This window comes from Monodelphis domestica, chromosome 2 (assembly GCF_027887165.1).
Source record: "Monodelphis domestica isolate mMonDom1 chromosome 2, mMonDom1.pri, whole genome shotgun sequence".
NCBI lineage: Eukaryota > Metazoa > Chordata > Mammalia > Didelphimorphia > Didelphidae > Monodelphis > Monodelphis domestica.
The window spans coordinates 293171894-293238109 of NC_077228.1; the positions used below are offsets into that span (position 1 = coordinate 293171894).

General features: G+C 37.8%; 1 protein-coding gene across 5 annotated transcripts; it reads left to right on the top strand.

Annotated features, from left to right (window-relative positions):
* Positions 1–2355: 2355 nt before the first annotated feature.
* Positions 2356–54513, top strand: LOC100014936 (adhesion G-protein coupled receptor F2). 5 transcript variants are annotated; one of them, XM_016431121.2, is made up of 12 exons: positions 2397–2444; positions 10550–10709; positions 18484–18544; positions 22785–22885; positions 33944–33986; positions 35761–35909; positions 41022–41246; positions 44376–45740; positions 47031–47072; positions 50575–50634; positions 51190–51253; positions 54298–54513. In XM_016431121.2, exons 4-11 carry the CDS (start codon positions 22814–22816, stop codon positions 51235–51237), a joined length of 2004 nt encoding a protein of 667 aa, XP_016286607.2. In that variant the 5' UTR covers positions 2397–2444; positions 10550–10709; positions 18484–18544; positions 22785–22813; the 3' UTR covers positions 51238–51253; positions 54298–54513. The 5 variants fall into 5 exon arrangements, with proteins under 5 accessions (XP_007484110.2, XP_056674352.1, XP_016286607.2 ...); XM_007484048.3 differs by lacking the exon at positions 10550–10709 and having other exon boundaries at positions 2356–2444; XM_056818373.1 differs by lacking the exon at positions 2397–2444 and having other exon boundaries at positions 10481–10709.
* The last annotated feature ends 11703 nt before the right edge of the window (positions 54514–66216 follow it).

A 66216-nucleotide genomic window follows, 5' to 3' on the forward strand; every position in this document is an offset into this window, starting at 1 on the left:
GTCCTGGCCAACGCAGGCGTTGAAGTCTCCCAGTAGTATCAGCTTGTTATTTGTGGGCACTCAGGTCAGAGTAGAATTGCTCGATGGTCTCCTCTGTGCTGGTCAGTGTTGGGGCATATGCGCTGATGATTGTGGCATACTGGTCTTTGCTGAGAGGCAAACAGATCTTCATGAGCCTCTCACTGATGCCCAGAGGCAAGTCTGGCAGCTGTTTGAGCAAACTGGTCTTGATAGCCAGGCCAACACCGTGGATTCTGTCTTCACTTTTCTACCTTTCCAGAAGAAGGTGTATACAGTGGTGGGTTCGCTGAGTGATCCCTCTTCTGGTAAGCGTGTTTTACTTAGGGCTGCGAGGTCGATGTTATATCATGCCAGTTCTTTACCAATTAGAGCTGTTCTTCTCTCAGGTCTTGGGGTATTCTCTCTGTCAAGTGATGTCCTGATGTTTCATGCTCCTAGTAGGAGTTTCTTTGTATTTTTCCTTTGATTTTGACTGCTTAAAGGGATGACCCACCAGCCTCGGTATGCTGACCGGGTGTTTGTAGGGCAGGCAATGTTTGGGACACCTTTTCTAGTCCCCTCCCTTGATTAGGGTGAGCAGTGCTGTCCTAGAGAAGGCTTCTCAGTTGCCCAGGATGCTGCCAAACATCCCTGCTGCCCACAGGGCCGAGCGACCACTGGTCCGTGGGCCTCCTACGTGCAGGATCGTGACTACAACTGCCAGTGGTCACCTCCACCTGTTGTGTTGTCACTCCCCCATCACTGCAGGTCTTGAAGAGGGTGGACAGGGTTAGGATAGATGAGTATGCACAAAGATACTTGTGCGTGAAGGAGATTTAAGTGGAAAAGCCGATGCACAGAGACAGTCCCACTCTCTCGGCGTTGGAAGCCTGGGTCCAGTGGCACGAAAAATTGTTATGCCTGGAGACTTCCTCAGCTGCATTGGATGGCCGTGTTGTCCTTTGTGCTCCAACACGCCCTGAGCACTCCACAGTGCCTTGCTGCGTCGCCATCTCAGCCTTTGAATCTTCTTATTGGTTTCTTCCGTCTGTTCCGCCGAAACAGTCTTCACATGCTGGGTGAGCAAAGCCCTGGTTCACCAGGGGTCTATGACCCGATGGCTACCCTCACAAGGTTTAGCCGGCCTGTCGAAGCCGTTGCCCAGGGTGTGGCCGCTGCCGCATGCTAGCAGCTACTGGGAGCCACAAGTGAGAGCTGGGTGTCAGGTGGGGGTCAGAGGCTGGAGAGCTGCCCTAGGAGGGCATGACAAGCCCTCCATACCAGAGATATTACCCCTCCCTGAGCACCCCATACACCCCCATAGACAATATATATATATACAAGATAAATACATAGACAATATATATACAAGATATATACATAGACAATATGTATACAAGATAAATTCAAGGCAATTCTGGAAGTAGGACTTACTAGCATCTGGGAGCTCAAGAAAGACCTGTGTGGAAGGAAGCTCTTGAGTGAAGCTCAGAAGAAAACTAGGAAATCCAAGAAGTTGAGATGATGAGGAAGAATGTGGACAATATGTACAAAAGTGCAGAAATGGAAGATGGAATATTATGTGCAAAGAATAGTTTGGCTAGGTTGAAAGGTGGGTAAAGGAGAATTTTGTTGTTCAGTTGTCCTAGTCCTCTCTGATTCTTTGTGACCCCATTTGGGGTTTTCTTGGCAAAGATCCTGGAGAGGTCCACCATTTACTTCTCCAGCTCATTTTACAGATGAAGAAATGGAGGCAAACAAGATAAAACGACTTACCCACATAGCTAGTAAATGTCTGAGGCTGGATTTGATCTTAGGTCTTCCTGGCTCCAGGCCTGGCACTCCATCCTTTGTGCCATCTAGCTGGAATTAGATTATTAATTAGAAAGTTAAGCAGAAGTCAGATTGTGAAGGGATTTTCTTTGCCAGAGTAGTTATATTCTGTCCTACAGAAAAGAAAGAGGCACTGGAGTTTATTGAGTAGGGGAGTGACACCATCACTTTAGAAATATCACTATGGCAATTATGTGAAGGATGGATTAGCAAGGGGAAGAGATGAGGCTAGGAGACCAATTAGAAGGTGAATACAATAATAATCCAGGCAAGAGGTGAAAGGGGACCTCACTGGGGTAGGGGCTATATTTATTGAAGAGAAGGTAAGGGATGCAAGAGATGCTTTGGAGTTAAATTTTGTGGATTTCTAATAGGCAATTGGTAACATAGGACTGCAGATCAGGAGAAAGTCTAAAGTTAGGATAGAAATGGGATGTGGGAACCACCTGAAGAGAGATGATCATTGAACCCACAGGAGTTGATGAGGTCACAAAGAGAGAGTATAATGAGAAAAGGAAAGAGGGCCCTTAGAACCTTTCAGTTTACCCACAGCTGGGGTAGGATATGGATGATGTTCCTGAAAAGGAGATTGAGAAGGAGCAGATAGAGAGGTAAGAGGTATAACAAGAGAAATCAGCACCATGATGACTCAGAAAAGAGAGAGTATCCAGTAGATATGGTGGTCAAGATTGTTAAATGCTTCAGAGAGGTCAAGAATGATCAGGATTTAGAAATGGCCATTTGATTGGGCAATTAAAAGATCATTGGTAAAGTTTCAGTTGAAGGATGAAGTTGAAAGCCAGATGGTCTAAAGAGGAAAAGGAATCAGGCATCCTAATGGAGGCAACTAGTGTGGACTAATAGCATGAGAATAATGATAAAGATTACAAAAAAATGTGCTAAACTGCTAAATAATTTTGAAATATACTTGTTTGTGTTATTTCAATACTTTGGCATCATCATTATTTATTCAACAAACATTTATAAGTGCCTTAAGACTCTACTAGGTTCTGGGAATACAGACAAAAAGTTGTTGCTTACAAGGAACTTAGGTTTTATTGATGATTATTAATAGCAAGTGACTAATTGAAAAAAAGAAGCCTTTTTACAAAATGTATTGTTAAATGTCTATATAGTGGTAGTCTCATATTGTGAACAATCATCTTATGTAAGTGACTAACTGAAATAGAAATGTCTCTTCCTAAAATTTTTATTAAATGCCCATTGAGAGGTAGTATCCTGTTGAGAATACATGGCTGATCTTGGCAAGGTCCAGAAGATCCTCAAGATATATATTTTCTGCTTAGTTGAAATCTGTCCCTTGAAATATACTAGCTATGTGACTATGAGCAATTCATTACTTTCAGTGGTCCAGGAGACTCTCTTTGAATAAATTAAAGGATATGGTACAGATTTGCTCAGGATGTATCAGAAGGGAGACTTTGAAACCAGGTCTTCCTGAGTCTGAATTCCGCTTTCTATGCATTACGTCAAGCTGTTTTTCCCTAAACATCTTTCAAAAGGATCCTAGATCTAGAATTTGATCAGTCATCAAAGACTCCGCTGTGTCCTGGGCCATCACCAGTCTTCCTGATTTTTCTTTTGTCCCACTGCTGGACTTCAGTGATTGGAAGAGAGAATGAGGCTGACGACTTTGTGCAACTCTACCTACTTAAATTCAATTCAAGCACAAGTTAAGACCTCACCTGTGAAACTAAAGGTCCTCTTCAAAACAAAGCACAAACAACAGCAACGGGTGTAGAGTTGGAAAGAGACCCCTGAAGCCATCTAGTTCAACCTTCTCATCTTACAGATGAGGAAACTGAGGGCCAAGGAGGATAAATGCCAGGATCTTCTCTTTCCCTAACCAAAACGATAAATTAGGCAAACTAATCTTTGACTCAGCCTAGTTCTCTTTTCAGGAACTTTCCTAAATCTATCTTAGTTTTTCCTTCTCTCTTTACCAAAGCCCCTGATTGTTCACTCCCATGATAAATAAAATAGCTAACTAATAACAGAACAACCAACAATTATTTAGGGCATTATCACAGAGTAAGTATCTTTCAAATTATAACTTGCAAATTGGGGCATAGAATTTAGAGCTGGAAGGGACCTCAGAGGTCTGCTCCCTCATTTTGCAGATGAGGAAACTGAGGTCCGAGGAAGTAAAAGTATTTGACCAAATTCCCAGAGGTAGTCACCAAGTGACAGCTCAAGGGGATTGGACTGTTTTACCTTCTTGCCATCACTTTTGGTTACTGTGCTCAGGTGCAGGTTAAGAGCTGACATTTCTATAACATTTTAAAGTTTACCAAGTCATTTGCTTAAATTATCCCATTATACAAATTTTGCATAATTATCTAATTTGCTGCTCTTCACAGCAACCTGTGAAGTAGCTCCATTTCACGAATGAAGAAACCAGACTCTATAAAGTTGACTTGTCTCAGGACATAAAGTATCAGAGGCAAGATCTGAGCCAGGTTCCTCTTGGCTTTCCACCATGTCATTTTTCATTCTTCCTTTAAAATTTATTGGTTTGATGTTTGGTGTATTAGCATTGAAACTTTCATTAATAGAATTATTATTAATGGCATAATTATAAGCATGCTTATGACTTATAAGTATTCCTATATCAATGGACTGTTAGTAATAATTATTAATTGGATGTAAGAAGGATTCTACTCTGTCTCTGCCATTCACACTAAGCATTTCTCCCCAGCCATTGTTTATGTGTTTTTTTAGTTCTAATTATAGTTTTTATGGTGTTGTCAAATCTCTTAGGAAAATACTAATCTCTCTTCTTGCTTTCTATATAAAATAAAAGCATTTACAAAAGATTTCTCCATAGGAAAGAGACAAGAGGAAGAGGAAAATGGGATTCTTTGAATCTATAGCATCATCACTAGATGGCAGTGCAGCTAATGGTTTTTCTCCAACATAAAATTTACAGTCCTTAGAATAGATTAGATAAAGAACTAGAAGAAAAGAACCTCAGAGGCCAATCCAACCTCCTCCTTTTACATATGAGGAAACTGAGGCCCATAATGGTTAATCGACTTATCCAAAATCACATAAGTAGTAAGCTTCTGAGGTGGAATTTGTATTTGGGTCTCATAATTCTTCTTTCCAGTATATCATGTGGCCCTGGGGAACTCAGAAAAAGGGATGATTGTTATAGAAAGAGAATTAATTTTGTTTGGAGAATGTTGAGTTCCAGATGTTTATTGGTCATTTAGGTAAAGACTTCCAGCATGGTGTTGGCAATGTGAAACTAAATTTTGGGAAAGAGATGATGGCTGTAAATGGTAAACCTGGGACTCCTCTCCATAGAGTTGACAATTGAATTTATGGGAACTGATGAAGTCACAAAGAGGGAGAGTATAGAGAGAAAGAAAAGAAGACATTCCAGGATGCAACCTTGGCTTGAACTTAAGGGCAGGACATGGTGATTGTCCTATAAAAGAGATTTGAGAAGGAGCAACCAGAGAGGTAGGAGAAAGAAGGGAAGAGAGTCAGGAAAACTCAGGAGAGTCCATTTGGGAGTAAAGGATAGCAAATGCTTGCAAAACAATTGATCCAGATGAATGGGGATATAGAAAGGACCATTTACTATGTTTTGCAGTTATAAACATGTGAGCAGTCTTTAGGAGATAGATATTAGACTTATTATTTCATTGGCACAGGGAATTTCTGCTTGTGAAACTAACTCTTCCAATTCAGATCAGTCTCCTCTCTGGAATTTGTAGTCTTAGAACAGGGTCTTTGCACTCTTAATTTATTGACAGATTTCAGGGCACCTATGACCTTGAGTGGCAAAAAAAATTATATCTATATATATATACACACACATATATATATTTCAATTTTTACTAATCTCTAGAGGAGTCAATTTAACAACTACCCCTCTGAAATGGCACGATATACTTTTAAAATTTAAATTGAATCTGCATTAGTAACATTTTCTCCATTACTTTCTAAAATTTAGAAAATCAACAAAACAATAAATCAAACCCTGATTTGTACCATTTGTGAATTTCCAGGTATAAATGCTCACACTGAAAATTTAACAATCAGTTCTTAGGAGCCCAGATAAACCAGCTCTAGCATCCTCTTGCATATTTTAATAGAAATTTTGCATTGCCTTCAACTATGAATTAAAAAAAAATCTTTTGAGAGGGGGTCCCTACGGCTCGTCCCCTCCAGGACATGAAAAGGTAAGATAGCCTTCTCTCTGAGAGTTGCCTAGAACACTAACAGATTAAGTGTTAGCCCAGGTTTATATTGCCATTATTCATTCATCAAAGGGAGGATCTGAACCTGGTTTTTTTACCCATGATGTGTCACAATACTTCTTGAACAGATATTGCTACAAGTAGCAATTACTACTATGATTGCTTCTATAACCACTACTACATTACTATTACTATGATTATTTATTATTGTTTTATTTTGGGGGGTTGGCTAACTGAAGCTGTGGGGGGCCCTGATAACTGGGGAATAGCTGAAGTCTCCCCCTTTCTTTGAGGCTACTCAATGAAGTGTCAGTGCTTCCAGTAACATGTCTCCTTAGTAAATAAAAACTAGCTTCAGTCTTCCCTTTGAGAGAAAATGCATCTCTTGTGGGCATATGAGAAGATAGTCTGTTCTGTATTGTGCCAAGTTCATGCAGTGATCTTATGGCAGTACTGGGATTAGAACTGACACCTGCCCCTGTCTGATTGTGGACTGCAGCAGTGTTGTATAGTACAAAGAGCGCTCAGTCTGGAACCTGAAGACCTGATTAGCTTGGCTCTTTACTACCTGGTTCTCATTGGCCTCATTTGTTAGATTGGGGAAGGGGAGAGTTTGTAGAGAGGAATTTGGTGAAATAAATTCTTTTGGAGAGAAATATGAAGTTATACTGAAAAAGTTATAAAACTGGGGGTAACTATAACTAGATGGCTCAGTGGATTGAGAGTCAGGCTCTCTGGAGGTCCTGGGTTCAACTGTGATCTCAGATGCTTCATAGATGTGTGACTCTAGGCAAGTCACTTACTCCCATTGCCTAGCTATTACTTCCCTTCTTCTTTGGAACCAAAACACAGCATTGATTCTAAGATAGGAGGTAACAGATTAAAAAAGAAAGAATTATAAAACTGTGTGTACCCTTTGACCCAGCAATATAGGTTGTCAGGGGAAAAGGAAAATAATTTATGTATTCTAAAATATTGATAGCAGCTCTCTTTGTGGTAACAAAGAACTAGAAATTGAGGGGGATGCCCATCAGTTGGGGAATGGCTGAGCAAATTAAGGCATGTGACTGTGAAGGGAATACCACTGCATGGTAAGAAAGGACAAAACAGGCTAAATAAAGAAAATGTGGAAAGACCTACATGAAATTATGAAGAGTGAAAAGAGCAGAACCAAGAAAGCATTGTATATAAAGCAACAGAAATATAGTTTGAAGAATAACTTTTATATATCTACTTCCAGAGAAAAAACTGATAAATAGAAAAAGTAAAACAGTTTATGTGTGTGTGTGTACATCTACAAATACACACACACACACACACACACACACACACACACACACACACACACACATATATATATATATATATATATATATATATATATATAATGCCTTCTCTAGTTCAGAGAGGGGAGGGAGTGAGGTGAGGGAGACACCTGGGAACTTTAATGTAACAAACACATTTTTAAAAGAAAATAAAGAAAAAAGAAAATTATGACTTCTAAAGTCCTTTCCAGGAATATGTTCTTATGTGTTTCCTTTTATCTTAGCAAATCAATTCAGAATCATCGGAATTTTGGGTCTGGGTAGAATCTGGATTATAGAAAGCTAGAGGCAGCTGGGCAGTCCAATCAATAGAATCCTGAACCTGGAGTCAGGAAGACTTGAACTCAAATCCAGCCTCACACTGTGTGACCCTGAGCAAGCGTCTCAGTTTTCTCATCTGAAAAATGGGAATAATTATAGCACCTGCCTCTCAGGGCTGTTGTGAAGATCAAATGAGACAATATTTTTAAAGGGCTTTGCAAACCCTAAAGTGCTATATAAATGCTAGATATCATTATTCTGGTGTCCTCCAGGTCTAGCTGGGAGCCTGCCTGTATGTTAATTACAAGGTATTAATTCCCTTGAAGGAAATTGAAAGTTCTTTTACCTTCCCCCAAACCAAGAAGATTAGATGAGATAATATTTGCAAGGAATTTTGTAAACCTTACAATGCTATAGAGAAGGCAACTATTATTGTTATCATTTAGCCCAGCCTTCTCATTTGATAGATGAAGAAACAAAGTCCCAGAGAGGAAAAGGGTCTTGGGTGAAGTAATACAGTAAATTATTGGTAGAACTATAAGGCTAGAATCCACACCACCTGACTTGTGGGTCTGTATTCTTTGGATTTTCCTTAGATACTGGAAAAAAGTCCTCATATAGGTTAAGGGACAGGAACAGATAGAGAAAAATATCAACATATTTTTAGAAGAAGAAAATGGGAATGTCAATGGTAAAATTATTAGAAGGCCAAGGGAATGGGTTAATCTCTTAAGAGAGAAAAGATTGGCTGAAATTGAGTTGGTAGATACAGTTGAAACAATTAAGAGAAAATATTCCATCCTCTTATTACCCAAGGAATTCACTATCAAACTTAAATACAAGAAATAGGCTTTTAAAGGATCCCTAGGGTCTAATTTTGTGGCAGATAATAACACTACCAGGAAGATAATAATACCCCTTAAAGATCATATCTTAGAGTCTAGAAGTCAACTTAGTCATTAAGATGGAAAATAACGGGAAATTTAGATTTAGCACAAAGCATCAAGGATTAAGAAAGTTGGCAAACATGAATCATGAATATATATATGTATATACACACACAAATATAATTTCAGTCAAATTACTAGAGACTAATCCTTTTAAGGAAAAAAGTAACTGGAGAGGAGTAAAACAAGAAGTGATGTTTTAATTGCATTTTATGATTCAACAAGCACTTTTCTAAAATAAAAAACCTTTGGGAGAAAGGTAGTAAAAATATTATCATCTTCATCTGAAGGATGAGGGGAAGTAACTTACTGAAAAATCATATAGCTACTAAGTTTCAGAGCTCCCTTTGGCAGTCTGGTGAAACTTATGGGACCCTTTTTCAGAATATTATTTTTAAATGCACAAATTAAAATATTTACAATTACAGAGGAAACCAGTTGTATTGAAATAGAGTTATTAAAATATGTTAAAAATAATTTCACAGGCCCCTCAGGTAAAGAAACTTACTTTAGTAATAATAATAATTATAACTAGTCATATATTATTGCTAACTGCCTTAAAAATATTTCATTTGATCCTCACAAAACAACTCTGGGAGAAAGATGCTATTATTATCTCCATGTTACATTTGAGGAAACTGAAGCAGACAGAGGTTATGACTTATTTATATTTATACAGTTAGAAAGTGTTTGGAGTCAGATTTAAACTGAGGTCTTTTAGACTCTAAGTCATCTGCAGGTTCTACTGTACCACTAAAAAAACTAAACTCAATCTTAAGTATGCATGGGCTACTGAAGCCCTCCATCGGAAACTATGGAGTACATTTGAGAAGGGCTCCTCAGGAATATAGCATAAACCCAAAGCATCTTCTGTGGTCCCCCGCCATGCTTGAGTGTTAAGCAGAGAGACCCCTTAATAGTCCACTGCTGTCTGGGAGAGGTTATTAGGCTTGAACCAGGGTAGTAGTCATGCAAATGTAGAGAAAGGATAGATGTAAAATACATGGTGGAGGTGAAAATGACAAGATTCTGCAACTGGCTGAATACGCGGGATGATGTTAGGAGTCAAGAATAACACAAAGATTGCTTTTCCAGCAGCAACTTTGAATGTAAAAGTGTCTATGAATACACACACACACACACACACACACACACATTTAGTGCATTTTGTGCTGGACACTGGGCATACAAATAGAAAAGGGTGATAGAGTCTCTACCCTAGGAGCTCATATTCTATTAGGAGAAAATAACAGGCAGAGGTGTGGTAGCCATGCAAAGGGAGTGTCTGGAAGTCAGAGGGATGGTGGGTTGATCTATAGGACAATCAGAAGACAAACCCTTTCCAGAACCAGTGGTAGAATTGATTTGATGACTATGCCCAGAACAAAAATTAGAGAAGAAGGGGAGAATATGGGGTGGGATGAGGCAGCAGACATAGATTGGGTGGATAAATGGAAGGGATAAGAATCTGAAAAGCTGGTCAAGGGGTATGGCACCAGTTAGATATAGTATGGTGGGTAAGTTTGCATTCACCTTGTTCCCTCAGGACAGCTTCTTAAGGTCAAGGACTATAGCTAGTACCTAACACAGAGGCTGGGGAAGGAAAGGTGCTTAAAACATGTTGAATGAATAAACACTAGACAGAGCCACAATAGAGAAATTTGGGACTTCTATCTTGGCTGATGACAGTTTCTGCCTGGGTCCGTGATAGCTTGCCAAATATTCTAGGTGCTCTGTCACTACCACTTCTGGGCCCCTTGCCAAAGAAGGAAACCTGTAATTTCGGTGAGAGTCTGTGTTCATCACCTAGCTTGTGAGTCACCCACTACTTGACACCCCAATGCCCCGCCTTCCCCACTCCCCTGCTACTAGAATCATTCCCAAGGAATACCAGTCCATCAAGATACAGCTGTGCATGCCCACATGTGTGTTCCTGCTTCACTTGGGGAAGCACTTTTGTCTGGACAGCTCAAAGCAGGAACTTGACTTCAGAGCTGGAGGGATGGCTCCAAGAAACAAAATTTCTGGCTGTTCTTTCCAAACAAGAGATGATAAGAGGTGAAGGGGAAGCAAGCAACCAACTGCTGGACTTGTCTGTCTTTTCCTGGACTGTGAGTAGCATCCTTTGCTCTTCTTGGCTCAATGACTCTTTTGGATAGAAATGGTTAAGACGAGCAGCTAATTATGTAATACTACATCCATACAACTTGGAGAAATTGATATTTAATTATATGCATAAAACCACATCTGTCCACAAACATTATTGGAAAATTGGATAACTGAAGCAGATTCTAAGGACTGATCAAGAGCATCCTTCAAGATCCCCTGTCCCTCCCCTTCCCTCATTAGAGTGCAAGATTTCTGTTGCTTCAGTTTCTTTTCTTTCATCTACTATCACCCCACCTCTCAATTTCGCAGTGAAGAGAATTGAGGCCAAGGAAGGATGTGAGATATTTTTGATGACCACCAAGTGATAAAGTGAAAATAGGGAAGATAATAATCAGCCTGGTTTGTTACTTTGCTCTAAATAGGTCACAAATGATGCAATTTCCCCCCCCCCCCAACCCCCAATCTTAACTCATTATCAGAGCATCATAAGGCTAAAAGACACATTGAGAAGTGATGGAATATTGACAGCCTAACTTTTGGAACAAAATCACACATACCACCTCAAATAGATGAAAATCTCTCTTGTTTTTTAAAGAGCAGCAGGATAGAGATTCCACATTGCTCCTCAGGTCCTACCAACTCTTATTTTTGTGAAATATTTCCTCTCTAGATTTCCCCCCAAATGAATTTGGAACTTTGTGGGTAGGATCATAAATCTAGAACAGGAAAGTATAACAGGGGCTATCTAGTCCTAACCCCCTCATTTTGCAGATGAATAAAATGTGGCTCAGAGAGGTAGTGATTCACCCAAAGTCACACAAATAGTAAACACTAGAGAGATCCCTTTCTCTTGGTTTATAACTTAACTTCACAATGTGTTTATTTTAGGAAAACCTGACTTAGAGGCAGTATGGGATAATGAGCCAGAGGCCCAAACTCTACCCATTTAAGAGATTTGGGTCCTAGTTTTGGCTTTAGTCTAGTTCTAGTCTGTCATGAATTAATCATGTGATGTTTAATAATTCACTTAAGTAAACTTAAAGTTTTGAATGTATAAAGTGAAAGGTTTGAACAGAATCAATTCCTTCCAGCACTACCATTTTATGCATTCATGTCTCAGGTGAATTTCATTTAGTAAATTCCTTAAATTTTTGTTTCTACTTTAATTTAGATATCAGGTAAATTTCACTTAATAAATTCCTTAAACTCTCATTTACACCCTAATAAATGGAAAACCAAGTACAGTCTGGCCTTTGTTCAAGGTATCATGCTATCAACTTTTCTAGTTCAGAAGGTTAATCTTTTTTGTCAAGGCCTAGCGTCTGCCCTTTGGTTGAATGAAATACCTCTTCCTTTTACAGTAAACCTAATTGGTTAAGAAAATGATAAAACTTCATTAGATCATAGATTTGGAGCTTGATGTGACCTTTGAGGCCACTGAGTTCAATTCCTCATTTTACAAATGAAGAAAATGAGGCACAGAAATTAAGGGACTTGCTCAGAATCTCTTGATTGAATCTCATCTTATAAACTTTTTTGTTTTCTCCTGGTGTGTAGAAGGCCAATGTGGCTTTTTCTCAGGGGAATCTATCCAAACCTATTAATCTCAAGGAACAATTTTTAAGTTAGAAGATTGCCAAATTTTCCATTTTAGACCAATTTAAGCCAAAAATACTTTTCTGTCATTGGCTTGTCATATCCAGATTCATTATCTCTTGAAATAATATTATTATGCCTTGACTTTGGTGCAATTCATGATTGTACCTTGGTGCACTTGTCACATTCTTCCTTGTATCATCTCATCCATTAGATTATAAGTGTCTTGAAGTCAGAATCTTTGTTATAGTTCACCTTAGTATTCCCAGCAGTCAAGGCATTTAGTGTTGGTTGAATTCAATTGATAACCTCCACTAAGCAACCAAGATTTATAGAATTTGGACTTCTAAAATTCATTCTCTCTTCTCTCTTTCCTTTTCTTTCTCTCTCAATTTTAAGGATTTCTCAATACCCCTTCTACCCACTGAATCCTCTTCTGTAACAGAAAAAGTTAAGCAGAACACAACCAACAAAATGACAACATATGCATCAATTGCCACTTAAAGCTCTGTAACTTTTTTTTTTTAACCCTTACCTTCCATCTTAGATTCAATACTAAGTACTGGTTCCAAGGAGAATGGTAAGGGTTAGGAAAGAAGCTAAGAAATGTCTGAGGACAGGACCTCTGTCTCTAGATCTGGCTCTCAATCCATTGAGCCATCTAGCTGCCCTCCTACTTTTTTTACTGAAAAGAGCCAACTGTCCATTCATTATCTGTTCTCTGAGATCAAGATTGGTCAACACAATTAATATGACTCTAATGGCCTCTTAGTGCTATTTTAATTTATGTTATTGCTCTCCTTCTGTATGTAGTTGTCCTGATTTTGTTTTTGTTTTTTTTTTCAGTCTGCCATCAGTACCTATAAGTCTATCTGTGTTTCTGTTTTCCTATATCATTTATCATGGGGTAATAATACTCCGTTACATTAATTTAGTACAATTTATTTATCCATTCATCAATAAATGAAACCCTATCTTGTTTACACATTTTATACAAATGGATGTTAGAAACAGAATTCTAACATTGCTTTTTAATGAGGCATAGAGAATTGGATATTCAGTGCCTTCCCTGGTCACAAATATAGAATATGTTCCAAAAAACTAAATTAGTGGCATTCAAGTAGGGTGATACTAAAGGCTATCATTGTTAATGGTGTCCATTTCCCAAATGATGACTGCTTTAAAAAAATAGAACAATGAGAGCATTGTTTTTGATTAAACCAGAAGAATGTCTGTTACTTAAAGCAAATACAGTGTCATAATAAACCCATCTTATAGTAGTTTGGGTTTCCATACTTGATTGATTTATCAGTCTCTAATTGATATCAAACTATAATTTGTCATCTATTTGTGTAGAAGGCCAAAAAGAGACCCTAGTCAGTCCATTGCAATTCAAAAAGAAACCAAAAACCAAAAACAGTATTTAAGAATGTCAGTGTATAGTATAACTTATTCTCCCCAACCTCTGTGTCCCCAAAGGTCCCATAATCATAGATATCCCTCAGTTACTGCGATCATAGAATCATAGAATATAGACCCAGAGGGGACCTTGGATATTACCAGACCCCTGATTTTACAGATGAGAAATCTGAGCCCATTTTCACTTGAATAAAAAATGGCAGAGACAAGATGTTGTGTTTTTGTGTGTGTATTTAAGGGAGTGTACTGGCTTATACAGGATGGCTTATACACAATGGGTTACCATTAAGGTTTGCCCTACTCATACCTTTTAAGGGTGGAACAATGGATAGAGTGATGGGTCTGGAATCAAGAATATCTGAGTTCAAATCTTTTCTCAGACTCTGGGCAAGTCACCTAATTCTGAGTGCTTTCATTTCCTTAGCTGTAAAATGAGGATAATAAAATTGGAACAAACCCATCCCCCTTCCCCAGCCCCCAGCTCTCAGGGTTGTTGTGAGGATCAAATGAGATAATAATTATAAAGTGCTTAGCATAGTGCCTGGCACACAGTGAGCGCTGCTATATACATTTTAGCCATTATTATTATTATTGAAGTGTTTTACCAGCTTAAAAACACCATGTAAATGCAAACTCTCAGTTTTATTATTTTTATTTGGGTGGCTCATAAGCCTAGTAGATAGCTGCCCATGATCCTGTATTAATCGACTTGAAGGACATTAAAAGACCCTCTTCCTTCCCTTCAGCAAAGTTATCTTCTCCTCTGGCCTGTGGTGGTACCTGAAATTCCCAGAACCGTTTTTTGAGGGCTTTTTAAAAAATGGAGTGTAAGAAGGTCAAGACGCTGAACATGTAATTATTGAGATAACACTTAATTAAACACTTAATCTAGTTCTGATCCCTCTTTACAGAGTCTCTTTGTCTCCTAGTGAACTATAAAATCACAAGTTACCATTGATTGGTAGGGTTGATGAGCCCCTCTTTGGGAGAACGGGGGAGGGAGAAACAGTCATCAGCTCCAGGTATTTGCATATGAGGTTCTCATTGCTTTCGGGGCTCAGTATTGGGTAAGGCCTTAAAGAGGGTTCAGCTGAGCCAGCTGCTCTATCTTAAGCTAAAGACTCCCCAACACTACCAAGCTCTGAATCTCTTTCAAAGTCTTGAATGACAAGTTGCCCAAATTTTAGGGGATGCTTCTATGGGCTAGTGGGATGATGCAGTTGGGGTTCTGGGTCTAGAGTTCTAAAGGAGATCAATCTTTTCTCTTTAATTGACTTTTTCCAAAATGTATTGCAGCCCCATTTGTCCTTGTATGCAGAATGCCATCAGCCTTTGAAACCATCAGCTTGAACTTGGCTTGGGGTGATGTCAATGCAAAACAGCTAGCTTAGAATTTCAGACTCACAAGGTAGGGCAAGTGTACCAGGAAAAAACCACAACTTTGAATACAGTGGGGTTGTCCTTGCTTGCCTGGTCATTTGGTCTCTCCCCTTTCGACACAGGTACTTCCCCTCTTTGCACTATGTTCCTTGTCTGCCTACTCAGAGAAAAACAGGGATTTGCTTCTTTAATTCACAGAATGTCAGCTTTGGGAGGGATCCCAGAAAGTATCTATTTTGTTCTATTCTACTAAAAATTATTTTCTATCTTAGCATCAATACTATAAAATAATACTATGTGGTAAAGGCTAGATAATTGGGTTAAGTGACTTGCCCAGGGTCACACAGCTAGAGAGTCTGAGGCTAGATTTGAACCTACTGTCTCAAAGACTGGTTCTCTATCCACTAAGCCACCTAGCTGCCTCCTTAACTATATTCTATAATTGATCAAGAATTGCCTCTATAATATCCTGAACAAGTTATCCAGCCCAGATTCCACTTGAAGATCTCTACTGTGGGATAGTTCCAATTATTCATTTTATTTTAATTAACTTTTATTTTTTCAGTCAGCAAAAGTTTGACTTCTCTCTTTCACCTTCCTATTTCAAACCTTTATTGAGAAAGTAAGAAAGCAAAATCCCTATATTGCAAACAAATATAGTTAAACAAAACAAATTCTTTAAAAAAAACACAATAAAATATTCTTTATTGAATCTGCATAACCGTTTGAGTGGAGGAGGGAATGATTTAATTGTGATTTCCTGTATACATGAGACTTTAAAAGCTATTTCCACGAACTGTTCTAAGAAATGGAAATAAAGGTACACAGCATTTATTAACTGTGCTTTAATGGGGGAATGGTTGAACAGATAATGGTGTATGAATATAATAGAATATTCTCTGAAACCATCCCTTCCATTATTTCCTATAGCACAACTTTTAGAAAACTTAACCACATTAATATACCATAACTTGTTCATTCTCCAATTTATGGAAACTTTCTCAGATTCTCTGCCAACTCAAAAAGAGCTGTATTTGTACATCCTTTAGGACCAATTTTTCTCCTCCTCTTTTACTTCTACTTCATTGTGAGTTAAATGTACTTCTGAACCTAATTTCATATGTTTGTACTCTTCCTTCGAGGTTCAATCAACTGTTCCCCCTTCATTTGTAAAAATATCTGCTTTTCCACTTTAATAAGATAATAATTTTCCCTAATCTTCCTTTCCCTTTGTTTCCACTTCCTCTTCTCTTTCCATTCTTCTCTTAAGATCATTAAGACATAACAGAACCACCTCTGATGATAATAGAGTTTAGAGGGGACATTTGTGTATCATCTCCCCATATTTGAATGTAGGCAGTTTATTCTTGTTTTGTCCCTTATCTTTCATTCACATTTGTCTTTTTCTCTTCCTATGTTTCAATGCAATCCTCACCTTTATTGGGAATCCTTGAAAATTCTCTATTGACATTCAAGTTTCATTTTTTCCTCTCTGAATATTATATTCAGTTTTGCTTAAGTTACAAAACAAATTCTTGCATTGTTCATGACCAAAAAAAGTTTCCATCTTTACTCGAAATCTCTGTATTTTATATCATGAGCCCTCTGAAATTTTGATTGGTCATTGTGTTGATCAGAGTGACTAGGATCCACCTACAGGTGTGTGCTAGAGGGGACATGAAGACATTTCTCAAGTGCCTTACCCCTCTGCCCAGCAGCTTGATGGAAGCCCTTCCTCCCTCCCCTGTCTGGGGAAGGAGGGCAGGTCACATGGACATGAGGGTTGCAGTTTGGGCACACGATTTCTATAAGGTTCTGCATCTCCATACTAGGTCTTATGAAGTTGTTTGTCTTTATTTATTGTATAAATTGTTTTCTTGATCCTACTCACTTCATTCTGCTTCAGTTCATACAAATCATTCTGGCTTTGACTAGAGCCATCCCTTTTTATCATTTCTCAGTATTTTTCTGTCACATTCATATGTCATAACTTGTTCAACCATTCCCCCAATTGATGGGCACACACTGAATTTCCAATTCTTTGCCAACATAAAAAAAATATTATAAATATTTTTTGTACATTTGAGTTCCACCCCTTCTTTGATCTTTTTCAGCTATGTACTTAGTACAAAATCACTGGGTCAAAGAGCATGCACATGTAAGAGCTTATTGGGTGGGTCCATTCCCAAATTACTCTCCAGAATGGTTGGAACAGTTTACATCTCCCAACAGTGCATTAATGTCTCTATTTTCCCACAGCTTCTCTAGCATAGATTAATTTCTTTCTTCATCAGCTTTGCTAATCTGACAGACATGAAGTGGAACCTCAGAATTGTTTTCTTTTTTTTTTGCATGAAAAAATTAAAAAGAATTAGGCCAGTATCTTGACCCAAGATTCAACTTTTCTTTTCTGGGCACTAAATACTCGAGTCTGAGGTCTATAGCCCCATCCAGTCTGTGGGAAAAGACACTATGATTTTCTGATAGCAAGGTTTATATAGGCTTTGAACAATTCTTAACAGAACTATTTAACAAGGAAAATATTCAGAACATGTTCCAACAGTGAGTTTGGGAATCTTTTAACTGAAATAGTTAATAAATTCCAGTAAAAGGATTATCACCAGACAACTCCACTACAACATTTCCCTTCTAGAGTCATTTGATTATGACACTGTCAGACTAGGGACACAGTTTCCTCTTATCATATCTTCCAGAGCTGTGTTGGTGAACCTATGGCATGCATGCTAGAGTATGCCAGAGGGGGCTATTCCCATCCCCATCTCCAAGTGCATCTGAGGACATTTCTCCTGTCATCAACCCCTCTGCCCAGTAGCCCAATGAGAGTGCTTCCTCTTAACCCTTTCTGAGTTAAGGCAGGGCGCTCACATGTAGTGTGAGGGTTGCAGTTTGAGCACATGATCTCTAAAAGGTTCACCAACACTGCTCTAGAGTATATGGCAAGGAGATAAAAGGGGAACGTGTACAAACACTTTAATCTTTGTGGAAGCTCTTAATATTATTCCTATTACTATTATGTCTTAAATCACACAGTTATAGTTTAGAAAACATTAAAAAGAAAATCCTTATAAATGATTAAAAGCGACTTAGTTAAATTTCTTCTTACATTCATTAATCTAATTCTTATGATTTAGAGCAGCAGTGTCAAATTAAAATTGAAAGGAAAATAACTAAACATTACATAAGGATCCCTGCAGGCTGAACATTGACTTAGAAAACCACAAATGAACACTGTCAATGTTTATTACATTTTTTTGCTAAACATTTCCTAATTATACTTTAATCTGGTTTCAACTGTGGAATGCCGAATGTTGCTTTTTTATGTTTGATATCTCTGATTTAGATCTTTTTTTTTTTTTCCAGATGGCTATTGCTAACTTGGATTCTTTCTTCTAAAAATAGCTGGTTGATATACTTTGACCAGGTAATTATTGGGGGAAAGAGTTTTAGTTGTTAAAATTTTTCTTCTTGGGACAGTGATGTCTGGGACAGTCAAATCTAGTCTCAGACATATCCTAACTGTGTGTTATTCTTCTGCCTTGGAGCCAATACTTCATATCAATTCTGACAGAAGGTAAGGACTTAAAATGATATTTTTTCTTTATATTAAGTTGAACTCTATTTCTCTACAATTTCCACTCATTATGCTTAGCTCTATTCTATGAAGATAAAATAATTGCAATCCTTCTTTGGGATGGCAGCTTTTCAGATATTTGAAGATGGCTATCATGTTTTCTGAAGTCATCTGCTATTCATCTAATTATCACAGAGAAAGTTTTCTAGTTCTTTCTTCTTGTCATCCTCCTTGAGTTGCTCTCCAGTTTGTTGCTATTCTTCCTATAATGCATTGTCCAGAACACACATATTACCTCATAAGGGTTCTGCCCAGGAAAGAATGTGTGATTTTGGGAAAGTCATTGAAACTCTTTGAGTCTTTGCCTTCTCCACTGTAAAAGAAGATTGGACTAGATTGATCTCTAAGGTCTTTCCCAGTTTTAAGTTCTGTGATCTTATAATTAGGGTACTCTGAACTATAGACACAAACAGATGTTTACTTCCTTTGAAATTTAGCTTAAATAGCACTCCCTGCCATGAAACCATTCCTGATATTTAGCAGGAAATAATGTTCTTCAAATTTCTCAAAATGCTTTGTATGGATTCTTCCTTTGAAAGGATGACATCTTGTCATCCTATTATAGTTATCTTTATAAATCTCTAACATTCCCTATTAGAATGTAACTTCCTTGAGGTCAAGGGACTAGGTTTTATTTCATCTTTATATTCTCAGTGACTGGCATAGTGTCTACGACACAACAATTGCAACAATCAATTAATTATCAGGTGTTTTTTTTTTTAACCCTTACTTTCCATCTTCAGTAAGGGCTAGGAAATGGGGGTTAAGTGACTTGCCCAAAGTCACACAGCTAGGAAGTATCTGAGGCTAAATTTGAACCCAGGACCTCTTGTCTTTGAGACTAGTTCTCAATCCATTGAACCACCTAGCTGCTCCCTATCAAGTGGTTTTTAACAAGGTCTTATTTCAATGCTTTATCATGACATGAAGATGAAGTTCCTGGAGTCTGTGCTTGGAGCAGGAAAGTTCTGGCAGGTTCTATCATGCTGGAAATATTTCTAGCATAGTCCTATTGCTAATAGATTGTGTCTAATTTTTAGGGGGTCAGTCTAACTGGGCATACATAGGAACATCATTCTTTGGCCACGAGCACACAAGAAAAGAAAGACACATTTTAAATGGTCCTTGGTCCCATGTAGTCCCTTTTAGTTTTTATAGTTTCATGCTTTTAAAAATTGTATATAAGAATAACTGTTGGTTCTCTAAGTACCAAATGTTCAATGATCAAAAAATTAATAAGGCTACTATAGGACTAAATTACATTCATATTGACATTCTCATCATAACGGAAACCAGAAGACATAAGGAGTTTGCAGGTATATGGAAAGATTACTCAGTAGTTCTTCGTGTAGCAGAGGTAGATAGTTCTGTTGGGTGATTAAAAGGCAGCAAGAAACACTAGTTCATTGTCCATTTGGTCATGTTATTTGTTGAGGCTAAGATGAGTATAATTAAAAAGATTATTGTAAACACAATTGGAGCATATGTCTTAATTGATATCTGTTTCAGAGAATAAAGAAGTAGAGACATTTCATGAAGAATGTGATAGGATCCTTCAAATAATATCACATATAACTATTTGTCAATATTCTATTATTCCAATGCCAAATTATGCATGGTAGTCAATGGTGAAAAATCAATTAGAAAATATGGTTTGGGACTAAAATGAAAGACACCAAATGCTTTTAGATTTCATGGATACTTCACAACTCTATGACATGAATACTTTCTTCAAAATGAGAGTCAAAAGGCAATGGACATGAGAAATACTGGAGAACATCACAAAAATGAAATTGACCACCAGTTACTAAGGTGGGAATCATTTTTGGATCAGTTGTCTATGTGTAGCCATACAATTGATTGCTTAGAACCAAATTTGAAGAAAGGATAAAGAAAAGAAGATTCTGTGTGCTATTAAAAGTTCAATGCAGTTAATTTAAATAAGTTACTGATTGAAGAATGGGAAATGGATAGAGGTAAAAATATTGATTTCCTGGGGGCAGCTGGGTGGCTCAGTGGATTGAGAACCAAGCCTAGAGACAGGAGGTCCTAGGTTCAAATCTGGCCTCAGCCACTTCCTAACTGTGTGACCCTGGGCAAGTCACTTGACCCCCATTGCCTAGCCCTTACCATTCTTCTGCCTTGGAGCCAATGCACAGTATTGACTTCAAGACGGAAGGTAAGAGTTTATTTTAAAAAATTGATTTCCTTAGAGAAGTTCAACTAATGTAACGTAGTCACCACAATAAGGACATCCAAAAAGTTTATAAACCAAATACTTGATCTCCTTGCAAAAGGAAAAGGCATAACAATCAAGAGCAACATTTCTTAAAAAGAGAAGCTTGTTTGCCAGTCATTATAGAAAAGGATGACAGCAAAAGATGAACAATATTATCTCCTAAAATGGTGAAAAGTAGTAGAGGTAAAAACAAAAATGTAGAAATTTGAGTGTGTAGTTCCATTAAATTAGATCATCTCAAAAGTATTTTTAATGGATAAAGTTGGGAGAACAAGTCAATGCAAAATGGAATGGGTACAGAACTGTCAGCCCCACTCTCAAAATCAGTGCCTTTAAAAAATAGATGCCAGGCAATGAAGTGCAATTTAGTCAGAGAGATTTCTTTAGCTTCTTTTTTAGTTTCTTAGCTTTAATTATGCAAGAATAAGAATTTTAGTGTTGGAAAGGGTTTAAATGAGGCTATCTAATCCAATCTATTCTCAGGAATGAATCCAATAAAATACCCAAAAAATGGTTTCTGAGTCTCTACTTGAAGATGTCCAGTAAGGGGGAAATTGACTATCTCTTGAGGCCACCTATTCTACTTTAAAAAATAGCTTTAATTGTAGGTCCTAAATATATCTCTTTACAACTGGTTTCGTCCTGGTTTTGTCCTCTGGGGCCAAGCAGAACAAGTAAAAAGAAAAAGTCTTTCACACGACACTTTAAAAGCTTGAATAAAACTTGAACATCACTATGAAGTTCTACTTCAGGAAAAACATCCCCAGTTCCTTGAATCAATTTTCATATAGCATGATATAGACACCCTTCATCATCTTAGCTGCCTTGCTCTAGATCTGTGTCTCTCCTAAACTATGGCACCCATACCTAAACATAATTCTCTAGATATGTTTTGAAAGGACAGAGGGTTAATAGAAGGTTAATAATTCTGGGAACTAGACCTTTCTGAGTAAAGTTTCAAGACTACTTTAGCTTTTTGGCTGCCAAACCTTTTTTTTTACTCAAATTGTGATCTTGTCTCCCTTTAGTCCTCTACTTTTTGTAGGAATTAGTGTGAATTAGGTGTAAAATGGGGAATAAATGAATTAAGTGACAGTTACCATCCCCTTTTTGTTAATCTTTACTATGACATAGACCCCCTTTGGTAATCAGGGAAAGCCTATATGCTCTTTCTCATTATCATGGCTTTTCCTTTATATTCATAAATGAAGGAAATATGAAAATTCAATGAGAAGTTAATGAAAATAAAGATGCATTTCCCCCCCACCCAAGTTCTTAGATTCCTGGACCTGAGGTGAAGAAGCTTTGATCTAGTCATGTAGCTAAACACCAGCACAGCTAGATATTCACATAGGCTCTACACCCCTAGCCTATCCTCATTCACATACATAACTGTCATTTCCACCCCCAAAATATGAGATATATATTTTTAACTGTTCAGGAACTGAAGTACAGATGACTTGACAGCTGCCTTTGGGGGAATTTCCAGTTTTAGGCATCATGCAGCAGTAAATATCGGAGGATGGGGGCTGTAAGTTTGAGAGATGTCTCATCCCCAGCAAGAGTCAGTCTTTCTGATTCAATACAACTTTGGCTAGCCTCTTCCTGAAGTCAGACTCTGAGAGGAACTAGAGAACTAAGTGTCATCCATCTTATTTACTCATTTTTTTGAGGCAGGAAATAGCAGGAGCTTTGAAGTTTTGAATCTGTTCTTGACAACCCCCCTTTCTAAAGATGCCTGAAGCTTGGAAACAGTGACCTGGACTTTTATTATTATTTTTTTTTAAACAGAAATAAGAAAGTACGACTGGCTGGAAACAATGTCCTTAGCAATTCTTCTTTTCTGCTTGGCGTTTCTCCAACCCACAGAATCCTGCAAAGCCCATTGCCAGGTCAGTGAAAGGCTGAGAGGAGAAGAGAGTACAAGAAATACTGTGACAAAATGGCAAGAGCCTGGGATATAGAGTCTTAAAAGACCCTGGGTATTATTGAGTGGTGAGATGGAGCTATTTGGACAGCTCCTGAGAGCCTCCGGTTAAATTTTCTGAACAATCTTTTACACCTTGGAAATAGGCAGATGCTACAAACAGAACCTTGATGTATTGTTTTGTTGATTGTCTAAACAAAGGAAAATGATAGAAAAAATAATATAATACAGATTAAATTAATTTATAAATTGTATAATAAATTAACATCACAGTAATCTTAATTATCAACCTATATCCACGAATATATGAATATGTTATATAAATATATTATACAATAATATTAATTAAAATAATAATGAAGATTAAATTAAAAAGTATACACTATTTTTTTTTTTGGTTGAGGGGAGGACCTGGTTATTAAACATTTACTAGTGCATTCCTGTTTCTATTTCTGTTTGAGTGGTGGACTTGGAATCAGGAAGACCCTGGTTGGAAATTGGCCTCTGACACTTACTAGCTGTACTTATTAGCTGTTTGACCCTGGACAATTCACGTAGCCTGTCAGCACCTCAGTTTCCTCATCTATACAATGGTGATAATAGCCAGGATTATTTTGAGCATCAGATGATATAATAGGTGTAAAGCACTTTGCAGTCCTTAAAATGCTTTATAAATGTTCACCATTTGTCTGTTCCTTAAATAGCTTTGAGATCGTAAGTCATTCTACTATCCTGATCCACTCTATGGCTTGTCAACCGAAATTTCAGGTGGTTGATATGAGGATAATAATTATACTCCTGCTGCCTAACTCCCAAGTTGTTGTGAGATTCAAATTGTGTAAAATACTTTATTACTATAAAGCCCTGAACTTAAATTAAATGATATAATATTTGTAAAGCACTTAGCTCAGTGTCTGGTATATAGTAGAAGCTTAATAAATGCTTATTTCCTTCCCTGGTCCCCCCATTCTCAGCCCCCCTCAAGAGTAGACTGTTATTAAATTAAATGGAAACTTTTACACCCATCACTAGTTCTCCTTTCTATCTATACACTAAGGAAATCAGCATGGAGAAATGAAACCCACATATTTAAACAAACAAATAAAATACCAGAAACTGAGGGATATATATATATATATATATGCACACACATATACATATACACACTCACATATATAGGCAGTAAGTAGTCAAGTGATTTTAAAGATATCCTAGAAGGAGAAACTGAAACTGGAGCACGGCTCTCTGGTTAATTAAAAGTTCACTGTGAATGTTTTCCCCCATGATAGTGGATTTTGAAATTCTGTTTTCATGAAATAATGAGAATCATGGGGACCAGAACATACATGGAGAAGCCAGGTTACCTAAGCTCTATTTTTAAATTCATTTTTAGTTCTTCTGTTTTTATATCACATATATTTTCCATATATCCCTCTCGGTCCTTTCCCTATCCACCACCTGGTTTCTATTTTCAGTTGGGAGATTATATATTTTCTCCCTTACTATCCATTTCATTTTAATCTTTCCCTGTCAGGACTCATTAGGCAAATTAGGAATCATCATACCTTCTTTAACTATTCATAAGGGCGTGAACCATATAGGAGAAAAAATCAACACATTTCCTGTAGCTGCTTGAAGAGTGAAGGGTAGGGAATTATTTAGTTAGTAGTATAATATTCTTTATCAATAAAAATAATTTTTTATTTAGTTAATTGAATCAAATGTTACTGTTCAGTCCTTTGAGACTAGAAACCCCTTTTGGCAAAGATACTGAAATGGTTTGCCATTTCTTTCTTCAACTCATTTGAAAGATGAGGAAACTGAGGCAAACAGGCTGAAATGACTTGCCCAGGGTCATATGACTAGTAAGTGTCTGAGATTGGATTTTAATTCAGGTCTTTCTGACTTCAGTTCAATTGCTCTATTCACTGCACCTCTTAGTTACCCGGAATCAAACCACATTAGAGATAACAGCTGTAGAATTCTAGACCTGGGAAAGATTTTTCTAGATCATCTAATCCAGCAGTCTCATTGAGGGGAGGTGTTTACCCAAAGTCACTTAGTGGCAAAATTAGTTTTTAGAAAGGCTTCTTGATTTCCTCCCTCTCCCTCCCCAGTTCTTTACTGGTTATGGTGCCTACTCTGACTAAGAGGACAGGTGGTAAGGTCCTGAGCTTGCTTCTTCACCAAAAGGGGTCATCCCCTGGTTGCCAGGGTCCTCTAAGAGCTTGAGAGCTGGTGGAGATGGAGAGAGAAGGAACAAACTCACTGCTAGGATAAGAAGCCCTTTCTACTGGCCATAAAGTCTTGGGGTTGGTCAGCATGCCTCTCTAATACTGAAGATAATCTCAACAGAGGATTGAAATCTGAGATTTCTTTTAGGAACTTTTCAAATTATATATCCTCAACTTCTAAGTCAATAGCCATCCTCTCTCCTATCAATTATTTTTGAGCTTATAGATTATTCTGGTTCCTTTTCTGAGGAATTTGTTGACTTAGACAAGAAAAAAGGACTCTGAAGAGTCTTACTTGCCTAACTTTCTCATTTTCCAGAAAAGGAAATTGAGATTCAGAGAGATTTAAGTAATTCGTCCAATTTCACACAGCTGGGAAGTGGTTGACTCTAGATTAGAACCCACAGCTTTGGACCCCATATCATCTTATTTTTTTCTGCTGCACTGTGGAGAGATTTCTGACTTCTGGCAGCTGTAGTGTAGTTCCAGCTTTCAACCACTGGACTTACTGTAGCCAATTCTGGTACAGAGGGTTGAGGATAGGCAAAGTAATCTCTATAAACACCTCCCATTAAGAGGTAGAAATGTGGGAAGCTGTAAAGAATTTTCAGATCTCATTCCCAGGTTGGTCTGGTCTGTTTGCTTCCCATTAGAAGGGAATCTGGATATTGAACAGTTTCTCTCCTCCTGAAAGCAGCTCATCCAGTTTAACAAGGTTTGAAAATCTGTTTTCCACAATAAGAATCAGGTGGGGTGGGGGGACTATGCCCAAAGCAGAGATTGTAGAAGAAGAGATTGGAATGACCTCCTTCTGGTCTACTGTGGCAAACTAGATTCAAGCCAGATAAAGCTATAGCACAGCCCCCTTCCTTAAATGAACTGCTCTTCCTACCAGTTGTGGTAAATAACAAAGTATTTCCTCCACCCACTGACAAATGAACCTGATTTTGCAATGTTATCTCACTGGGGCCTGTTTAAAAAAACCATCTCAAGATACTAATTCAATTCCAAGAATTACTCAAGATGTTAATTTTTGAGCCTGGTTCTTAGCATCAGAGAGAATAAGATGGTTTGTCTGGTTGTGGTGGCCCAGCCAGTGCTTGCTATGGAGGGAATTTGGTTAGTGGCACTTAGTTACAACCAAGGGGGAAAAAGAAACCAGAAATAAAAACAAGAAAGCCACAAAAAGTATAAAGAAGAAAGACAACCAAATTCCAGAAAATTTTGCTGATTCTTAACTATATAAGTATATAAGACAGTTTTCTACATCCCACAGGAAAAGACCTTCATTTAAATTTAACTGAGAGGAAGTAGGAAAAATATTGATCTGATTCATAGCTAGATTTGAGCTTTGGCTTAAATAGAGCTTCAGTTCTCTCATCTGCAAAATGGAGATGAATGATACCTCTCCTGTCTACCTTACAGGGCTAATGTGCAGGTTAAATGAGATAATGGTGCACAGGTGTCTTACAAACATAAGTGCTATATAAAGGTAAAACAAACTCATATTGATAATAAATAATATTTATAAATCTTTAAAAAAGAATAAGATGATTTGAAGTCTTTGGGTTCTAATCCAGGAACTACCACTTCCCACCCAGGGGCACTTGGACATGTTACTTAAATCTCTCTAGATTTCAATGTCCTCTTCTGGAAGATAAGAAAGTTGAACTAGATAACTTCAATTATGTGATGCAGTTCAGCTTGAGAAAATCCTTCCTGAAATATGCTAGCAAACACTGAACACAACATTTCAGGACTATAGGGATACCCCCAACTGAACTAGCAACTAGGGTTGCTGATTCTATAGTGATTCCATCTCCAACAGCTTCTAAGCTTCCTTCTTACTCTCCCACACATTCAGCTATGCCTGTTGCATCTAGAACAGAGACTCCTCTTAAAAGTTTAGCAAGCTGATACTGTAGAGACCTGAAGCTTTGATGTTTTCTTAACAAGTATCAGTATGGAGTCGAGAATTCCAGCTCTTTCCTGACTTTCTATGTCCACAATATTTTCACCTTAAAAATGTTAGTAAGATGGATAAATAAATGGGTCTCCTAAAATTAGCATCCTGAAGAAGGTGACTACAACTAAACTTATATACTTGTCTAATGCCCTCTTAGGTCAACCCATGTTACTTTGAAATTGTCTCTTTATGCCTCATTACACTAATTACATTCATAAACCATATTTTGTTCAGCCACCCCTAATTGATGGCATCACTTTGTTTCCAGTTCTTTATTATAACAAAAAGAGCTGCTATAAACATTTTTGCATATACAAGTGGTGTTCCTCTTTTTTCTGATCCATCCCTTGGTCTAAGGATATACATAATTCATTAAATTTTGGGAGTAATTCCAAACTGTTTCCTAGAATAGCTGAACCAGTTGTTGGCTCCACCAACAGTATGTTAATGTGCCTCTGTTTCCATAGCACCATTGAAAGGGGGAAATTTGGGGAAATGTGTATTTATTGGGTATTTATTAGTAGTTAAGTACATAATAAGGTAAGTATTTAAAGATTCACATAATGGAAACCCAGTGGGTTCCACATATGTGAAAGGAGAAGAATGAAAGGGTTAAATTTGGGTAAATGTGAAGGGCCAGAGACAGGAACATTCCAGAGGCAGAAGATGGAATGTAGGAGGGAGCTTGGAATTCTGAGGGAGGAGTTTGGAGAGCCTGGGGCTGGCAGTGGGGGAGAGTGAGAGGTTCCTAGAGGACACACATCTCCTGAGTTTAGCTCTCTCCAGATTGAGTGGGAAGTCTACTCAAATTACTTACTTCGGTTCCTGTTGTTCCTGACTGATCTCAGACTTCTCATTGACATCTATTGACTCCCAAGAAGACCCTACCAGTGAAATTGACTTGGACTTCTGAGTTATCTCAAGTGGGCTCAGCCTACAGATTGTGGTGGCTAAATCATTTCTGTCACCATCCTCCTGATTAACTAGCTTGGACCTTAATTCAGTGACTGTTTGGATGGGTTTAGTTTAATTTAGTTAGATAGGAAGGTGGGGACTAGGCAGAGAGGGGGACAAGAGTAGATCCAACAGTGTGGGATACAGAAGAGACCAGTGAACATCCAAGGGAACTGGGACAGATATCTTGGGGAAAAGATTAGGGATCTTCTTAGCCCATCATCCTTTCCTAATTCCTGAATATCAACTTGAATAAACCTTCTTTTGTTTACAACAAAGTCAGATTGCATTTGCTGGTGAACTCCAGGTTTGAGGGTATCCATCTTGCCCTCAGGCCAGGGAGGAGCAGCTAAACAGTAACAAGACTCAGTTAACCTTTTCACTGGTCAAATTTACCATTTAATACCACTAGCATTTGTCTTTTTCCTTTAGAAAAAAGATCAACTTTGCCAATTTGATGAAGAGCCCAAATGCTTAATAGATAGTTAAAAGGAATCTTAGATGTAATGCGGTCTGACCAGTACTTCTACAGGGTTCCCCTGTATAAAATCCTTGACATGTGATTGTTCAGCTTCTTACTGAAAATTTCCATTGAGTAAGAACCCTCTACCTCCAAAGGCACCCCATTTTTACTACTGGCAAGCTCCAATTATTAGGAAGCTTTTTCTCATAGTTAGCCTAAATCTACCTCTCTGTGTCTTACAACTTGTACCCATTGCATTCTGGAGCCAAGTAGAATAAGTCTTAACATTTTTATGTCATGACTATCATCTCCCATCTAGACCTCATCTCTAGATTAGGTATCCCACGTTCTGTCAGCCAGTTTTCATTTGGCATAGTCTCTGGTCTCATCATATTTATCAACTACCATATGATGCAGTCAAGCTTGACAATGACAGAGACTGAACACAACATTTAAGGGAGCCCTCATCAGGAAGAAGAAATATTTGGAATACCTGGTCTTACTTGTTAGAGCTATGGGAAGAGGGTAAAGTGCAAAGCAAGCATGTATCTAATGCCTCCCCCAGGCAATTAGAGGACCCTAGTCATATATACTGAAATTAGGATGAATTCATTCATTCATTCAAGAATAATATTGGATGTCTGTTTTGTGACTTTGATGTTTCTTGTGCCTTTGTGGGAGGCAGGAGACAAGATAAGGAAATTGGAGGAGATGTAAGGAAAAATATTATCCTCAAGAAGTTTAAAATATTGTTAGCATATAGGAGTTAGGGTCTAGTTTTAGAGGACACAGTATTCAGAGGTCTTTTTTTTTTTCCTGATGCCAGCTCATGCCAAACTACATTAGATATCCTATTGCTAGATGTTTAAATAACAATACAGATTTGTGTCTGATTAAACAGTGGTCTCCAAAGTAGGGATCATGCATCCCTAGGGGTGTTATAACCCTCTTTCCTTCCTCCCTCCCTCCCTTCCTTTCTTCCTCCCTCCCTCCCTTCCTTCCTCCCTCCCTCCCTCCCTTCCTTCCTTCCTTCCTTCCTTCCTTCCTTCCTTCCTTCCTTCCTTCCTTCCTTCCTTCCTTCCTTCCTTCCTTCCTTCCTTCCTTCCTTCCTTCCTTCCTTCCTTCCTTCCTTCCTTCCTTCTTTCCTTCCTCTCTCCCTCCCTCCCTTCCTCCCTCCCTCCCTCCCTTCCTTCCTTCCTTCCTTCCTTCCTTCCTTCCTTCCTTCCTTCCTTCCTTCCTTCCTTCCTTCCTTCCTTCCTTCTTTCCTTCCTCTCTCCCTCCCTCCCTTCCTCCCTCCCTTCCTTCCTTCCTTCCTTCCTTCCTTCCTTCCTTCCTTCCTTCCTTCCTTCCTTCCTTCCTGCCTTCCTGCCTTCCTGCCTTCCTGCCTTCCTGCCTTCCTGCCTTCCTGCCTTCCTGCCTTCCTTCTTTTTCTATTCTCTCTCTCATTCTCTTTGTCTCTCTGCTTCTCTCTCTCTTAAATTTGTGGCAGGAGAAGGGATAGAAATGCTAGACAAAGAAAACGGAAGAAAGAAAGGAAGAAAGAAAGAAAAAAGAAAGGAAATAAAAGAGGGTCATTGAAGCATTGAAACAGAAAAATAAGACAGCTTTGAAAGTGTCCCCAAGTATAAAGCTTTAGTAACATCAGAAAAATAAATGCTATAAACATAAAAATTTCAAGGGTTTAATTATTTAAATTTATTTTACATTTACACATTGCATATGTGACATATACTTCATTCATACACTTGATCTATCTCCAAGTCTGCCTTTTTCTCATGGAGTCACATCAGAACAAAAACATAGAAATTAGAATGAATAATATGTTGAAGACACAAAGAGTAGGCTAGTTTGGCTCAAGCAGAGTTTTCAATGAATAATAGCAACCATTTACATTTTTATGAGAAAACTGATGTAAATAGAGGTATGTGATTTACTTAAGTCACCCAGCTAGTGTCTGAAGCCATTTTTGAACTCAGGAAAATGGTACTCTATCTAGTGTACCACTTAGTTGCTCCAGACACTTAGCCTCTTAACACTGTGACCATGAGCTAAACACTACACTTATGTGCCTTAGTTTCCCTATCTGTAAAAATAATCTAGAGAAGGAAATGGCAAATCACTCCAGTATCTTTGCCAGAAAAACCCTAAAAAGGAAGATAATTCGGCTCAAACTTAAACAAAAAGCAAAAGTTAAAAATAGTTTTTGATGTAATTGAGGAAAAAAATAATATATTATAAAAATTAAAAATAAAAAAACATCATTAAAGTAGTAGTATATGAAGAAATCATCATTAAAAGCCAGCATGACTTCATTATGAATGTCATGCCAAAGTAATATGATTATTATTATTTTTTGACCCAGTGACTTGATAAGTAGATAAAAGAACTGCTGTAGATATTGCATGCTAAGATTTTAGTAAAGCATTTGACAAAAATCTTTTCTTCTGTGTTTGTTGATAAGATGAAGAGAAGTAGGCTAGATTGTAATAAGTGAATTAGGAACTAGTTGAATGACAGAATAGTTATTAATCAGTCAGTATCAACTTGGAAGGAGGTCTTTCTCTTTTTAAACACTTACTTTTTATCTTAAAATCAATACTAAGTATCTGTTTGAAGGCAGATGAGCTGTAAGGGCTAACAACTAGCCCAGAGTCTCACAGTTAGGAAGTGTTTGAGGCTAGATTTGAACCCAGGACCACCCATCTCCAGGTCTTACTCTCTATCCACTGAGTCATCCAGATGCCCCTGGAAGACTTTCTCTTAAGGAGCATTTTAAGGATCTGTACTTGGACTTTGGTTTTCTGACATTTTAATCAATGACCTGTGTAAAGTTTCTGCTGTATATGTTTGGTCACCAGATCCTTGCCTATCTTTGAATTAAATAGGTGCTAACAAGGTGCTTACTTGTTCTAATCTGAAGTGATATTGAAGTTTCTAATGTGTTTATCAACCATTAAGTCTGAACTCCTTAAAGGTAACCTTTTTGCAATTTCTGGTGGCATTTACTATCGCTATTATTACCATTCATCTCATTCTTTGGTTCTTTTTTTTGATGGAGACAGTCCCGGGACAAGTAAAGATAGAGAAGATTTCTGTGCAAAAATTGGAGGTGTGAGTGGGATAGTTAACACATTGGGTGTCATTTTGGATCCAAAAAGATTTCAAAAGGATATACTGTTAGAATTAAGCCCAAGAAAATGAAAATAGAGATGAATGCCAAGATCCTTCAAGTTCCTGTTTTCCAGATATCAGCTTTTAGGGAGAGGTGTATTTTAGACAAGAATTTCTCTGAAAATAATCTGTAGGCTTAATATTCTACAAGTTCAGTATGATATAACAGCCCAAATGACCAATGCTTCCCTTGCCTATGCTGAGAGGTATAAAAGGCAGGATGTTGGAGTTAAGAGTTCTGTGGTCCATTGTCCTCAGTAGGCCACTTCTGCACTATTGGGTTCAGTACCGTGCTTCATCAAAGATACAGGTGAACTGAGGCACATCCAGGAAAGAATGAATAGGATGACAAGAAGACAGTCAAGGATATTCTATAACTATTCAATTAATTAATTAAATATTTATTAAATACCTATAGTATTGCGGGCTACATATTAGGTATACAAAAATGCAAATCATATGGTCTTTGCCTTCATGGACTCTATCAGGGGAGACAACATGAGTACATAGAAGTGTACAGCATGTACATATATATAGAAAACTGTCAAGGATAATTTTAGCATTGTGACCTAAACTATATTAATTATTAGTTGCCATGGATATCGCAAATAAATAAAAAAAATTACCCAAGTCAGTCTGGAAATTTATGGTGATTTAATTAATATAGTGGAAAGAAATTTAAGAAGGGAGAAGGAAAGGGTGTAGGATTTCTCCCACCTGGCTTGTGCAGGCAGGAAGATTAGAGGCTCTAGAAGGTAAGGTTTGGAGAGTAAAAGAAGAAGGAATCAGTCTGAACTCTAAGAGGGCTCAGCCAAGATGCCTGAAACTGAATTAGCTCAAGGGAAAACTCACTGCCAAAACCCAGACAAATAGTTGCCACCAGTCCAAGATGTTGGAATGCTTAGCACGCTGCCAGCCAGAGACACCTCTCTGGGAAAAGAGGCTGAAGAGAGGAAGTGACGTGTCCTATATAGATGGTTTTACGTCACTTTCCTGTGTCTCATCTGTACCAATGTTAGCTTAGATTGACTTAGGACAGCCCAGGGGTCTGTCAGCTGTTTCTGCACATGTCTATTGAAGGCCATTTTCTCAGATACTTAATCCTTGAGTATGGTGCAGACATTCCTGACCTTGTTAAATTAAGTAGGGTGGAGAAATGTAGAGTTCGCAAAAGACTTGATTCTGTTAGACCAAGTATCTCCATTGTTACTAATCAGGAAATAGCTAAATCAGATCTTCTAAAGAACAGTCTGAGTAGGGTAGAGTAGTTTTAAAAATTCACAACATATACCATGTAAATACAAGGTAATTTTGAGGGGGAGGCACTATTGACTGAGAGATCAGTTGAAGGAACAAGGGGTATAAAGAGAAGAGAAATGGAAGACAGGAAGAAAGAGGAAAAAGGGAAAGAGAAGATTCAAAGGGAAACCTCTATGTGAAATAGAAACTAGATTGGTTTTACTTGATCCCACAGGGTTGATCTGGGAGCAATGGTTGGGGGGTCATGGAGGAACAGAGTTAGGCTTAAAGCAGAAAAGTATTCCTAAGAAATAGAGCTATCCCCAAATGGAAAATGTGACCCAAGAATGAAAGGTTTTCATTTTATTATGGGAATCTAGTGGCACAGTGGGTAGAGTGCTAGAATCAGGAAGATGAGTTCAAATCTAGCAGCAAATCCTTAACTAGATGTGTGACTGACCCTGGACAAGTCACTTAACCTCTATCTGCTTCAGTTTCTTTTATCTGTAAAATTGAGATAAAAATAATGGGCTGTTGTGAGGATAAGATGAAATATTTTTAAAGGACTTTGCCATCCTGAAAGTGCTAGGTAAATGCTAGCTAGCTACTATTGTTAACCAAATTTTTATCATTAGAAGCATTAATGCAAAGGTTTGGCCATCACTTGTTAGAGGAACTTGAAGAAGGATCTGGAATAGGTGACTTTTCAACTTCATTCCAGATTTTGGACCCTTCGCGTTTGGGATTTTATGACTCCAAGATCCATATCCTTTTCACTGTACTATTCTGAGTGACAAAGCAGTGGATTTTAGGAAGGTAGGAGAGGTCACTTGGTCATTGCAGCCATCTCTCATTTTCTCTGTCCCATGGAAGGCTCCACCCCCAAAATGACAGCTTTTAGAAGTAGTTTTGCTTCATGCCTGGAGTTAAACACCCAGTTTTGCCTTTTACAATAATGTGTTTTTAACCTGACCTTCGATTTCTTTCCCCTTCTAGGATGTTAATAAAAACAGAGTGCAGATGTCTTCCAAATCACAAGGTATGCTTACTGAAATGATTCCTTAATTGTCAGGGCAGATAGGAAGCTGGTTGTCCATTTTACTGAAAGGATTATAATTGCTGACTCCTGGCTCATCCAAGTGACATGAGTGGCCACGTAGATGTGAAGTATTCTCTGATACTCTCTGATACTTTGATATTGGAGTACTCTGATACTCCCATCAGAATAGAGAGGAACACTCAGAATTCCCTCTTGTAGAAGGGTCAATGGCTAGCAAGGATGGGGAAAGGGAATGGGAAAGTAGCAGGAAGGTTGAGAGTTGGGAAAATTCATGTATCCTTTCCACATCATGGGTTAGAGGCATGGTAACCGACATGGAAAATCCACATAAAATTTTCTGGCCCTCTCTTAGTACTAGAAAAGAAGTCTGAATTTTTTTCTTTTTCTTTTATGAAGTATTTAAAAACCAGGGCTCATCCCTTTCTCCAGCTTACTCAGCTGTCACCCAGAGCCCATCAGACACTGCACAGCAGAGCAAGAGCAGATGATACAGGGAGTACAGGTATCCCTTCCACATTGCAACTTTGCCCATCACAGTTTCAATATATCCTGGATTGGCATAAGAAATTAAATGAGAGGTTTTTTTTAGAGTTTTGCAGAAACCAAAGACACACGAAAACCAGCTGGCTAGAGATAGAGAGATATCTTTAAAAGTTTAGTGACAGGAGCAGCTGGGTGTCTCAGTGGATTGAGAGTCAGACCTAGAGATGGGAGGTCCTGGGTTCAAATCTAGCCTTGGACACTACCTAGTTATGTGACCCTGGGCAAGTCACTTACCCACTTGCCTACCCTTTACCACTTTTCTGCCTTGGAACTAATACACAGTATTGATTCTAAGATGAGAGGTAAGGTGTTTTTTTTTTTTTAAGTGGGTTGTAATACATAGTTTTTTGAGAGCTGGTTGATAAATATTTATCATGTAGCTACTGGTGGGAACTCTTCTTGCATGGCTATGTGGAGTTCTCCTCAGCTTTTGCATTCTCCCCATCCAATCAATGTTCCTAACAATGGTAGCAGGAAATGTCTGAAAGTTTCAATGCTTTGAACATAGGTCTTCTCCACTTTACTGCTGTGCCTTGCTATACCCTATGAATTTCAGAATATACACTATCCAATACTTCCTAAGGGTGAGACTGGTTATATTCTTGAGTATGTGTATCCAGGATTTTCTTGTATAACCCCAGGCTGCTTTTTCCTACTCCTCCTTCTCCTTTGTTCATCTACCCTGCTTCAGGACTAATTTATTCATTATGAATGATCAGAATCAAAATGAATGAAATACTACAGGTGAGAATTATAACTCTCTCTCTCTCTCTCTCTCTCTCTCTTTCTAACTCAATATAGAATTTTATGGTTATTACCTTATTTTGGGGGCAAGGACCCTGTGGTCCAGAGAGGTGAAATGTCATGTCCAAGGTTACATAGTGGCAAAATAAAGTGGCAAAGTAGAAGACCCGAATTCAAATCCACCCTCAGACATTTACTAGCTGTGTGATACTGGGCGAGTCACTTATCTTCTCTCTGCCTCAATGTCTAAACTCTAAAATAGAGATAATAATAGCACGTACCTTCCAGGGTTGTCTTGAAGATCAAATGGCTAATAGTTGTAAGAATATATAGCTCCCAGCACCTGCCATGTAGTTAAACACTATAGAAATGTTTATTTCCTTCTTTTGCCCATTAGCAGTGGAGGTAGGACTAGATCTTTGAACTCTTTTCTTGATAATATTCTTCCATTTCCTTGTCCCAACAGATTGTGAAAACCCTTGTATTGAAAATTCCTACTGCTTTCAGTCCTGTGCTGCTGGACTTGAGGGGAACATAAGGTTTCTGTGCAGGAATAAAGAATGGCAGAAATCCACAGATACTTGCACAAGTCTTAATGTCCTCACTATCTTTGAGGTAATATTCTTGCTCTTGTTGAATAGTCTGGTTTTTTTTTTCCTCATTACAGGTTATCTGGGAAGAGTATATTCCCAAAGGAGTCACATGGAGTTGTCCAAATGAGAGGGAAACAGCCTGAATGCCACTGACTCATAATATATTTCATTAGCCTTTGTCTTTTCACACAATTTACCTGGTCAATAATTCAAGCCTAAGAGACATTGTTCTTAACTTTTCAAATGAAAAGTAATTTTCCTCCTCTATGTAACTTAAGTTTTGTGAAGGTAAAGATTATTTGAACCTCAATAGAATAATAGACCTGGAAGGAGGCTATAATCCCTTCCTCTATTTCTCCAGAAAAAGACACGTATTGTTTTAGCAGTAAGTATCTGAGCTTTGAAAGGGCCACCACGTCATTTTATAAATGGGGAAACTGAGGCAAATAAGGTTAAGTGACTTGCCCAGAGTCATAAAGGTGGTATACAAGGCCAGACTGGAACACAGGAAGATAAGTCTGAATTCAGCCAGTCACTCTATCATCTGTGTCATCTAGCTGCTCTAATGTTACAGTTATAGTAGCTAATATCAAGGATATTTTAAAGTTTATATTTGTAATTATGGGGCTTGTTATCAGCATATGAAGATAGCGAGTTTCTGTTACATATGTTTGATCACCAGATCCTTGCCTATCTTTGAATTAAATAGGTGCTAACTTGTTCTAATCTGAAGGGATATTGAAGTTTCTACTGTGTTTATCAACCATTAAGTCTGAACTCCTTAAAGGTAACCTTTTTGCAATTTCTGGTGGCATTTACTATCACTATTATTACCATTCATCTCATTCTTTGTCTCTTTTTTTGATGGAGACAGTCCTGGGACAAGCCTCTGTCCCATAAGGATTCTTTTAAATATCCTGGTCTGCATTTTATTGTGTTACTGTGTAAGTGGATATGATAACAACCTATTTAGTTGAAGTATAAGGACGTCAGGTCATCTTCTATGGACTGAGTGAAAGCATCTCTGATACAGCTCTCATAACTGACAAGAAGATGGGGATGAGCTGTATTTTCTTTTGTGAGGTCTTTGTATTTTGAATGCTTCTCCCCCTCCCTGATATTTGCTAGGAGTTCTTTATTTTATTTTAATTTTTTTCCTATGGTTACCTGATTCATATTGTCTCCCTCCACACTTCCCTCCCCTCTCCTGGAGTTGACAAGCAATTCCACTGGGTTAGACATGTATTATCTGAGTTCTCCATTTTAATTGTTCTTAAAACTGTATGGATCAATGTTACATTGAGTTGATACAGGATGACCATTCGGCTTGTAATAATGGTTCAGTTCCAGTTGAGTTAATCTGTTGAATTCTTGGGGATATTTTGAGGTCTATGTTTGAGGTGTGGACATTTGTCAACTTTTAGTTCATAGAAGATAGTCAGATGTAATTCTAGATGCCAGGTCCCATCTTGCTAGGTATTCAGTAGGTACGAATATTTTTTAGCTTGCTGCAATGTTTTGCAGACTTTCTACCTTTCTTTGCCTAATCTATAATTGTTCAATAAGCTCTGGCTCCTTAAAGATAACCCATCTATCATGTCTGGTGATATTTCTCTAGTCCTGAATTGCCATTGAAAACCTGTCAATTTCTATAAACAAATCTACATAAATCAAACATTTGATTGACATTTCACTTCTTTATTCATGTACCACTGGTTGAATTCACGTGTCTTGTCACTGGTGGAGTTCCTTTGGATTCAATTCTTTGATCTTAACCATTTCCTAGGCTCTATCCGTATGTAAGCTGCTTTCAGTTGCATTTGACAAATGGTTCAATCTCACGCACCTGCTTGTCAGCCTTTACTAAAGAGTTGGGAAGTACTCGCCTTATTCCAAAAATATTTCTGTAAGTTTTTAACTTATTTATTCTGAGTCTTGAAAGCATTTATTCATATTCTTTGTTCCTTTTGATGAAGAAATGTTCATTTTCCCATAGCTTTCATAGGGCAATATAGTTCTTGTGTTTTCTTAATATTGTAAAGGTTTTTGCAAGCCTACTAAATAAACTCTATAATTATTGAGGAGAATTTGGCTAAATTAATACATTAAAAATGGCTGGATGAAGTAGACAAAGATCACTTTATTTTTCAGGTTCTAATGTTTAATTGAATCCTTAGTCTATTAAGCTGGTCCTGTACTCACTCTCACTCCATCACTGTGTTCTTATTAAGCACCTTTCATTGTTTCATTTCATTGTTAAGGCACTAGAAAATACAAAAAAAGACAAAAATGAAGCATCTTTTATTTCAATGACATTATATTATCTAGGGGAGATGATATATGCTTATTTAACATATACCACCTACATATCAGATGGTTGTTTTTGTTGGTCAATCATTTAATTGTTTCTGACTCTTTGTGATCCCATCTGACCAGTACTATCCATGGGTTTTTTTGGGCAAAGATACTAAAGTGTTTTGCCATTATCTTCTCTAATGGATTAAGGAAAACAGATATTAAGTGACTTGCTCAGTCACACAGCTAGTTAAGTGTTGGAGACTGGATTCAAATTAAAATCTTTCTGACTCTAGGTCCAAACTTAAATTTATGTTCTCATTACTAGGTGGTATCTTTACACCTCATTTAAAAAAAATCTTACTTTTCAACTGAGTAACAACTCTAAGACAGAAGGGCAAGGGCTAGATAAATGAAGTTGTGACATGCGCAGGATCAGACAACTAGGAAGTATCTGAGGTCAGATTTGAACCCAGGTCCTCCTGACTCCAGGCCTGACTCTTTTTCTCCTGAGCCACTTAATTGCCCTGGTGTCCATGTACCCTTTGCAGCTCTTGTGTCTTTGAGTCTTTACAGTAGCAAAGTCTTAGATCATACTAATCAAATTCTTAACTAAATTTAAGAATAGCCTTTTCTTCATGTAGCTAAATTTTCTCTAGTGTAAGATTTATGTTTGTTTCTTCTTGTTCTGCCATAGTTTTTCTCTCTGGATCTACAAGGTCCATTTTTGGTTCTTTTGGTTGTCTAAAATGCTTCCTTTTTCATTCTCTACTGTTTGATGAAGAACTACATGTTTTAAAGTGGACAGAATTTCACTGTTCTATAAATAATGCCAATTCTTTTGACTGTGAATGAATGAATGAAAAAGCTTTTATTAAAACTTGCAATGTGCCAGATACTGTTCTAAGTTCTGAGGGTACAAATACAGAAGTGAGACTGTCATCACCCTCAGGAACTAATCAATTAATAAGTAAATGTTTATTAAGTGACTACTCGATGCCAGGCACTGTGCTAATTTCTATGGATATGAAAACAGGCAAAAGACAGCCAGTCTCTTGTCCTCAAGGGGTTCACAATTTACTGGGAGAGATAACATGCACACCAATACATACAAATTGAGCTATATACTTAATATACTTAATAGGAAGCCAGCCAGGTCATTAGTTGGAATTGAGGAGGGAGCATTCCAGTGATAAGCCAGAGAAAACTTCCAGAGCTGAGAGGTAGAGTGTCTTATTTATGGAATAACCAGATCATGTCACCAGATCATGGTAGTAAGATGTAAGAAGACTGGCAAGGTAGGAGGGGGTTAGGTTCTAAAGGGCTTTGAATGTCAAATAGCACTTTTTATTTGATTCTAGAGGCAATAAGGAGCCATTGGAGTTTACTGAGGAGGAGGGTAACATGACCAGACTTATACTTTAGGAAAATCACTTCAATTGTTGAATGGAGGATGGATTGGAGTGGGAAGAGAATTGAGGCAAGCTGAATCACCAGCAGGTGGTTATAGTAGTCCAAGAATCAGTTAGTGAGGGCATTGCAAGGCAGGATTAATAGGCCTTGGCAGCAGATTGGATTTAGGAGCAGGGTTAGAGATAATGAGCATTCTAAGACTGTATATTCTAAGTAGGGACATTAATTCATTGCTGGTGGAGTTGTGAACTGATCCAGCCATTCTGGAGGGCAATTTGGAACTATGCACAAAGGGCGATAAAAGAATGTCTACCCTTTGATCCAGCCATAGCACTGCTGGGTTTGTACCCCAAAGAGATAATGGACAAAAAGACTTGTACAAAAATATTCATAGCTGCGCTCTTTGTGGTGGCCAAAAACTGGAAAATGAGGGGATGCCCATCAATCGGGTAATGGCTGAACAAATTGTGGTATATGTTGGTGATGGAATACTATTGTGCTAAAAGCAATAATAAAGTGGAGAAGTTCCATGGAGACTGGAACAACCTCCAAGAAGTGATGCAGAGCGAGAGGAGCAGAACCAGGAGAACATTGTACACAGAGACAAACACACTGTGGTATCATTGAACGTAATGGACTTCTCCATTAGTGGTGGTGTAATGTCCCTGCACAATCTGCAGGGATCAAGGAGAAAAAAACACTATCCAAAAGCAGAGGACAAACTGAGGGAATAGAAACACCAAGGAAAAGCAACTGCCTGACTACAATGGCTGAGGGGACATGACAGAGGAAAGACTTGGAGCGAACACTCTGATGCAAATACTAACAACATGGCAATGGGTTCAAGTCAAGAACACATATGATACCAGTGGAATCACACGTCGGCCACGGGGGGTGGGAGGGAGGAAAAGAAAATGATCTTTGTCTTTAATGAAAAATGCATGGAAATGATCAAATAAAATACTATATTTAAAAAAAAAAGAAAAAAAGAAAAAAAAATAAATACATAATAGAATTTAAAAAAAAAAGAGTGTATATTCTAATTATGTATGTATATACATATTCTACATATGTAGGCAGTGGGGACCGGGGAAGGGAGTTTTAGTACAAGGAGTCCCAGGGATGGTGATTAGTCCTGGGCATCAAACTAGTGTCCCGATATCCCAAAGTTCCCATGCAGAGCTGCAGAAATCCATTTCACTTTTCTACTCTTGATATTTTTCTCAACCATTGTTCCAGTTGAACTTTTCTAGACCTCCTGCAGAATTTCCTTTTGCTTATATTAGCTACTTCAAGTCACCCAGTCCTTGGGTATGCCCAGGAATAATAGAAATGAAGGTGAAATGGTGATAATAAATCAGAATACTTTTAAAATTATCTAACCATAAATATTTGTGTTGTGCTTTTTTCCACTGCTATTTTTTAGAACAAAGAAAAAACGTTCAACATCTTGGTAGCAACAACTCCTAAAATAAGAACATATGAAACAATTTCAGATGCTTTGATGCGAAGATGTCCAGAGAATTTGTCTTGCATACTGAAAAACATTCAAGAGTCTCCACAAATACCAGGAAACATTGAGGTCATTGTGCAGCTGTTGCATAATATTTCAAGAGTGATGTCTGAAGATGTTGATGAAGTTCGGATGGAGGTATGTCACCTTGAACATTTCCTAAAAGATCTGGGTGTTGTACAAGTGGAATGAGAGCTATCTGTGGGGAAGGGGGCAGAGAACTGGCCACATTACCTCTTATATTCCATATATATTATAATAACAATAGTCAAAATGTACATGGCTTTGTCTATGTGTCAGGCACTGTGCTAAGGCCTTTACAATCATTAACTCATTTGATCTTCACAACCATCCTGGAAAAAGGTGCTATTATCACCATTTTATAATTAAGGAAACTGAGGCAAACAGCATTTAGGTGACTGGTAGATTCTCACAGTTGGTAAGTGTCTGAGTCTGATTTTGAACTTGTCTTTGTCAAGCACCCTAGCCACTGTGCCACCTTGCTATTGCTATAATCCCTCTGATCCATACACACTCAGTTTTATATATGGAATGATTGAAAAAGAATTGAACATTTCCAAAATGTATTATCTGGATTATTTACGACCATGCTTTGTTGGTGCTGTTCAGTTATGTCTGACTCTTTGTTACCCCATTTGGGGTCTTCTTTGCAAAGATACTGAAGTGATTTGCTATTTCCTTCTCCAGTTCATTTTATAGATGAAGAAACTGAGATTAACAGAGTGAAGTTACTTGCCCAGGGTCACAAAGACAGTAAGTGTCTGAGGTTGGATTTGAACTCAGGGAGATAAATCTTCCTGACTTCAGACTTGAGGCTCTATCCATTGTGTTACTGAGTTGCCCCACTATTATATAAAGCATGATTGAAAAAAGAATTATTTCTAAAAATGTATTACTTATTAACTAAGTATATGTGATCATAGCATGAACCAAATTGTGAAACATGACAGGGACACATATTGCATATTTATACAATTATAGAAATAACTGTTTTGACTACATGATACAACATTGAATATGTAACACCCTCAGCAAATCCCTTCTCAGTATCCAAAGAAACTGTCTAAGATGAAAACTTTAGAGCAGGTTAAAAGTGACATTGGAATTCTGTCTATTAATTAAATCAGAATTTTAAAAAATTAATTTAAAATAAAAAAGACAAATCACTTTCACCAAAAATGAATTCTAGATTCTGGTACCCATGCAGAGAGAATATTCTACCTAGTAATTTGCTTGAGACTGAGAAACAGTTTCCATTTTTAAAAGAATCATAGAATTATAGGACATTAGGGCAAGAAGGGACCTCGTGCAAAGTTGAAGTTTGAAATCAAATGAGGATGATTTCTAGAATAATCAAATGATAAAATTTTATAGTTTAGGAAACTGAGAACTAGAAAGCTAGGGAAACTTGTTTACAGACAGGTAAGCAATAAAGTACCTGCAGAAAGGTTGGCAGTAATAAGGTTGGGAGTAAGGTACAGAGAAGAGAAGTGAATAACAAATCGATTTGACTTTTAATGTCATGTCCCAATACATTGAATTTACGTTTGCTGACTGATAAACCGACTGGTCGATTTTTTTTCATGACTTTAAGCTAATCTTTGGTTTCCCTTTAAATGTAAAATGGGTCTGGTAATAGAAGATTATTTAGGGGATTTTATTCACTGGGACCAGTGTCCCCAGTTCTCTGTTTCTCCAACATGGTGATGTCTAGAGTCTTTCTCCCATAGGTCATTGTGTACTGAGATCTAAAATCACTCCTAAGGTATTTCCTTACCGAAACTTTTGTGGTTCTCACCCTGGACAACAGAACCTCTAATTATAATTCTGTGTATGTGTACACACACACACACACACACACACACACACACACACACACACACACACACACACACACAAACATATGGGCTGAGGGCAGCTAGGTGGTACAGAAAAGAGGACCAGACTTGAAGTCAGGAAGACTCATCTTCTGGAGTTCAAATCTAGCCTCAGACACTTACTAGCTGTGTGACCCTGAACAAGTCACTTAACTATTTGCTTCATTTCCTCATCTATAAAGTGAAGTGGAAGAGGAAATAGCAAACCATACCAATATCTTTGCCAAGAAAATCCCAAATGGGATCACAAAGACAGAAATGACTGAATAACAAAAAATATTTATATATTGCTTTAAGGTTTTAAAAAGTTTCCCCCAAATAACCTTGTGAAAAAGGAAATTGAAGTATAATTATTCCAATTTTATAGATCCAGAAACTGAGGCTCAGAGAAGTAGCAGCACAAGATGGTTATGTAAATATATTTCAGGATGATAATAGTATATGATGGTTAATGAATATGATTAGTTAGTTATCTTGTAGTTGTTTCCTTGAATTCAGGGGCTGCCTTTGAGCAATTGAGCATCTAGGTCAAGTCATCCAGCATTTGTTAAGGGCCTTCTGTATGCCAGGAATTCAGGAATACCTGGGTTCATATCATGCCTGTGACACATTAACTATTCAATCATGGGACAAGTTCCATAGTAACTAAAATGACAACAGCAACAATAACAATTCTATAGTGCTGTAAGGTTTGCATAATCACTTCTAAAAAATTATCTCATTTCATCCTCAATAGTCCTGGGAGGTAGGTGCCATTATTATTCTTATTTTACAGATTAGGAAATTGAGGCAGACAACTCTGGAATGTAGGTGCTGTATTATCCCTATTCTGCATTTGAGGAAGTTGAGGCAGGTAGAGGATGAGTGATTTATTTGGGGTGACAACTAGCATTGATTCTAGTTAGTTGCCCCATACCTCTCCCTTCCTTTTGTGAAAACAATTCCTTGAGAAGGCCTCCTATAATTGGAGCTTCTATTTCCTTAGTAAATGACTAAGACTGGATTTGAACTCAGCTCTTCCTGATTCTTGCTCTAGGCTCTCTCTGTGATACCACCTAGTTGTACCTAGCTGGTTTAGTGGGAAGAACACTACCTTTGGAGAAATAGCACCCTGGAGTGAACATAGTACTGTACTTGGAGAAAGAAAGACCAGATTCCAGCTTTGGTTCAGACACTTCGCCAATTTTGTGTGACTCTAAAGCACAACTTTAAAACTCTCTAGGTTTCATTTTCCTCATCTCTAAAGTGGGTCAGCCTCATTGGACACAATACATGCAGAGCCCTTTGCAAACCTCTGAGTGTTTTAGAAATATACCTGTTATTATTATCATTATCATTATTACTTTGCTAACATGGCTTTCTTTTGTAGAGCTACAGCATCATGGTGAATCATATCCTTGACAGCAGAAGCATCTCGAACTGGGTCTTTGTCCCTGAAAAAAGAAGTAGCTCTATCCTTTTGGAGTCAGTGATTTCATTTGTGAGGAACCTCTTTATGAAGAAGAGTTCTCTTGATATCTCAGAACAATTCATTCACATCCTGGGCATCAGCATATCAAAAGACAGCCCCCAAGAAGAGAGCTTGAGTTTTTCCATGAAAGTGAATGACACCGAGGATGAAATCATTGGGATAGTGCTTCTTCCATGGGAAGAGGTTCGGAAGCTGTCCTTGCCTTCTCAAGCCATCAGCATTGCCTTCCCCACACTAGGGGCCATCTTGGAAGCCAGCTTCTTTGAGAATGACATTATGAATGGGCTCATTCTTTCTGTCATCTTGCCCCAGGAGTTTGAAAGGATCTCATTGGTTTTTGAGAAGATTGCCAAATCTGAACATAGCAGAACACACTGTGTTGGCTGGCACCCAACAGAAAACAAGTGGGACAGGAAGGTCTGTGAAATGGCTCTGGACAGCCCTGATCAAGCTCTTTGTAGTTGTAAATTGAACAACAGGTTTACTTCTTTCTCAATTCTTATGTCGCCCCATAACCCCGAGAGCCCGGTTCTCATTTACATCATGTATATTGGCCTGGGCATCTCAATTGGTAGTTTAATTCTTTGCCTGATCATTGAAGCCATTGTCTGGCGTGAGGTAACAAAGACAGAGATCTCCTATTTACGCCATGTTTGCATTGTGAATATCGCCATCACACTTCTGTTGGCAGATGTGGGCTTCGTTATAGCTTCCTTCTTTAATGATCTAGTGTTACACCATACTGGTTGTGTGGTTGTTACATTTTTTATTCACTTCTTTTACCTCTCTGTTTTCTTCTGGATGTTCGTGATGGCACTCCTCATCCTTTATGGAATCGTGATCGTTTTTCATACTATCCCAAAGTCTGTTGTAATGACTTCTGCCTTCTTAGTAGGATATGGGGCCCCTTTGATTATTGCTATAATTACAGTTGCTGCTACTGAACCTGTAGGAGGCTACGTGCGGCCCATGACCTGTTGGCTCAACTGGGATAACACCAAAGCTCTTCTTGCCTTTGTCATCCCAGCCCTTGCCATTGTGGTGTTGAACTTGATCACAGTAGGAATGGTCATAATAAAGACTCAACGGCCTTCCATTGGCAGCCCCATGGCTCAAGATATAGCAACCATAGTGAGAATAAGTAAGAATGTTGCCATCCTCACACCACTGCTGGGCCTGACCTGGGGCTTTGGAATAGCCATTGTCATAGAAGAGAATTCGCTGGCACTCCACATCGTCTTCTCATTACTTAATGCTTTCCAGGTATGTATACATTCTCATGATGTATTTTAATAATGAAGGTGAGAGCAGAAGAGAGATAGTATAGTATATTGAAAGAGGGCTATTTGGAATCAGAGTTTAAACTCTGCTGTCATTTCCTATAAAGGAAGTTAGGTGAATAGAGCACTGGACATGGAACAAGCAAGACTCATCTTCCTGAGTTCAAATTTGGCCTTAGACACTAGCTGTGTTAACTTGGATAAACCATTGGTTTCAGTTTTCTCACCTATAGATGAGCTAGACAATGAAATGGCAAACCACTTCAGTATCTCTGCCTAACTCCACCCCCAAAAAAACCCAAATAGAGAGTCAGACACAACAGAAATGGCCCAAGAATGATAGCTTCTTATATTTGTAACTTTGAGCCTCAATTTTCTCATTTGTAATTTGATCATATGATCTCAAAACTTCTGGCTTTAATTAAATTATCCTAGGGTATTTTAAAAAAGGAAGTTTGTGGACAATTCATTAAAGCCCAAGGAAGTATTATAAAGGTAGAATTTTAGAATGTTAATAGTAGTATGGAGCATCATAGCATAGTCAATTGAGTGTTGAGCTTAGAGTCAGGAAGAACTGGGTTCCAATTACATCCTTTATTTCCAAGTTTTAGAAGTTATATTTGACATGGTGATATCCTTATTCTTAAATTTGAACAGGACAATATTATTATTATCTTATTCTCATGTTTTACGGGGTAAAGATTAAAACAATATTGTGATCTTGCTATTATACATTCTATGTCCTGTGGACAATTGCACTTTTCCACTTAGACAATTGATGGTATGAATGATAAATTACTATATAAATATAAGTTAATATTGTCAGCATCAGTATTACTATTATCTCCTCATTTTTTGGATGGCATTATCATAGGAATGGTCCTCAAATAATTCAGGTATTATTACTTTATATTTAATGTTCAGCACAGGACAACATGGATGTCATGTAACTTGTTTTATTCCCACATATTTTTAATTTCTTCTATCAGCTCTCAAACTCAGATATTTGTTGTCTCCATATCTGATATTCTTTCAGATATGTCCCAGAATGGGACCAGGCAAACTATTGTACTGGTAAAACCATTTTTTAAACCTTTCTTTAAAAAGATGACTGAGAAATTTTAATCTCTGGCATGTGCTATTTTAGTTAGTTTCAAAGATTTTACAATATTTCATCTAAGTGTAATTTGTTTTCCAAAAGAAAAAATGGTGTTGAATTTCTGTATTTTTATTTTGTTTTTATAAATACCTCTTTTCCCTTCCTTTTTCCAAGGGCTTCTTTATCTTGCTGTTTGGAACATTCCTGGATCAGAAGGTACTGTGGCTAGTTTTTATTTTGTCTTTTAAATTTATGGCATTGACAGGCTTTCTATCTGCTCTTTTCAGTCATTCTTCTGTAAATATGTTCATGACTTATGTATGGGGATGATAAAAGAAAGGGCGGAACAAATCCCTTTACTAATATTAGAATGGTAAATTAATCATGCATAAGGTTACTTCTGATGTAAAAATTTTTAAACATACACTATAAAAAGATTTTTTAAAAAATCCCTTTCTTCTAACTTTACATTTTGTATCCATGCACTGAAATCATTTCATACACTCTGAGTAGAAGCTTCAGTGTTCTTTTACTTATTCCTATACTCACCACATCTAGTCATTTCAGTCTATTTCTCCTTCAGTAATATCTGTCATTTGTCCTTTTTTCTGACTGCCTTTCATGCAAATTCTTTCCCTGTACTCCTCCTAGTGGTCCTTCTTGCCTCCAGTATTCTCCTACAATCTATTTTAAACACAACTACTAAAATAATTTTCTTATGTCCAGGCCTGATCATGTCACTCTCATACCTTAAAAAAAAACAACCCTCAATGACTCTCTGTTATTGGCAGAATGCCCAAGCTTTCTTGCTTGGCATTTAAGGTTGGACTCAATTTTCTTTTCCAGTTCATCATTTGTATCTGTCTTAACTATGGGTGTTTCCCAATGTTCTACCCTAGACTTTTTTCTTTCTATTTACCCTCTTTCTTGGTAACCTTGTTAGCTTCCATGCATTTAATTATAATTTCTATGCAGATGATCCATCCTTCCTTCCTTCCTTCCTTCCATCCATCCATCCATCCATCCACCCATCTATCTATCTATCTATCTATCTATCTATCTATCTATCTATCTATCTATCTATCTATCTATCTAATTTCAGTTTCTTTCCTGAACTTCAGTCCTGCATCATCAACATGTTGAAAACTGAATTAATTTTTCCACTGAAACCCTTTTCTCTTCTATTTTCCTCTTCCTATTTCTTTGGAAGTTCTCACCATGAGTTCAGGCTCTCAGATCTATAACTGGCATTATGTTAGACTTTTTATTCTTATTGGCTCCACAGATTCAATGAGCTGTCAAATCTTTCCAGTTCTACCTTTATAGCTTCTTTCAATGGCATCTTTTCTCAGGTCACCACGTTAGTTGAGGCCATCACTTCTGACCTATATTATTGAAGTGACTTAACTGAGTTAGCTGAGCTAATTGTGCTCACTCCCTCTAATCTCTAATACTCCAATCTATTGTGCAGACTGCAAAGTAATTTTTCTTTAAGCCCAAGTCTAACAATGTTATTCCCCTATTCAATCAATTCTACTAATTTCCTATTACCATGCTACTCTATTTAGTTCTTAAAGCTTTATCCAACCTAGTCCCAGTCAATATCATTGCACATCATTCCCATTTTTGCACGTTTGTTTCAAATAGAGGTTGGACTGAAGGTTCTTGTAGTGTAGAGAGTGTAATAAAGGGTTTTGTGTGTGGGGCAGAGGGAGAGGAGAGGAAAAGAATGGAGTCTTCCCTTCCTCAAGGCAAGAACAAGGGAGAAGGAGTTGATGTTGGTTTTTGAGCCAGAGGTTGAAAGAAGGTGAATTTGTTCTTTCCCCCCTTCAGTCCTCTCTAGTTATGGCTCCTCACTAAGCCTGCCTGTTCACTCACCACTGGCTCTTTCTAAATAGCAAGCTTCTTATTTTAGGGAGAGAGATCACTTCTCTCCCCTTCACTCAGTTTTTGAGTCAGTTAAGAGTTTGGTAACACATTTATTCTAAACAGGGATGAAGGATAAGGTTGAAATGGCTGGTAGATTGGGGTCAGGAGGGAAGAGGAAAAAGGGGATCCCTAGCTAGCTAAACTTTCCCCCCCAGAGTTAGATAGCCCAGGTTTGGTGGCCTGAGCCCTTGAGGGGTTCAGAGTGATGAACCTTGGATTTTAGCCCTGCGTAGCAGGTGTCTCAAGTCAAGGTGAAAGGGAGATTGTAATAAATCTTCTTGTGAACTCCTTTTCTCTCCAATTCTCTGTCCATTCACTGGTTTGGGAGGATTGTCATCAAGTTCAGGGAAGGAAAGTTTTCTGGGATTGGGATCCAGTCAGAGATTGATCCTTTCCTCAGGAAGTGTCATGTCAAGAGAGAGCAGACCAACTGACTCCTTCTGGGTTTCTCCCTTTCCCAAGGTTCCAAACCTTCTCAGCCCATCCCCCCCCCCTCCCCGTTGCTGCTAGAATCTTTGCAGTCTCTCCAGGCTTTTCCATGTCAAAAGACTCTGGATTTTTCTCTCCAAGAATCTATGATTCTATCCTTTAGGAAGGGGGTGAAATAAGACTAAAGTGGTTCAGGTTTCCTCCTTTATGGAGGAAAAGGACTTGCATAAAGTCTAGAAGGATGGATAACTTTGTATAAGAAGAAAGGAACTGAGGTTGGTGAGTTAGGAGAAGCAAGTGAAAATCATAGTATTGAAGATCAGGAGAGAAAAGTGATCTTAGAAATCCAAGTTCCCCTGCTGCTGTTCTCTCAGGGCAGGATGCTATTCTTTCCAAGACTTCCTCTTGCCTGTCTTAGAGAATGAGGACATTATTCTGGTTTGGTATTTCTATTTTTCTTTTACATTAGTGTTGACCATATTGGATAGGATGCTTTAATGAATACCAACTGATGAACTCTGGGGAGGATTTTTAAATATCTCTGTGCCTGTGCCCCACACCTCAAATGAATTTCCTTTTCACTTTCACCTCTTAGCATTTTTTCTTTCCCCCAAAGTGAAGAGCAAACATCTCCTAGCTGAGCTTTTTCCAGATTCTCTCAGTTCTGGTACCTTCTTTCCCCCCAAATTACCTTACATGTGCTTATTTATGTGTTTATTTTTTAAAGAACTATATTCACACATACATTATTTATTTAGGTACTTGTAGGTACGTGTAGGCATACATGTGTTCCCTTATAGAATGCAAGCTCCTTGAAAAGGCAGAGGTTGTTTCATTTTTGTCTTTGTGTTCTCACTGTCTAGGATGGTGCCTGGCAGATGGTAGCAGTTTAATAAATGCCTGTTGCTTCCTTGGTTTGTGAATTATAGAAAAAAGTTTCCAAGTATTCTCCAAAACTGTATACTTAGCGTCTTTGACCGAATTTCATAGCATTTTAATTAACAAACTAGCCCTATTCTCTCTTTGCCCAAAGCCTTTGCTTCTGATAAAATCCATACTTGCTGAACCTTTTCTAAGACACTGATAAGACCATCAAATCTGTGTATCCTTTTAATGCCACACTTCTCCAAAGTTTTCCCAATTTAACAATTCAGGTACCCACTATCTGCCAGGCCCTGTGCTTGAGACTTTGGCTTTAGCGGAAGGTTAGAAAGAGAAAAACAAACCAAAGTTAGACTGTTCTTGCATTATACCAGCTTAGATTTTTCTAGGGATACCACAAATGCACAAGTAAATACAAAATATATGTCAAGGAATTTAATGAAGGAAGAGAGTGTTAATAATTTTTTTATATTTACAGATAAGGGATGCTGTAAAGGCCAGAATATCCTCTGTAAAAGCACTATCCAGACTGTCAGAGGTAGAAATCTCACCTTATTTAAATGTTCATAATATTTATATAATTATCATTTCCTCAGCTTTAGTCATGGTCAAACAGGTGGCAATTGAATTTTTAAAATGACTCTAAAGAGGGATTTTGATGAGGTATTGGAAACAAAATATCCTAAGATATGATGAAGACATGGAGTCTCAGGAAAATCTTCTCTTTAAATCTTTGACAAATAAGTAAAGGAGGCATCATATAGGAGAGACATGTTGGGAGAGAGAAGATATTTTGGAGTTAGGGACATTTAAGTTCCACCCACTTAATTTATATCCTTTCCAGAGAGTAGCCAAGGTCAGGGGTAGGAGAGAAAACTTCAATCAGCCCATTCTGTTATTTGTCAGCAATTCCTGCTAATAGAGGGAGGAGAGGGTTGGGAGCATAAGCCAAACTCGTTAGCTGTGGACTTCAGTTTTCTAAGCTATCGCTGTCCTGGGTGGTCACAGATAATTAAGATGATTAATTGTTTGCAATTAATTTTTGCTTGGGTAATAATATGAGGGACTCTATTTATGTTTTCTTCTCAAATAGAAATTTTCTTCTGATTTGTCACATCATCCTACCAAAGGGTCACACTAACTTGCCAACCCTGGAGGTGAGTATAAAGGAAAGACACCCAAGATGGCATAAGCAATTTCTTTGAAAATATATACTTTAAATGCCATGTTTACTCATGTAAAAAGCATTTCCATACTAAAATGTTTTAATTTAATAGCAGTTGGATATGTATATAAACTTGGAAGTCACCAGTATACTCAGTATACAAATTTCAAGGTAGAAATACCCCAGAAGTCACTCAAGAATTTTCTTTGCAGGGGGCAGCTAAGTAGCTTAGTGGATAGAGAGTCAGGCTTAAAGAAAAGAGGTCTTGGGTTCAAATTTTAACATAGACATTTCCTAGCTATGTGACCCTGGGCAAGTCACTTAACCCCCATCACCAGCCCTTATTGCTCTTCTGCCTTGGAACCAATACATAGTACTGATTCTAAGAGAGAAGGTAAGGATTTAAAAAAAGAAGGTATTTCCTAGCAGCAGAGGAATTGGACTAGTTGGTTTTTTTATAAGGGTTTGAGAGTGGCCAGCTACTGAATTCTACTTTCTTCCTAGTCTCAACCCTCTTGGATCTCCAGCATTTGCTGGAAGTAACCCATTTTAGCTATTCCATCTTCAGAATTTGAATCTATATCCATCTTATGTAGAATCAGAACTAGGGGGTATCATCTAATCCAATCTTCTCATGCTACAGATAAGAAAATGGAGATCCTTAGAGGCAAGATGCAAAATGCTTGAATAACATAGATGTATGTGGCAGAAGCTAGGTTGTACATCTATGCTGGTGTCATCTTTTCTCCCCCTTAAACCTTTACTTTTTTTTTACTTTTTTTTTACTTTTTTACTTTTTTACTTTTTTACTTTTACTTTACAGAGTGGTAAGGGCTAGGAAAATGGGGTTAAGTGATTTGTCCAGAGTCACACATCTAGGAAGCATCTGAGGTCAAACTTGAACCCAGGTCCTCCCAACACCAGGCCTGGAATTCTATTCTGGTGCCACCTAGCTGCCCCTTGGTGACATCTTTTTTTTTTTATTAGATTATAAACCCATCCATGGTAGCACATGTATGGCTCTTTGCAATTTCCAATGTATATAAAGTTAATTATTGTAATAATTGTATTTTTCTCAGATAAGGACATTTTAACCTTAGTATCATACTTTTAGAGCTGGAATGGATATTTAAAGGCCACTTAGTTCAACTTCTTCATTTTATAAATGAAGAACTGAGACCCCAAGAAAGGACCCAAACTCCCACAGCTGGTGTCTTCTTTCTGAGATGATCATCTTCCATTTAAATGGAATATAACTTGAATAGACATAGTTTCTTGAATGTTGTTTCTCCCAATGTGATTTCCTTGGGGGCAGGTACTATGTATTTCTACTGATTTTTATTTCCAAGATTCTAATCTCTCCCAAATTGAGTTCCTTAAGGAGAAAGAATTTCTGTTTTTCTTTTGTTGTATTTCTGAGGCTTGGCACAATCCCCAGCATGTAGTGGGGTAGCAAGTACTTCATAAAAGCTTTTGGATGATGATGATGACGACTCTGATGATAGACTTTCCAAGGTTATGCTGGAAGAGATGGCATCAAAACTGGAATATAGGTCCTTAACGTTTTTGTTGTGGCAGTAAGTCAAGAAGCATAATCATGTTGATTATTACAAGGGTGTGTTTTAGCTGAACTTTCCATCTCTCTTCATACCATCCGCAGTGCTCTGAATACAGAAGGTGCTCAGTATTATTTGAAGGAATTTGTTGAATTTTTGGACAAGGGTAGGATTATGGTTGATAATAATGATAATTGTGGTTTTATATGGCTAAGTTCTTATTGCCTTGTATGACAAATTTCAGAGACAGCGAAATCTTTGACTTGGGGGTCAAGCTTTGAGGTGAAGAGACCTCGAGAGGGACCTGTAGTTGTTCTTTTCTTTTTTTTTAAACCCTTACCTTCTATCTTAGAATTGATTCTAAGACTAAAGAGTGATAAGGGTCAGGCAGTTGGGCTAAGTGACTTGCCCAGAGTCACACGGCTAGGAAGTATCTGAGATTAGTTTTGACCTGGGTCCTCCTGACTCCAGACCTGGCTCTCTATCACCTGTGCTACCCAACTGCCCCCAAATTGTCTCAGTCTTGGAACTGAAGTCAGGCTGCTCCTGTCCTTTCAACATTGAATCTTTTGGTCTGGCTGTTTCTTCCCTTGCATATGAAGGTCTAGTGTAAATTCCTACTTTTTTTTTTTTTAATTCTTACCTTCTGTCTTAGAATTGATACTAGGCACACTATTCACTGTGTTACCTAGCTGTCCCCACCTGTGTTCATTCTTTTGAAATCTGGCAGGTTCATAGGCATCACTAGCCAATCCTAGGATATGAAAAAGAAGCTGCTAATTATGCAGAGAAATTATTCTTGCGGGGGGGGGGGTCATTAATAAATTTAGAGAAAGGTGATCTTTATTACCAGTGGCCTTCAGTCAAATGAAATGAACTAATTCCTTTCTAAATTAACTCCAGGAGAGTGAAAATGAAAGGAAAGGAAGATTGTTAAAATAACTATGCTAGTAAGATCCTGTGTGCCATGGGAAAGTTGCTTTATCTGTAAAATAAGGGATTTGAAGTCCCTTCCAACTCTAAATTTATGATACTGAGATTTTATGGCCATTACTTGAGAAAGATCAAGAGTTCAGGGTTCAAATTGTTTTGCCAATATCATACCTCACTTTCCTGACCTATAAAATGGTGGGGTTGGACTAAAGGGGTCAAATGAATGGATTCCTATATCTTATATTGACAAAGAAAACCACAAATTCACATTACTTAAGTTGTATTGTATTTTTTGTTTTTGTGAAACATATCCCAATAACATTTTAACTGGTTAAGACTCCTGGGGGGATGTTTTATAGGCAGCTTGCCCCTGGATGGCTTTGAATTTTACACCTCTGGTGATAATCCTGAAGTGTACCTGTACCCTTTTGAATTTGACAAGCTCAAATTCTAAAGTCCTATAATGTGACTGTTGATGGTTGTGGTGCTGGGTGGAGGACTTCATATTTTATTGTACCTAACTGATTTTGTTCCTTTTTCCTGGCAGCACGTCCTTAGTTCTGGAGGAGCAGATTCCAACAGGAAACAGGCTTCATCTTGCCTTCTTTGCATTCAGAAATATGAAGGATATTTCTAACTTACATGGATTTGGGGTGGAGGGAAAGTGACTGGGGGAGAGTCAGACTGCTGAGTATTGTCTGTGTCTCTGTTAGAGATTCTAAGTGTTGACCCCTCTGATCAGCAGTCTATGTATCCAAAGCAAGTGCTGGTGGAATATCTTTATTTAATATGGGAAAGGATGGCTGTGGACCCCCAGTTGGTTTAGATCTTTCTGCTCTTCTGCCATGGATCTGATTTGCCATTGTGGCCAAGCCTGTTTGGGTTTCCTTTCAAAGAATCTTAGAATTAAATGGGATTTTGGGGGCAGCTGGGTAGCTCAGTGGATTGAGAGCCAGGCCTAGAGACAGGAGGTCCTAGGTTCAAATCTGGCCTCAGCCACTTCCCAGCTGTGTGACCCTGGGCAAGTCACTTGACCCCCATTGCCTAGCCCTTACCACTCTTCTGCCTTGGAGCCAATACACAGTATTGACTCCAAGATGGAAGGCAAGGGTTAAAAAAAAAAAGAATTAAATGGGATTTTGTGAGGGGAAATGGCGATATGTAGGCTCAGTTGATAGAAAACATTCTTAGAGTGCCCAATTAGATAGATTCAGAACTGCTTGAATGACCAACTAAACTCACAGGGTGATGACTCCATGTCAAGTCTCCAATGAAGTGTTCCAAAGCTCTGTGCTTGTCTCTGTGCAGGTGAAACATTTTAATGAATGCTTTGGAAAATGCAATAGATGGTGTGCTTACCCAGTTTTCAGATGGCCCAAACTAGGACGGTTAGCTAATCTACTAGATGACAGAGTTTAGATAGAAACAAACTTACAAGACTAAATACTGGGCTGAAAGTAAGAGGACCAAAGGTAACAGAGATAAATTCAGAGGTGTACTGGAAAATGTTTAACAACCAAACCTCTGAAAACATGTACAGAGGACATTTAAAAAGTTTTATCTGGATTATTGACATTTTATCACATAGTTCTAGATAATCAACAAAATAATAAATGAAACTCTCATTTAGAGCACTTGCTGATTTCTGAGGTGTAAATGATCACAGTGAAAATTTAATAATTGGTACTAATCTGTTGGTTTGAGCTGACTCTAGCACACTCCTGGATAAAGTTTAACACTTGGGTTCAAGAAGTGGACTTCATAAGAAGAAGGTAGGAACGGTAGGGAAGGTAATGCCAGACAGTAGTAAGCCTGAAAAAGATTTTGGTGCTCTTAGTGGACTACAATCTTAACATGAGTTCAAAGCATGATATAAGCATCCTAAGAAGACAAGGTGAACCTGGATTGTATTGAAAGACTTGATTTTCAGTAATGTTAATGTGTTCATCCTGCTATATTCTTCTCTCCTATGTTTAGTGATGGATGAAATATTTTTGGAAGTATGCTAATAAGCAAAAGGACAACCAAGAGACTGAAGATCCTTGAACCAAGGTGTTCATAGGAGCAGTTGAAAGAACTTGGAAAATTTAGCTTTAAGGAAAAAAAACTGAGGCCAAAAGGGGTGTGATAGTAGTCTTCAAATGTCTGAGGATCTGTCACGTATGAGAGGAATCAAACTTGCTCTTGTTGGCTCCAGAGGGGAATAACTGGGATTAGGGATGAAAGTTCCAAGAGGGATAAGAATAAGATAATGATAATAAGAATTTACGAAGTATCTACTATATGCCAGGCATTGTTCCTAGTCCTTTAAAATTATTTTCATTTGATGCTCCCAGAATCTCTGGGTGGTAGGTTCTATTATAATCCCCACTTTACAGATGAGATAAATGGTTGGGTGACTTACTAAAGGTCACACAGCTAGTAAGAGTCTGAGGTCAGATTTGAATTCAGGTCTTTCTGACTCAAGGTCCAGTACTCTCTCCACAGTGTATACCTAGCTGCCTATAAAAAGGCATAGGATAATGTGCTGGTTAACTCACAAGGTAGCTTATTTCAGACTGTGGAGATTATTCTGGGTTTTTATTCTCTCACCTAAAGTTATAGTTATCCCTTCCAGCTTTTTTGTCATTGCTAATGTAATAAGTGTGGCATTTTCCTTCAATCAAATCATCAGTAAAGATGTGGAAGAGGCCCAAACCCTAAGGCATCTCAGTAGAGAAATTTCTTTAGTTTGATATCAATCTATTGATCAGTCTTGTTTCAGTTCAATCTGCTATGAGATGCCTTAAATATACTGCTATTCAGTCCACATTTCTCCATTTGTTTTAAAGGGATATAAAGTCAAACAATATCCAATATTTCATAGAAATTCAGGTAGAATATATCTCTAGTATTTCCCTGACAACAGTTTAGTAGTAACTCTGTCTGATAAGGAAATGTTAATTTGTCATGATTGATAATCCCAGCATGGAAATTCTTTAGAGGAGATCTTGTTAAATCTATACTAGTTGAAACTCCTTTATAACAATTTTAACAAGAAGTCATATGCCCTCTGCTTCTACTAACAGCTCTTGTGATGAAGGAAGAACCAAGGCTACACATTCCATTGCTGGAAAGCTCTACAGCTCTGATCATGACATTTGTGCTTCTCTATAGCACCTACCCACTGGATCTCATTCTGCTGTGTGGGAGGAAGTGAAACAAATCTCTTCTGTGTGTCATTCCTTATTGTTTCTGGCCTTAGATACTTATGGGCTATATGACCCTGGTGAAGTCACTTGACTTTTTTTTGCCTAGTTCTTCATCTATAAAATAAGCTGGGGTAGGAAATGGCAAACCATTCCAGGATCTTTGCAAGAAAACGCCAATGGGAGTTATGAAGAGTTGGCTATAAATGAAATGACTGAATAACAATTATATCATACATTCATGGATTTGAAGCTCAAAGTGTTCTTAAGAGATCAACTAATCCCTCCCTTATTTTACAGAGGCAGAAACTAAGGCCCAGGAAGGTTATGACTTGGATTTTCTTTACTCCAGGTTAAAAATCCTCATTTTCTTTGCTTATTTCTCTCAAGGAATGATTTCAAGTTCTTGCTCATCTTTGTTTTTAAATGAACCCATGATGGATTCTGGTGATCATGACTTCCTTTTCTAAATGCTTGCAAACTATCTTTTTAAAAATCCCTTCTAGATTCCTCACCTCCATCCCAGATCCCAACAAAATCCTTAGTCTATTTTTTAGAGAATATTTGTAAATTTATTTTCTTGAAAATGTGCCCATGGGTCAATGGGGCTATGATTGGTGATGTAGACTCTAATTGATCACCCTAGTGCAAACATCAACAACATGGAAATAGATTTTGATCAAGGACACATCTAAAACACAGTGGAATTGCTCGTTGGCTATAGAAAGGAGTGGGAAAGAATATGATTCTTGTAACCAAGGAAAAATGTTCTAAATTGACTAATAAAATAAAATTAAAAAAAAAAAGAAAATGTGCACCTTTTAAATTTTACCAGTCTGCTGCCAAACATATTCTTCTTCATGGTCCTTGTGAAATGTATTTTGGAATTTGGATATTTTGAACTACAGTCTATTCTACTACATCTAGTTCTTTGACATCACTAGCCAGTTATTTATCTCCTTGATCTTCTTTTCTCTTCCTAAGTCTTTAACTCTAACTGAAAAAAATAGATTAAAATATCACCTTTGCCTCCATATTCTTTTGTTCCCTACTGAGGACTTCAAATAGATATTCTAAACTTCTCCTAGTAGTGTCATTAATTCTCATATAAATCATGAGAAGTACATCCCAGAAGGGAGACATGTTAAATGTATTTTATTTTTATATATTTTAACCCTCACCTCCATCTTGGAATCAACACTGTGTATTGGTTCCAAGGTAGAAAAGTGGTAAGGGCTAGGAAATTAGGGTTAAATGACTTGCCCAGGGTCACACAGCTGGGAAGGGTCTGAGGCCAGATTTGAACCTAAGACCTGTAGTCTTTCCACTGAGCCAGCTAGCTGCCCTAGTTTGTTAAATATTGATAGGATTATCTTTATATTCTATTGCATTATAAAATCCAGATCTATGATTTCATTGATCATGGGGATTTCTGGTACAGAAACTCTACAAATATGTTAGCAACTATTCTACAATTTATAGTCTTAGTATCCTAGGACCAGTGAGAGGTGAAGTGATTTGTCCAGGATCTCATAGCCAATATTTATCAGAGGCAGGAACTGAACCAGTTTTTCCTAAGTCAGAAGTCAGTTCTCCAGCCTATGTCTCTCACATCACCTTGTCTATAATATATGCTTTATAAATGCTTATTGACTTGAATTGAACTGATAATCACATACATGATTCAGGATCATAGCTAGTCTTCCAATTGATTCTACCAGGTTTAACCTTTAGTCCTTTGTTTTTGTTATTCAGTTGCTATTTGCTAAGCACTTTACAATTATTTAATTTGATCCCTGAGAAGTAGGTGCTATTTTGTTATTGTTGAATCATTTAATTTGTATCTGACTCTTTGTGACCCCATTTGGGGTTTTCTTGGCAAAGATACTGGAGTGGTTCACCACTTCTTCTCCAGCTCATTTTACAGATGAAGAACTGAGGCAAACAGGGTTAAGTGACTTGCCCAGAGTCATACAGCAAGTGAGAGGCCAAATTTGAATTCAGGCCTTTCTTACTCTAGGGCCAGGACTCTATCCACTGTGCCACCTAGCTACACTTGTATGCCTTACCAGGTCATAACTGATGACCTTGATATAGATAATCTTATTGTGACCAGTAGCTGGTTTCCTTGAACCATGAATCTTCCTTATTATTCCTGGACCATGGGATGTTTTCTTTACAAGAACCTAGTAGTTGAAGATTTTTTCTTTTTCTTTCTATTTTGTGTGAGGTTATTATACTTGCTAAACTCTTGATTTTGAATTTGATCCCTCTCTGCTCTGTAGAACCTTTTTTTTCTTATATTCAGTCAAGTATTATTTATTGTTTTTCTCAAAACCTAAAGACTTAGAGAGTATCAGAACTAAAAATGATCTTAGAGATCATCTAGTCCAATATACTCATTGTTGTTACTATCATTTACTTATAAGGAATCCAAGGCCCAAAGAAACTAAATGATTTAAAGTCATTTGTAGAACCGTGGCTAGACCCCCACATCTACTTTTATTCTCTCTTTTATAAATGTTCCTTTAAGAGTTTATGGAGGAAATAGAAAGTAAAATCATACTAGTGGGAAATCTCACCTTCCCCTTTCAGAACTAGGTAAATCAAACCCAAAAATAAATAATAAAGAAGTAAGGGAAGTGAATGGATATCTGGAGAAAATTGAACAGGGATAAAAAGAAATATACTATGACATAGAAATATTGCAAACTAATGCAGAAAAGCAGAAATAATAAGCGCAACCTTTTCAGAATATAATGTGGTAAAAATTATAATAAGGTTCTATGGAAAGACAAATTTAAAATTAATTAGAAACTAAATAATTGAATTCTTCAAAACTGGTGCCTAAAAAAACAAATCAAGGAAACAAATATAAATGTTCCTTAAGCCCTTTCACCTGAAAACAACAAAAAGGAGATAAATTAGCATTTAATATACACATTAAACCCTTTTCTCAAAAAAAAAAAATAGCATTTGTCCAATATGGATGACAACCATAGCATACGCTATGCCAATCATGAAATAGTTCCCTCATTGTCATAGGGGATTTCTACAAAGTATGGTTCTTTGGGGGCTTCTGAAAATTTTTTGCCCACTGCTGTGACAACTGCTTTATCACCGTGCCACTGGACTTTTAGCTATTGATGGGTCATGATTTGTCACATTTAAGAAGGGGTATGCTGAAGCTCCTTGGTACAGGAATAGGGAGCTGCTTGTTAAATTTCATTGTGTGCAATAACACCTTGGAATTCAGTAAATGCTATAAAGCAGAGCTCGATTTATTCTTTAATTGATAGTCTACACTTAATATAGTGATAGAGAAAATGTTAATAATGCAAATTGAACTTAAAAGTGTGTTGCTTGTATGGATATTTTTTTTTCAGAGAGTCATGTTGTTAAATATTTATCCAAACACTCCTGATTTTGAGTAACCTTCCTCTCCCCTTTCTTTTTCTCTGTGGCTTCTCAATCTTCTAAGCTATTAGCTGAGAATTAGTTTGTCCTATTTTGCTATGCTGTTGTCATTCTGGCTTCCTTAAAAAGTGATAGGAAATAACTAATGAACACACTGTGGCCTTTGATCAAACCTCTCATTGGCCTCTCCTTGTCACTTTTGTGGCATTTGTTCTCCATGTTGTTAAGAACTTTCTGCAATTAACACTGATTCATCTGAGCAAAAGGCTTACCTGAGACACTGCATATGTAGATTCTGTTGGGTGGCTGAGGGTGTGACAGGTATTGGCCAAGTCTTCTCTACACACCTTGACTCATGTATAATCCCTGAGAATTGTACTGTATCCAGCTAGGTCATCTTTGTCTCTCATTAGGAAAGATGAGAATATCACGCACATTTTAAAAAATCTTTCAAATTTGGGTAGCTTAGGTGATCAGTTTGGTTTTCACTGGATATTATGTCTCTGTGTAATGGAGGCAGTGACTATCCAAATTCAGATAGCAAGTTACTTCTCTGTGCTTAACAGATCTGAAGGAGCTCTTCAAGATTACCTAATTCAGGTCCTTTATTTTTACAGGTGGTGAAACTCAGACTCAGGTAAGATAAATGAGCTTGTCTGAGGTCACCCAGCAAGTGTGTGTAAGAGATTTAACTAGAACCCAGGTCTTCTAACACCCAGAACAGTATATTTTTTTTACTAGACTATACTTTGTTGTTAAATAGTATCCTACTCTTTGGGACCCTGTGACCAAAACATGCCATAAGGTTTTCTTGGCAAAGATTCTGGAAAGGTTTACCATTTCTTCTCCAGTGGATTAAGGCAAACCAGAGGTTATGTGACTTGCCTAGGGTCACACATCTAGGCCTGATTTGAACTCAGGTTTTCCTGACACCAGGCCCAGCACTTTATCCACTGAGCCATCTGGCTTCCCCACTACCTCACAGACTGTTCTTTGGGCTTGTCTATTAATGCAGAAGAAATTCTTACAAAGGATATCTTCTTTTAGAGGAATGGAGATGAAAAGAGATTGCATTTCAGGTGGGGATCAGCTCATTTTCTTAACTTTGTGTGTAAGCAAATCCTCTTTTCAAATAGGAACCTCCATCTGAGATGGAGGATTAACTAATAGGTAGGAACTGTTCTAGAGAAAAAGGAGCACTTTGTAAAAGTCAGAGCATTGGGTAGGAATAGGGAGTTAAGCTTGTTAATCAGGAAAAGGGGATAAAGTATTTTTTTGGGGGGAGGGAGAAAGTAATAAATACAACAGTCCTATCCAATGTCATTGATCTTATGTACGAATGGGAAGAGGAGATATATGTGCATTAGTGGTTGTCTCCTCCCACTTTGTGAATCATGGGACTGGGACAAGACTACTTCTGTCTTCTAAGTATGAAGTTGTTTTTTCTTGGGATGAACATGTGAGACTGAAAAAATCCTAGGAGTTTAAACATTAAAAGGGGTGAGAAGGATTCTCAAGGAAAACAAACTGTTTTTAAAATGATAAATGTCATTGAGAAATTATTGCAACTATCATGGAAGATGTCTGAGCTCTCTGTAACATAATTATTACACCATATTCCAACATACCTTTAAGAACTTACATAGGAGGGGAATGGGGATAGGGATGGGCATGGTGGCAGAGGCATTTCCCTTATTTGCCAATGGGAAAGCCTCCATGAGGAGAAGAGAAATTGTAGGTCTAAGACCAAGAATGAACCAATGTCCAAGCTGAATGGAATGGAACTTTACGTCTTGGGATGCAGTCTAAAATTTTAAGCACTTTGGAGAACCCAACTCTTCATTGTTTATATAGTGAACCATCAAAATATCTGACCTGTAGCTATTCATTGGAAACTATGGGAATTGATATGAACTTGGAGGGAAAAATAATAAGCCCTTGCGTTATGCTGTATGTAAACATTTTGTAAGGCCCTAGAAACGGTGATGGAGCACATTGAATAACTATATTGTTTTGAACACAATTCAGTCAATAGCAATCTTTATAGCTAGCAATTTATTTGGAGAGCTTTAAAGCTTGCAAAGTGCTTTATGTATTTCATCTGATTTTATTCTTACATTTATTCTCACAATGAGTCTTTGAAGTTGGTGCTATTTTCTCAATGTTATGGATGAAGAAACTAAGATAGAAAGAGGGAAGACCCCCGTAATTAAGATCACATAGGAAGAATCTGAGGCAGGACTCAAATTCAATTCTTATTGACCCCAAGCCCATTACTATATTCTCTGGGTCCCAGGCTACAGTTTTTTCTGGGTCTACTCCTTGATAGTTGCCTGGCAACTATGTTAATTGATAGGACAGTAAGGACAATATGGGAAAAGGGAACACTAGATAATTCTGGATGCATTTTCCTCCACCCAATGAGTCAAAACAAGAAGAAAGCCTTGAGCCTTCTATAGATGCAACAGCAGATGTTTTTGAAACCTCAGAACACTGAATAATATCTCAACTGTCTTTTGCATAAGTATGGGTGGTGATACGTGTATTTGTATGTGTTAGGAGATATTTTGCTTGGACCCTAATTGTACCAAAATGGTGCAGTGGCCTCAAAAGGCCCAGTGTGGTTGTGGCTTTACTCATATGACTAAGTGTCAGGGTATCTGATTTCTCTGAAAGCATCCAATAAGAAGCAGCCCCACTAGTGGTGCAAAATGAGGTTTGCTTAGGTAAGATACTGTTTGAGTGAATGCACCAGAAGACCTCATAGAATAACAACCCATTTATAGAGCACTTTGAGATTTACAAAATGCTTTCCTTGTAACAGGACATGTGCCTTTTCCCCCATTTTACAAAAAGTGGAAACTGAGGCTCAGAGAGGGTAAGCCATTTGTTCAAAGTTCCACAAGTAGAGTCAGTGTTGATCCTGAATCTTCTGACTCCGAATACAGTCCTTATTTCATTATACTCCCTCCATGTATGTCACTCATCAGCCCAGCCAAGGAAAGACTTGTGTGGGAGGGACCTGAGGGCTCTTGGACTGGTAGGTGGGTAGAATGCTTTTGTTGAGATTTCAGCATCTCAGACCAAGTGGTAGAAGCAGCAATAGATAGTACTGAGTAAATTGTGGTGTGATGGGATTAGGTACACACAGGAAGGCATTGTTTACCAAATTAGCCTTGGACTTTGGTTTCATGATCAAGTTTGGTGATCCCCATAATAGAAATCTGAGATCTGTGGTTCAGCCCACTGAAGTTTAGAGACAATGGCTAGTGTAATCTTTTTTGCTGAAAAATACCCTCATTATTTTGTTCCCTACCTCTGAAATTAATTGCTAGTTTATGAAACTATAAGATGGGGGGAGGTATGCTTGATTTTGAGGGTGCTTACCAGATAAGACCATGACTGGTAGTGGGAAATATGGTGGCAAAACACTTAAGCACCAAGCATATGGGGGCAAAAATTCAACATACGCAGAGATAAGCAGTACAATGGGTAACAGAGGTAGATGGCCTGGGGACAAGGGATGGGATAGTGAAGGCCATGTGGGGAAGAGAATGAGGTCAGGGAGAGTCTCAGATAATCACTCGTGGATTACCATGGATTTGAACTGGCGATGGAAGGGAGCTCAGCAGACAGAAGTTTAAGTATTCATTCTTATAGTTCTTTTGGAGGGAAATGGACTAACTCCTATTTGTGCCACCTTAGGATTGGTTCATTAACATATCCAAACTATTTCAGGGTTGTCAAGGAAAACTTTAAAGTCCATATCATCTCAAAATGATCTCTACCTTTTGGTGTTCTGCTGGTCTTACCAAGGATGTCTAGAACTTGTCTGAGATTTACATGTTTTAGGTTCAGAACCTGGATAGCAGAGCCTATATGGCTTCTGATGGATGATTCAGAACATTACCAGAATGTGATGTTGCATTACTATATGGCCCAATTTGAATATTTTGCTGCTTTGGTCTTTGGGACAGTTTGTAGATGATTTCTACATTCTTCTTTGCAATTTTATTTTTAGTCTTGCTATTGCCTTTTTATACTGGCTACTTATTTAACTTATTATACTAACCAGAAGGGGCAGGAGTTGTAGTCAGAAGGACCAGAACCAGATATGATTTTAATACACATGAGAAGACTGCTGGGTTTTTGGAATCAGAGACCTTTGATATGGATCGTAGTTGGGCTACCTACTGTCTCTATGAGCTTGGTAAAATCATCAAACTCTCTGGGCCTCCATTTCCTTATCTCAATTTGAGGGGGTTGAATTATATAATCTCTAAGGTCTCTTCCAGATCCAAATCTCTGAAATTATCTCCTCTTAATACTGATAAAATTTATTGTCTCAGAGCTCTGTAAAGGGACCTTGGAGGCCATTTTGTCCACCTCTACTTGAACAAGAAATCCCTCTATAATGTCCTAAGGAAATGGCTGAACAAATTATGGTATATGTTGGTGATGGAATACTATTTGCTATAAGAAATGATAAGTAGGATGATTTTGGAAAAAGCTGGAAAGATCTACATGAACTGATACAAAGTGAAATAAGCAGAACCAGGAGAACATTGTACACAATGTACAGCAATAGTATACAATGATCAACTGTGAAAGACTTGGCTACTCTTATTGATACAACGATTCAGGGAAATTCTGAAGGACTGAGACAAAGAATGCTATCCACCTCCAGAGAAAGAACTGTTGCAGTCAGATATGAGTTAATGCATACTATCTTTCACATTCATTTATTTATGGTTTTATTTGGGGTTTTTGGTTTTATATGGTTTTTCTCTAAAACAATGGCCAATTTGGAAATATGTTTTGCATGATAATACATGCAATATCCAGATCAAATTGCTTTTAGGAAGAATGGAATGGGGAAAAGAAGACAATTTGGATCTTATAATTTCAGAAAACATATGTTGAAAATTATTGTTACATGTATTGGGGAATAAAAATAAAATTTAAAAAATATAATGTCCTAAGAGGACAGCAAGGTGGCCCTGTGGACCAGACCTGGAGTCAGAACTCATCTTCTTGAGTTTAAATCAGGCCTAAGACATTTACTACCTATATGACCTTAGGCAAGTCACATAACCTTGTTGACTTTATTTCTTCATCTATAAAATGAATTGGAGAAAGAAATGATAAACCATTTCAGTATCTTTACCAAGAAAACCCCAAATAGAGACAGAAAGAGTTGGACATGACTAAAACAACTGAACAACAAATAATGTCCCAAACCAATCAATCTCCAGCCTTGGTTAAAAGACCTAAGATGAGAGGAAATATATACCATGGCAGTCTATTTCACATTCAGAGAATGCTAATAGTTTGGAAGTTTATATGGAACTAAATCTGACTCTAATTTCTGCCCCTTTCTCCTAGTCTTGCCTTTTAGAGTAAAGCAAGATTAGTTTGATATCTTTTCTATATGATGTCTCATTAAGTACTTAAAACTCATGTCCCCCCACCCTTGGCTTTCTTTACTTTAGGCTCAACATCTCTAGTTTCCTAAATCCTTAATTTTCTTAAAAAATACCACTTGGCACTGAACCCAGCACTCCAGATTTGGTCCAACTGGGCAGAGAGCAGTGGGACTGTTACTTTCCTCAAGCTAGGTACTCTGCCTCTCTTAACTGAATCTTAATGAATTTTCTTATTTATAAAATGAGGATTTTGGACTAGATGGACTGTTTGTTAGGTCTTGGATCTTACCATCCTAATATCGCATTATTTTTTGGGGTTATATCACACTTTTGAATCCTATAAAGCTTGAGTCTGGTCATAATCAGATTTTTTTTTTCAGATGACCTATCCAAGGATAGAATTTTTCTATTTTTCTTTTTTAAAATTCCCATTTA

What these genes read in the sequence shown, in the direction of transcription:
- LOC100014936 (XM_007484048.3), top strand. Translation starts at nt 22,814, where the DNA reads ATGTCCTTAGCAATTCTTCTTTTCTGCTTGGCGTTTCTCCAACCCACA. An exon ending in GAACATTCCTGGATCAGAAG is followed by an intron (nt 47,073 to 50,574) that starts GTACTGTGGCTA and finishes TTATATTTACAG; the next exon opens with ATAAGGGATGCTGTAAAGGC. An exon ending in CACTATCCAGACTGTCAGAG is followed by an intron (nt 50,635 to 51,189) that starts GTAGAAATCTCA and finishes CTTCTCAAATAG; the next exon opens with AAATTTTCTTCTGATTTGTC.